General features: G+C 45.0%; 1 protein-coding gene across 1 annotated transcript; it reads right to left on the bottom strand.

Moving 5' to 3' along the window:
- Nucleotides 1-25,479: 25,479 nt before the first annotated feature.
- Nucleotides 25,480-63,940, bottom strand: LOC126474360 (uncharacterized). Its single transcript, XM_050101829.1, has 7 exons — nt 63,574-63,940; nt 58,303-58,431; nt 42,748-42,803; nt 27,496-27,574; nt 27,285-27,413; nt 26,879-27,080; nt 25,480-26,641 (listed from the first exon to the last, which is right to left on the bottom strand). Exons 1-6 carry the CDS (start codon nt 63,934-63,936, stop codon nt 26,883-26,885), a joined length of 954 nt encoding a protein of 317 aa, XP_049957786.1. The 5' UTR covers nt 63,937-63,940; the 3' UTR covers nt 25,480-26,641; nt 26,879-26,882.
- Between the last annotated feature and the right edge of the window lie 8,149 nt (nt 63,941-72,089).

The raw sequence follows: 72,089 nt of genomic DNA, 5'->3' as shown, positions 1-72,089 counted from the left end.
TTGCAGTTCTTCCCTCGCACTTATTTTGAGTCCAGCGTTGCACATTTCATTTCAAATGCAGTTTCAAGACCGTTGCACTCAGTTCCACAGTCACATGTAGGCCTATGTTGACCGACATTTGCTTCCACGAAACAACAAGAATGATACCATTTATGTGCCACTACACATATTTGAACACCTTTTATCACTTTTTTTTGCACGTAGCATACAATTCACTGATGGTAATTTACCGATATTCACAGAGCGATTTGCCACTACATCCATATGCGCCGCCATCTTTGACCCGATGATTACACTAACTTTCTTCGAATGGATAACGAAACTTTTTAAAACTAAATAGGCCTTCCTAAAGGAGCAAACTTGTCTGTCGCTCGCTCTTATCTAGCCACTGATGTGACAACCAAGCCCTTACATAGTACCAAGAAAGATTGTCCGCTTAACCTTACTTTTGAAGCAGAAGCGTTTCGTGTATGCCTTATTTTGGCACCAGTGGAAATCCGCAACAAATACAGATAAAGCATTTTTGTAGCATGGAGAGCTGCATCAAACCACTCTTTGGACTGAAGACTACAAAAACAATAACACATGACTCTGGCACTGTGCACAAGGAAGAAGAAGAAGACGCTGGTCCAGGGAATGGTTCAAAATATACAACTGGAAACCTCTTAATGGAAATGTTACATTCGGAACCTGGTGATTACATCAACTATCTGCGGATGTGCAGTGAAACACTTGTTTAGCGTTACTTTGCCCTCACATTGCAAAAGAAGACACGAAGTACGAGAAAATTTATTCTCTTCCCCTCATTCCTCGAGTGGCGGTTCATTAACCCTTTCAGGTACACAAGAAAACTAAAGTGCTCGTGATTAAAATTTTTGTATCTCTGTGGTAACTAGAGATTTTATAAAAAAATGTTATTATTTCAAACATTTTTATTTGTACTGCTTAAAAAAAAGCTGGGACGTATTTGTCCCTGTGGTCCTTAAATGACAGTTACAGAACACATTACACTTAATACATCGAAAAATTACAGAGGCTGTGTATATTTTGTCTATTTGATGTGAAATTCTGCAAAACAGTTTCTGCTTGAAGCAAAGCATAAATTAACACCACACTGTTCACAAATAAGTGCGATTTTCATCACACTTTGAAGCACAATGAACACATCTCTTCCTTACATCTGATTTTATCATTCGGTGCTCTGAACTCTTTGGATTGCAACTGGGCTGCAACCTTCTTGGTGTTTTCACTACTGTTGATAAATTCCTTTGTCGACTTGAATAATTTCCAATTAGATTTCTCGCAATGCATTGTATGAACCTAGGGATGATAGTGTTGATTTGAATCCTGATTTGTCTGCCAATTTTGAATATATTACATACGCATTGTTTACACCAATGTCAAGAAGATCAAAGAAAATTCTCAGGTAATACTTAATCTTTGCCTTCATGTCAATCTCATAAGTCACTTTCTTGTGGTCCATAAGGTCCACCCCTCCCATCCACTTGTTGTACTTTCTTATCATAAGAGGACACTAAATATTGATCTCTTCATCTACATTTACATTTATACTCCGCAAGCCACCCAACGGTGTGCGGCGGAGGGCACTTTACATGTCACTGTCATTACCTCCCTTTCCTGTTGGAGTCGCGTATGGTTCGGGGGAAGAACGACTGTCTGAAAGCCTCCGTGCGCGCTCTAATCTCTCTAATTTTACATTCATGATCTCCTCGGGAGGTATAAGTAGGGGGGAAGCAATATATTCGATACCTCATCCAGAAACGCACCCTCTCGAAACCTGGACAGCAAGCTACACTGCGATGCAGAGCGCCTCTCTTGCAGAGTCTGCCACTTGAGTTTATTAAACATCTCTGTAACGCTATCACGGTTACCAAATAACCCTGTGACGAAACGCGTCGCTCTTCTTTGGATCTTCTCTATCTCCTCCATCAGACCGATCTGGTATGGATCCCACACTGATGAGCAATACTCAAGTATAGATCGAACGAGTGTTTTGTAAGCCACCTCCTTTGTTGATGGACTACATTTTCTAAGCACTCTCCCAATGAATCTCAACCTGGTACCCACCTTACCAACAATTAACTTTATATGATCATTCCACTTCAAATCGTTCCGCACGCATACTCCCAGATATTTTACAGATATTCTTCAGAAGAACCAGACTGATTCCTCTTCACTGTCGTACATGGTATAGGGGAAATAAAAATAGTCAGTAGATAAACTGGCTTGTTATCCATTCATTTGAGGATTGTCAGACCATTGCTACTGAGACTGTATTAATCGCCTCTTTTTATTTCCTTGTCTGAAGGGAATGTCTTTGGAGTGTTTTTGTGATTGGTGCACACTGTTCCACATGATCTGATATTTTGTAAACCAAGGTAATATTGCCAAGCTGGAGAGTTACAAAGTTATCTATGTAAAATTTCACATCCCAGTCCGGATAGTGATTTTGTCAGTTGCCGAACTATTGACTCAACAAGCCCTACTTCAGGACCTGAGGTGTGTGGGTGTGTTGTTGTTGTTGTTGTTTTTTTTTTTTTTTTGCCAGTGTATAAATCACACTCAAATAGGTAGCCAGTTTCTGAATCACATCTGCACCACATTTTGAAACCCCATTTGACTGTCTTATTTTTCACCTACTGTCGCATGATATGTCCTTTGAATCTGATCATATGCTCATCTACAGATTGAGCCCTAGTTGCACTAAGAGACTCCTGGAAGGTTTTGTTCAAATGGGTAATTACAGGTCTCACTTTGTATGTGCGGTCTTCCTTTATTGACTGATCTGCATTGTTGGAAAAATGTAAGTACTTTCGAATCTCTTCAAACCTATGTAGTGGCATAATCAGAGCTATATAAGGAACACCTAAATCGGGTTCAGTTGCCCAATAGCTTCTAAATGTAGGCAAAGTATGGTACCCCATTACCAGGTTCATACCAAGAAATGCCTTGATTTCGTCTTCATCTGTGCTGAATGCATTGCCTGATTGTTCTGCATACCGAATACTTTCAGGAATTAATATATCATGCACCAAATCTTTTAGGCCAATAGTGGAAGAAAAAATTTCTAATGGCTGTGGCATTTCATGATTTTCACTGACACTAAACAAAAGCACTTTCCTAAATTCATGATTAATGTTATCACTGAACTGTCTTGATTGGTAAGTTCTGGACCATTCAAATTCTGGTAAATCTGGAAGGGAATCAGGTACCTCAGCATTTGGTTCTGATATTTCATCTGTATGACTTTTTTTGCTAGGTTGTCTACATATTTCTTTTTCAGGATCTTCTATAATGTTCTCTTATCTTCCACATCTCCTTCACGAAAAATTTTATCTTCTTCATCCAGTAACAGATTATCTTCGTCATCACTACTGCAAGCCTCCAAAATCTGCATAACACTTTCATCAGTCATGAAAAATTCTCGTTTTCTGGAGCACATGACCTAAAAGCAGATTTGAAATTGTACCAGTACAAATTTTTTCCGCTTATTTAATAAAATGAAAGATAATACATTTTCAACCGAATTTTCAATACCATTCAGCTCGTTTTTTTATGTAATAGTAACGATTTCATGACATTCAAAAACAAGTACGCAAATTACCATTGTGTTACATTGGGACAACTATGTCCCAAAGAATGAAACTAAAGATTTCCACTGATGAAATACAATTATTTTCTAAATGAATGGTCTAAAGTAAAAGAGAAACTTACTTGAATATACTTTCAAGCTCTGACAGTAAGGCAGAGAGCACAATATGCACACAATAAGTGAATAAATTTGTGTGTCTGCTAGAAGTGAGAACCACCAACAATAACCAATGACTAATGGTAGTTATAGTAATTGTTGCCACCAAAGATGTACAATATTAAAGAAAACAAATATCTCTGCTTCAAGTAGAGCATGTGCAGCACATCAACTGTGATTACAGTCCAATTACAAAGGTGATTTATATGTGGGACAAATGTGCCCCATATACATGAAAGGGTTAAAGTAATACAGTGTAGAAACATGTAGCCCATTTGTGTGTGGAAGAACTTCCAATTTTTTTTATTTAATTCCACCTCCACCTGTATGTGTATGCGTAAAATATTGATTTTCTTCATAATCTCTTCAAGCATAATATATTGCTGGGAAAGAAAGATGCTACACCTCTACCCTTTTGGTACTTCTCAGTGCTGTTATGTTTTTATACATGATTGCAGTTTCAATGGTAGTGGAAACTCACAATACAGCGAGATAACTTGTAATAAAACAGTTTTTCACTAAGCAAATGCAGCAAAAGATCATCACAAATAACGTCCTCAGTCTTGTTAAACTATCCATCAATCAAAATTTCTGGCAAAAGGTGGGATTCACACTTGCGGAAATGCCACCATCATGTAACCATTACATTTTTAAATGTCGACAGTAAGAGCACTACACAGCACTTCAACATCGAAAGAACATCGTGACGTTATGGGCTGGCTGGTAAAATACTCACTAGAGCCGCTATTTGGTAGCTCATAGTAGACGGTCATTAAACGCCCAAATTTAGTTTAAAGCAGTTTGAAATGATTGCTGTTGCACTTGATGATGAGGAACAGAGAGCAAAGAGTGTCTGGGTTAGAAAAAATGTTAAAAAACAAAGACTTAAAGGCGTGTTCCACACTCTTGACACGGAGCTGGAAGAGGAGAAAGAGTCATTCTGTAAATATTTCAGAATATCTAAACAATGGTTTTCTTTACCTGTTGAGGAAGATAGATACAAATAAAAATTACAAAGAGAAACTCAAGATTTAGGCTTCCAATATCACCTCGACAGAAACTGATGGTTTGCCTATGGTATGTCTACATGGGCCGTTTTAGTGTACTTGAATTATGTTTACATTTATTTCTGCTTTCTGCTGTTTGTTGTTAATTTATTACGAATCTTATTTTAAACCACCCCTGCTCCCCTAGCAAGATACTACTAGTGTCCAATCTCTAATCCATACCTCACATTTCTGAAAATGTATCTCTTGCTCTCTTCTACCTGGAGGAGCATTCCAGACACTACCTCCATAAGTTATCCAACCTATTGACAACCTATGGCCACCTTGGGGCACCACTATCCAACCCCTATGCCACCTACAGTGTTCCTCCTTGTGCACACCTCTTAGCACCTAAACCCTGCCTAGATGACATTTTCGGCTTGCCACATCCCCAAAACGTTTTACCAAGTCTCCACCAAATTCGGAGTCAAAACATTCTCATAACACTGTTGTTAGCCTTTCCAACAAAACCATCAGCTCCACAGTAGTTTCAGATCTATCCAAGGACCTCACCATTAGCTCCAAAATTGAACCATGGTGCTGGACTTGTTAAAGAACTACTCTCCTTCCCCAGATCCCTGCAATGGAAGCACTTATTTGGCTCCAATTCCTCCAACCAAAACCACCCTAATTTCAACACTGGACCCTGCATCTTCCAGTTAATACCACAATCCAACCCCCCTCCTCCCACCCAACCACCCACTGATCACCTTCCAGGAAATCTTTACCTCCAACTTAGCCTCACCATCCTTCCCCAGGTCCCTTCCTCAGAACACCGACCTTTCAGTAGAAGAAAGAGTAGCCATACACAATCTCAAAACAAATCCTGACCTAATCATCCTACCTGCAACAAAAGTTCCACCGCTGTTGCTACGAATCACAATAATTACATAGCAGAAGGCCCGCAACAATTATCTGACTACTCCACCCATAAACTCTGCCACAGTAATTCTGTCCCAGAAGTACAACACAACCTCAAAATCCAGTTTAAAGCCTTAGGTCCTTCCCAGAACCTCTCCCATGAATTCATTTTCCTCCTCACCCATATGATGCCTGAACACCCACCTTCTACATGCTCCCCAAAATCCACAAACCCAACAATCCTGAATGCACCATTGTGGCAGGTCACCTCAACCACCTTCAATTTTGATGAAATTCATACAGTCTGTACCTGTGAGACCTGCAAGAACTTATGCAAAGTTTCAGGTTCACTAGTAATTTGGTTTAGGTACTAGAGTCAATTTTTTGAAGACCACATTTTCAGAGACCGAAAGACATGAAGAAATCTTCAGTTTTGGCATGCCACTGTTCCTATCTAAAAGAGCTAGCCCATTGCTGCTGGGCATAGTGGTACAACTTTTTGTGCTCAACACAAACAATGCAAGTGAAGTTCAGAAAGCAATACTTTTGGCATAATCTCAGTTCAAAGTGGGTAACAAATCATGTGACAAATTTTCCCCATAGTTTAACAAGGCATAAGTAGTGGGGAAAGGACACTACGTACCTTGTCTGGCGAGAGGTGTGTGGCATATGGGAAGATGCGTCGCAAACGGAGCCTCAGGGATACCGGGCAACTATCACGTCTATCTATCGCTTGCGCCTTTGTCTCGCATTTTGCGTGGGGCTGGCGTGTTTAAACCAGATTTGGCATGTTAATGTGAAGGGGTGGCCGGATGCCCTTCCTGCCGCCACACCGTATCCCCCCAGGATGGAATCAGAGTACCCCATCTGTCTGTGTCCAGTGTAAGTCATGGAAAATTGTGGATGTGTTGCAAATTTGCAAATGTCTGTGAGTCACGTAACTGAGGCAGGTTGTGGGGACCAGTCCGGTATTCACCTAGGGGGATGTGGAAATCCCAGGGATGCCGGGCGACCTCCCTGAGTAATTAGCCCTACACCGGGCGGCGTATTCATGGTGTGGACCTTCTAGATCCCCAAATCTCTTGGGACCAATATGGACAAGATTATAGAAAACAAAGAAAAACAAACTGAGGGGCACATGAAGACCTCAGATACCCAAACATCGGGGACATTTTTTTTTTTTTTGTGGTGTTTAAGGGCGCTCAACTACTGAGGTCATTAGCGCCCAGCCACTGTTAGAGCACATGGAATCTAGTAAAAACTCAAGGGGAGGGGGGGGGGGGGGGACACCAGAAAGACCTGACAAAGATGCAGATAAAATAAGTAAAAAGGTTAGATGTCTTTGGACAAGCCAGTCAAAGTTATAAAACGCAGAACACGAGCAGCTGCTCGAGCGTCATCAGCTAAAGTATCCGGTAAAGTAGATGGCAGGGACAGGACAACACGAGATTGACTAAAGCGGGGACACGACAATAAAACACAGCGCACTGTTAATGCCTGACCACAAGGGCACTGCGGGGCTGGGTCACCGGAGAGCAGGTAGCAGTGGCTAAACCGGCAATGCCCAATCCACAACCTGGTCAGAAGGACCTCCTCTCGCCGAGACGGTCGGGAGGAGGTTGTCCAAGCAGTTGGAAGCGGTTTTACTGCCCGGAGCTTGTTTCCTTGGAGGGATGACCAAGCATACCACCACAACGACACAAGCCTCTTACAAACATCCCCACAAACGTCAGACGACGGGGCACAATGGGAGGCTGGCCGAGGCAGGAGGACTGCAGCCTTGGCTGCAGCATCCGCAGCCTCATTCCCGGGCACTCCTACATGTCCGGGAACCCACAGAGAGCTGACAGGAGAACCATTATCAGCAAAAGAATGGAAGGACTGCTGTATCCGTTGAACCAAGGGATGGACCGGATAGGGAGCTCCAAGGCTCTGAAGAGCACTGAGTGAGTCAGAGCAGAGTATGCATGGTGGTGGTGGCGGGCATACTGAACGGCCTGATGGAGAGCAAAAAGCTCGGCCGTAAAGCTCAAACATTGGTCGAGGAGACGGAATTTAAAGGTGGTGGCCCCGACGACAAAGGCACAGCCGACACCATCATCAGTTTTGGAGCCATCGGTGCAAATAAAGGTGTGACCGGCAAGTCGAGCACGAAGTTCAACAAACCGTGAGCAATACACTGCAGCTGCAATACCCTCCTTCGGGAGTGAGCTGAGGTCGAGATAAATATGAACCGGAGCCTGGAGCCAAGGTGGTGTCGGGCTCTCACCCTCTCTGAAGGTGGTAGGGAGGGCAAAAGTCCAATTGTCGTAGCAGGCGACGGAAGCGGACTCTGGGGGGGCAGCAGGGCAGACACATAAAACCCATACTGACGGTCAAGAGAATCGGCAAAGAAGGACTGGTAAGAGGGGTGGTCGGGCATAGACAACAGCCGGCAGGCATACTGACACAGCAGTACATCGCGCCGGTAGGTCAACGGTAATTCGGCAGCTTCAGCATAAAGACTGTCGACAGGACTAGTGTAGAAGGCTCCAGTCGCAAGACGTAACCCCCGATGGTGGATGGAGTTGAGACGGCGTAAGAGGGATGGCCGAGCAGACGAAGCTCCCATAATCCAGCTTCGATTGGACTATGGACCGATACAAGCGAAGCAGGACAGTGCGATCCGCTCCCCAAGATGAACCACTAAGAACTCTGAGGACATTAAGGGAACGTGTACAACGGGCCGCCAAATAAGAGACATGCGGAGACCAACACAGTTTCCTGTCCAACGTGAGCCCTAGAAACTTAGTTGTTTCCACAAATGGGAGAACAACGGGACCGAGATGTAAGGATGGCGGAAGGAACACTTTATATCGCCAAAAGTTGATACAAACCGTCTTCTCTTCAGAGAACCGGAAGCCATTTGCCACGCTCCATGAGTATAGGATGTCTAGACAACGCTGAAGGCAGCGCTCCAGGAGGCATGTTCTCTGGGCACTGCAGTAGATCGTGAAGTCATCGACAAAGAGAGAGCCTGAGACAGTAGGTGGAATGCAATCCATAATTGGATTGATCGCTATGGCAAAAAGGGCTACGCTCAAGATGGAGCCCTGAGGCACTCTGTTCTCCTGGAGGAAGATGTCGGACAATACGGAACCCACACGTACCCTAAACTTTCGATCCGTTAAAAAGGAATCAATAAAAAGGGGAAGGCGACCACGTAGGCCCCACCTGTGCATAGTGCGGAGGATACCTCCTCTCCAACAGGTATCATAAGCCTTCTCCAAATCTAAGAACATGGCTACCGTTTGGCGCCTTCGCAAAAAGTTGTTCATGATGAATGTCGACAAGGTCACAAAGTGGTCAACAGTGGAGCAGCGGTGACGAAAGCCGCATTGGACATTGGTAAGTAGCCGTCGAGATTCAAGAATCCAGACTAACCGAGCATGAACCATGTGCTCCATCACCTTACAGACACAGCTTGTAAGAGAAATGGGGCGGTAACTAGAAGGAAGGTGTCTATCCTTCCCGGGTTTGGGTATAGGAACAACGACGGCATCACGCCAACGCATGGGGACCTGACCTTCGGTCCAGATGCGATTGTAGGTACGAAGAAGGAAGCTTTTGCCCGCCGGAGAAAGGTGTGCCAGCATCTGAATGTGAATGGCATCTGGCCCCGGAGCAGAAGACCGGGACAGTGCAAGCGCACGTTCGAGTTCCCGCATAGTAAAGGGGGCATTATAAATTTCCAGATTCAGCGAGTGGAAGGAAGGTCGCCGAGCCTCTTTCCTGGGAAGGAAGGCAGGGTGGTAATGGGCGGAGCTTGAAACCTCCGCGAAAACCCGGCCGAAGGCGTTGGAGACAGCCACAGGATCAACGAGGACCTCATTACCTGAGGTCAGGCCAGGTACCGAGTAGTGGGCCTTAATGCCCGACAGCTGGCGCAGGCCACCCCATACGACAGAAGAGGGAGTAAAACTGTTAAAGGAGCTGGTGAAAGAGGCCCAACAAGCTTTTTTGCTGTCTTTGATGATTCTACGGCATTGCGCCCGGAGTCGTTTGTATCCAATACAATTCGCCAACGTAGGATGGCGGCGAAAGGTGCGTAAAGCACGTCGTCGAGCACGGATAGCGTCTCTACAAGCCTCGTTCCACCAGGGGACGGAAACGCGACGTGAAGAAGAGGTAGTACGAGCAATGGAACGTTCGGCAGCATTGATAACAACAGCCGTGAGGTATTCGACCTGACTGTCACAACTGAGAAAATCGTGGTCCGGAAAGGTCGCCAGGGAGGAGTAGAGTCCCCAGTCAGCTTTTGGTATGTTCCAGCTCGAAGGACGTGGGGATGGGGTGTGGTGCAGGAGACGAACGACACAGGGGAAGTGGTCGCTCGAATAGGTGTCAGAAAGGACATACCACTCGAACCGACGGGCAAGAGTGGTAGAACAGATCGAGAGGCCCAAGTGGGAGTAGGTATGAGTAGAGTCCGAGAGGAAAGTCGGGGCGCCAGTATTGAGGCAGACAAGACTGAGATGGTTGAAGACATCCGCCAAGAGTGAGCCTCTTTGACAGGATGCAGGAGAGCCCCAAAAGGGAAGATGGGCATTGAAGTCGCCAAACAATAAAAACGGCGGGGGAAGCTGAACAATCAGGTGCATCATGTCAGCCCAACTAACAGCGGATGACGAGGGAGTGTAGATGGTACAAACTGAAAAGGTAAAAGCAGAAAGAGTAATACGGACAGCTATTGCTTGGAGTGGGGTGGTCAATGGGATGGGATGGTAACAGACATTGTCCCGAACGAGCAACATGACCCCACCGTGAGCTGGGATACCATCCACAGGGGTGAGGTCATACCGCTCCGAGGTATAGTGGGTAAAGGCAATACGGTCAGCCGGGTGCAACTTGTTTTCCCGGAGACCAAGGACGAGCGGACAGTGCAGGCGGAGGAGCAGTTGTAATTCCTCCCGATTAGATCGAATACCTCTTATGTTACAATGTAACAAGGCCATCGCTAGTCAAAAAAGAGGTGGAACAAGACGGGGGAAGAGCTGGTCACCTCGACAGCCGCGGAGGGCCAGGTTTCGAGGGAACAACGCTACAACCGGCGGGAGGCGGATCCTTTTCCATCGAGTTGTCGCCAGCTGCGGCCGCTGTCCTTGGTGGTGTAGGAGGGGCAGCATCATTTGCCGACGAGAGGCCAGCTGAGCGCCTGGCAGCAGAGCGTCCCGGCGAAACTGAGGACGGCCGGGAGCAGCGACTCACGGATGGAGCGTCAGACGAAACGTGCCGGGGTGGAGAGAGGGATAGAGACTTCTTCTTGGAGGCCTTCTTGGAAGTCCGAGGAGGCACAGGGATGGTGGGCTGGACCCAAAGAAGGTCCTCACGCGCGGGGTCCGTTTTGGAACGCCGGACCTCGGAAGCTGGGGTCCGGAACGTTTCCCCGATGGACGCCTGAGAAGAGGATCGCTTCTCAAGTGGTGGGGGGGGGGGGAGGAGGAGGAGGAGGAGGAGGAGGAGGAGGAGGAGGAGGAGGAAGGGTGGCCCCAGCGGTAGAGGGGGCGGGGGCCACGGGAGAGGAGGATTTGGAAGGGAGGGATTTGGGAGGCGGAGGCAGAGACCCCGGATGGGGGAAGGAGGCGGAGGGGGGACAGGATAGGGGTGAGGATACTGCGGAAGGAGTGGACACAACTGAGGCAAACGAAGTGGTCAACGGCACGGGATGGAGGTGGTCATACTTCTTCCTGGTCTCAGAATAAGAGAGACGATCCAAAGTTTTTAGTTCTTGTATCTTCTTCTCCTTCTGATATGCGGGGCAGTCTGAGGATCTAGGCGAGTGGATGCCAGGGCAATTAACACATCGAGGTGGTGGGGTGCATGTATGTTCCTCACGAAGAGGACGTCCACAGTCGCCACAAAGGGGCTCAGCCTCACACCGTGACGACATGTGCCCAAAGCGCAAACACCGAAAACAGCGCATAGGAGACGGGACGTAAGGTCGCACGTCGCACCGGTAGCACATCACCTTTACCTTCTCCGGGAGAACGTCCCCCTCGAAGGCGAGGATAAAGGCCCCAGTGTCGATGCGACGGTCTTTGGGGCTGCGCTGGACTCGCCGGACGAAATGCACGCCTCGGTGCTCCAGGTTGGCCCTGAGCTCCTCATCAGATTGCAGCAGGAGGTCCCGATGAAAAATAACCCCCTGCGTCCTATTCAGTGCCAGATGCGGGACAATGGACACTGGGATGTCCCCTAGGCGGTCGCACGCCTGGAGCGCCGCCGACTGTGTGGCGGAGGTGGTCTTTATAAGAACGGACCCTGAACGCATCTTGCCGAGAGCCTCGATTTCCCCGAAGATGTCCTCAATGTGCTGAACAAAGAACATGGGCTTGGAGGTGGCGAACAGACCAAATAGGAGGAGAAGTACTTCGCCCCAAGCCGGCGGGCCTGTCCCTCCTCCCAGGGAGTGGCCAAGGGGGAAAGGGCAGGAGAACCAGAACCAGAGATAGTACCTTTCCTTTTGAAAGACTCGGCCGCAGAGCGACCTGATACGTGTTGATGTTTCATCTGCGAAACATCTGCCCCGATACCACCCACTCCGACCAGGGGCTCTTCCCACGGACGCCACCCAGCCTCAGCAAGGGCCACCTGGCAGGATGACCGTTTCCGGGAGTCCTGATGCCCCAAGGAGACGGGCATCTACTCCTTGGCCGACGTGGGGAGGGTGCAGCTCAGGTATCGGCAGTACGATCCCTGTGTTGTCAGGGGGCTACAACCTAGAGGGTACATGACAACCCCACCACAACGGGCTGGCTACTGTGCTGGATTTCTGGTGCCATGGAAAGTCCATCATGATCGTAGGTGCAGATGGGGACGCACTATGGGCGTAACTTGTACAACCCATCAGGCGTTTAGGCCCAATTTGAGGAATAGTGGGTATGGTTACAACGCCGGTACAATGCTGAGTGCCAAGGTCTTAGTGCACTGAGGACCAGTGGTACACCACGTAAGGCATCCTTCCCCATAAGGCTCGTACTTCTATAGAATTTTGAGAAATGGAGGTCAAACCCCAAGGGGGACCATCACATGGAAGGCCGAAACGGTTGAAACTCCTTTTAGTCGCCTCTTATGACTGGCAGGAATACCTCGGGCCTATTCTTACCCCGGACCCGCAGGGGGTCCATCGGGGACAGAACCAATGGAAGGCATTCCCATTACTGAACCAGGGTCTAGACCTGAGCCAGAAGTGGGAACTGTAACCGAGAAGCTAGACCAGACTAAGATCAAAGGCTTGTCTGGGGCCCAGAGGAGGAAGCCACTCAAGGAACAGGGGAAAATGAAGGGAAAGAATGGCTTCCTACAGACAAGTAGAGGGAATTAAAGGGACTAGAACCTAAGAACCCCAGGAAGAAACTGTCTCAGGTTGAAGGGGACATGCAGACAGGTAGTAAGCGGATAAGGGAGGAATCAAAGACTCCCTCCTCCCTAAATCAGTGAGTTCAGAAAAAACTGAGGCAAGAAATAGGGAAACAGATCTATAGTACTGCAGTCTCAGTTTTTAGGAAGGCAGTTATCCAGGAAGGTAATCTACTGATGGTCATCACCTCACAGCAGGAGGAACTGGTACAGATGGCCCTCTTTGAAAAGATTGGGGGGGACGCTGGCCCAGGACCCAGCTTCAGGAGGGTCTCTCTAGATCGTGGAGCACTCACTTTTGTCTGTGAGGGGGTGCACACGGTGGAATGGCTCAAGGACAATGTGCCCATGATATCCCTGTGGGAAGATGCAAAGCTGCTGGTTAAGATGGCAGCAGAGATTCTTAAGACTGCAAAGCTATCATTATGGATACCTAAGGTTCTTAAGGAAGTCTCTCCCAAGACCCTGTTCGAGAAAATAGGGGCCCAGAACCAAAAAGTCTCAACAGGAGAGTGATTAACCAGAAGGTTGCTCCGGAAGGACGAACCCTGGTGGTGGAGGTCAGAGGGAAGACCCTGAAGGCGATGTGGGAGCAGGATCTGAAACTGTTTTTAGGGTTCTCGCAGGTCACCGTAGGGTTCTCAAAGATGGCAGCAAGACGAAGCCTGGAGGTGCTGCAGATTAATCTGCAGGACAGTAAAGGGGCTTCTGCTGCCCTGAGTCACTGCCTGGGGAGACAGGAAGTGGACATGACCCTGATACAAGAACGCTATTTATACAAAGGGGGTGTATCGGACTTTGGTGGCACTGGAGGTAATCTGATCTATGCTAGGAATCTAAGAAACTTCAGAACATGCATCTATGTAAGAAATGGCATTTTTTTTTCATCCCAATGATGGATTTCTGCTCTAGGGACTTAGTGACCATTGAAATGCAGCAATGTGAGGAAGGTATCACAAGGGAAATTATTTTGGCCTCAGAATACCTTCCATACAAAGACAGCTCTCCTCCTTTGGAGGTGAGGAAACTTGTAGAGACTTGCCATTGGCAAGGAGATCAACTAATGCTGGGATGCGATGCCAATGCCCACAACCTAGTGGGGGGCAGCAAGGACACCGACAGTAGAGGTGAGTACCTTCTTGTATTTCTTTTAGCTAACAACTTAGAGGTCCTGAATAGGGGCAATGAACCTACATTCAGGAATAGCAGAAGGGAAGCAATAATTGACATAACCTTTGGTTCCATGACGATGGGTAGCTATGTCAAACGAGATTGGAGCCATCCTCATCGGAACACATGTACATCAAATTCAAGGTTGAAATGGGCTGTTGCCTCTGCCATAGTGACCTCATATCAGGACAACTGCACAATCACCAGGAAGTGCACAAATAGGAAGTTCCTTGGTGGAATAACAAACTGGAAATGCAAAGAAAACAGGTATGGAGACTGTTTAATATTGCGAGACGTAAAGGACAATGAGCTAAATATCGTGAGGCCCTTGTCAATTACAATCTTGCAATCAGACAAGCAAAGAAGGCATCCTGGAAGACATTCTGTGAGGAAATGGAGGGCATGGCTGCACAAGCCAGATTTCACAAAATTCTCACTAGAGTACCAATCAATCCAGGAGGTACATTGAGCAAGGAGGATGGGGAATGTACAAAGACAGCACACGAGACACTGGAATTGCTCCTCAAAACTCACTTTCCTCAATATGCTCTGCTGGACAACACAGACCAGTATATGACCCCAGAGAGACAATGGTTCTCAGGCACTTGAAGAGAGGACTGGGAATCAGCCAAGTAGTGTGTGAACTTCAACAAAATCCGGTGGGCGGTGGGAACATTCCAACCGTTCAAGTCACCTGGCCCAGATAGAATTTTTCCAGCTCTTCTACAACAGGCAGGAGGAAAGCTCATAAGAGTCCTGTGCAGGCTATTCAGGGTTAGCCTAGCAGTAGGAATCATTCCCAATGCTTGGAGGGCAATGAACGTTGTCTTCATTCCAAAGCCAGGGAGAATTGATCATACCAAGGCCAAAGATATGAGACCAATCAGTCTGTCCTCCTCCATTCTCAAAACATTACAAAAACTCGTTAATGTATATGTTGGGGAGAGGAGGCTAAGTAGGGTCCCTCTATACTCAAACCAACATGCATACCAACCAGGTAAATCATGTGAGACAGCTCTCCGCCAACTCATTGGGCCCTCTGCATCTTCCTGGGTATTGAGGGAGGCTTTTAGTAACACGACCTTTGATTCCATGGTGAGGGCAGCAGAGGTGCATGACCTGGGGACCACTATATGTAGGTGGACCAGGGCCACGGTTAGTGGAAGAAAGGTAGAGGCTACCATGATGAGTGAAAAGATAATAATTAAGACCACCAGAGGCTGCCCACAAGGAGGAGTTTTGTCTCCCCTATTGTGGAATCTAGTGGTGAACGAACTCATTGAGGAACTAAGTTCTAGACAATGCTTCTACCAAGGATACGCAGACGACCTTGTCATAGTAAAACTTGGCAAATTCACCGACACAGTTAGGAATATGGCACAAGGAGGACTGGACATTGTGCAAAAATGGTGCATTAAACAGGCTCTGCTCTGAGAGTTAATCCTAAGAAGACTGTTGTGGTGCCATTTACGAAGAGACATATTCAGCACTGAAGTTGGAATCGATAGCTCTTTGATGAAACTATACCTGTGAAGGGGATAGTGAAATATCTAGGGGCAACCTTGGATGAGAAGCCAACTTGGGCCCCTCACATTAACAGCATCTGCTCCAAGGCAAAAAGTACTCTAGTGAGTACTAGGAGGGCTTGTGGTAAAAACTGGGGCCTACGCCCCAGGGGTATGCACTGCATATACACCACAGTGGTTAGACCTAGGATTTCCTACAGGGCTGCAGTGTGGTGGAAGAAGGTAGAACAGCAGGTTACTGCTAAGGAGCTTGCTAAGCTGCACAGATTGGCCTGCTTAGCCATAACAGGCAGAATTAGCAGCACACCAACCGCTGGAATGGAAGCCATGCTGGATATGCCTCCATTTCACCTTTGGGTCAAGATGGAGGCAGCAGCTGGGGCACACAGACTTAAAACTGGCAAAAACTGGGTCTCATTTGGATATCCAGAATCACACACTAACATAGTGAGTCAGGTAAATATAGGAATGGCTGGGGAAATACCTGCCGACTATATAACAACTCCCAACTGCTTTGACAAGCCTTACAACACAATAATTGGAAGTAGGGAGCAGTGGGAAAAACAGTTTGACACTGTATGGGGGACATTGTGTGATTCACTTATGGGTCAAAAACAGACCAAGGCATTGGGGCAGGGGTGTACGGGGTTCAGGCAAGACTGGAGAGCATAATCTTACTAGGAAAACTGGCCTCTGTATTCCAAGCTGAAACTACTGCAATCAGGGCATGTGTGGAGGAGAATATGCGTAGGTGCTACAATGCCCATAGCATCTACGCCTATTCAGACAGCCAGGCAGCCCTGAAATCATTGGAAGCTCCTGAAAATAGATCTAAGATTGTTGCAGATTGCCACAGGGCTCTGGTGGAGCTAGGGGGAAGCAATAGGGTAAACCTAGTGTGGGTCCCTGGCCACTCAGGGATCTGTGGCAATGAACAAGCCAATAGATTGGCTAGGATGGGAGCAACAACTCCATTTATTGGACCGGAACCTGTCCTGACAATCACCAAGGCTATGATCAAATTAGAACTACGGAACTGGCTTATGAAACAGCATGTAGGATATTGGACAAAGGTCCATAAACAAAAACATGGTAAGGTAACGATGCCCAAGCCATGTTTTAAAAGAAGCTCTGCGATCCTGGGATTGAACAGGAAAAAGATCAAACTCATGACTGAACTGATGACCGGCCATGGGAATTTCAGAAACACCTACACACAATGGGTATAACTGAAGAGGACCCTAAATGTAGGATCTGTGATGAGGGTGAAGAAACTGCATCACACCTGATCTTCGAAGGCATGGCATTAGAGAGTAAAAGACACACAATCTTTGGGACAACTAGACCTGAAGAAATTGTGTCTAACAAAAAACTGGTAGAGGGACTCCTTGCACTATTTAAGGTCACTGGTTGGCTTTACTAGATATACAGGGAGTGATACCGCACAATAAACAGTTTCGGTGCGGCCAGTGGCGGGTCAGACCTAAGCTGTTTTAGCTTCCCTGTTAAAAACCAATCAATCAGTACCTCATAGGGTTAATCCTAGGCTCTGCTCTGCTCTGAAAATACGAAGTTACTTCAAACCTAGTCTCCTAGTGGGTGGCAATGAAGCACACTATTGTAATATTTTGGACAAAAATGCTGTCATTGGCATAAAGTGATTTTGCTTACATAAATTTTACACACACATTTTAATATAATTAATGCTGCACTTGTCTTTACGCTCAAGACACTTACCTCTACATCACTTGCACATACAGCATAGGATTGCTCAAGCAAAACAGAACTTTTCCTCTACAAACTGTCGCAGTCAGCAGTGCTACCAGTTTGTACATACTGCCTTGCCTATAATTCTGGGGGGTATGACCTTGAAAGAAAGTTAAATGTGCAATCACTGAGTGCAGCAGTGTCTGTTGGGTTTGAAATGGTTCTTACTGACAATTTGACACACACTGGTCCCTGGCACTTGGGACCTTTTTGTAGCAGTTTTGGACCACTTCACATGGCTGCAAGTATAACATTTCCTTGAGACATGCTGGACAATGTGTTGATTCACCAATGAATCTTACAACTTCCTTCGAGGTGTGGCACGTCCAAGGGGCAAATGAGAAATATGGGCCTTGGAATGAACATGTGATGCCACATCAGTCGGCTTGTCAGCCGCACTTCACAAATGCTCAGCTCCATGCAGGGGCCATGCAATAGCATTACATAATTGAATCTGTATCCACTAAAGGTCTTAACTTTGTCATGTGCTATCAAGAGCTTGCATTCATTTAAACGTGCAGTCAAAAATTATTAATCCCATCTGAAATAGTTACTCGCTCCCCATCGAAGAAGGTTGCTGGCACTGTTAAGATCTGCACCAAAAACGACAGCTTCATTCTGCCATATCTTACTGTGCTGATTTGATGTGACCAACTAGTACACAAACACCACTTCACTGCCATGACTAACAGCAGTGCGGAAGACTGTCTACAATGCTCCAAAGTAACAGTGCACTCTTAAGGGGTTGGGGGCTTTATATAATATTTTGTCCAGTGCTATGTTCTGCACACTTCAAAAGCAATAATATTATTAGGATATAGTTCGCAAATTTTTTTCACTTGACATAAAGTGCTCACTTTCAGACACTTTAAGGTTTAATCTTACATTAGGTTTTCCATGGATTTCCTAAATTAAGATGAACACTAAGATGGCTCCTTTGAGGACACATCAAGTTTCCTTCAGTGTCCTTGCCCTAACTGAAGTAATGCTCTGTCTGTAATTAGGTTATTGTTGATGGCGAAGAGTTTAGCTACAATAGTCTAGAAACTTACTTTTTATACAGGGTGGTTCTTAAGTAATTGCACAATTTGTGAGGTAATTGTATACATGAATATAAACCAAGAGGTCCTATGTACATGTGTCCAATTTTTGATCATTACAGAACTGGAGCGGATTGAAGGAATGAATATGAAGACAAGTGTGCATATTACTTAGGTGAAATGCCGTGCAGGACAGTGGTGGGACAGATGCCTGACAAATACTACAAGAGGTATAAGAGTTCACCAACAGACGGCCAGAGCACGAAGTTGGGCCGAGGCAACAGCTGCGAGGTATCCAGTGTACAGTCGTGGGCTGATCAGTGAGCACTTATGAGATCGTATGCGTGTTTTAGTCGAGTATTGTTTGATTCAGCAAATTCATTCTGTCAGTGAAGGTGAACATGCTATTTAAGGCTATTCACAGATGATGCAGTTGTTTATATCAAAGTAGCAATGCCAGAAGATAGTAAGAATTTGCAGAACGACCTGCAGAGAATTGATAAATGGTGCAGACTCTGGCAGTTGACCCTGAACGTAAATAAATGTAACATATTGCGCATACATAGGAAATGAAATCCGCTAATGTACAGCTACACTATTTATGACAAACAGCAGGAGACAGCGTTTGCCATAAAATATCTAGGCGTAACTATCCAGAGTGACTTAAATGGAATGACCATATAAAACAGATAGTGGGAAAAGTAGACACAAGACTCAGATTAATCAGAAGAATCTTAAGGAAATGTAACTCATCCACAAAGGAAATTGCTTATGAGGCACTTTTTTTGCCTAGTTCTTGAGTATTGTTCATCTATCTGGGATCCCTATCAGGTAGGGCTGATAGAGGAAATAGAGAAGATCCAACAAAGAGTGGCGTGTTTCATCATGGGCTCATTTAGATGGCGAGAGTGTGTTATGGAGATGCTAAACAAACTCCAATGACAGTCATTACAAGAGAGACGTTGTGCATCACAGAGAGATATACTATTGAAATTTCGGGACAGCACTTTTCGGGAGGAGTCAAACAACATATTACTTCCCCCACACACATCTCGTGTATTGACCATGAGGAGAAAATTTGAGATTTTAGAGCCAATACAGAGGCTTACTGACAATCATTCTTCCCACACACTATTCGTGAGTGGAACAGTGATGGAGGGATCGCATAGTGGTACCAAAAGTATCCTCCGCCACACACCATTAGGTGGCTTGTGGAGTATGATGTATATGGCCATGCAGAATAAGCAGACATGTTTGCATATTTGGGTACTGTAACAGCAGTGCCCATGCAGCTGTGATATAATGCCAGAGCTGTTTTCCCTGATGAATGAACCCTGTGCTAGGGTTTTTCAAACATTACATGAATCCAGAATACTATCCAGTGTACACAAAACATCAGAGCATGAGGCCATCCAGTCATTTGAGGAAAAGGATGACATTATTGCAATGGTGCAACAGAGTCCCAAAACCAGTACACAGCGCATTAACCATCAGCTTAATATTCCATAAATGCTAGTTTGGTGTATGTTACATTCCGAAGGCTTGTATCCGTTCCACATGCATCTGCATGCAGGTGACACAGCAACCAGACAATTTTGTGATTGGTTGGCTGTACACAGAGACGCCATGCAGAACACTATTTACAGACAACGCTACATTTACACACAATGGTAGCATGAACACACACAATGGTAGCATGAACACACACAATGGTAGCATGAACACACACAATGGTAGCATGAACACACACAATGGTAGCACGAACACACACAATGGTAGCACGAACACACACAATGGTAGCACGAACACACACAATGGTAGCACGAACACACACAATGGTAGCACGAACACACACAATGGTAGCACGAACACACACAATGGTAGCACGAACACACACAATGGTAGCACGAACACACACAATGGTAGCACGAACACACACAATGGTAGCATGAACACACACAATGGTAGCATGAACACACACAATGGTAGCATGAACACACACAATGGTAGCATGAACACACACAATGGTAGCATGAACACACACAATGGTAGCATGAACACACACAATGGTAGCATGAACACACACAATGGTAGCATGAACACACACAATGGTAGCATGAACACACACAATGGTAGCATGAACACACACAATGGTAGCATGAACACACACAATGGTAGCATGAACACACACAATTCTCATACATGGGCAATAGAGAACCCATAAGACACTAGAGAAACAAGATTCCAAGTTAGGTTCTCAGTGAACGTCACGTGGTGCAATTGATGACCTGGTGATAGGGCCACTGTTCCTGCTAAATCTCATGCAAACCACAGCATTTGCACATTTCCTGATAGAAAACCTATGTGACAGTACAGCAATGTCAGCAAACATATCTGCAACATGATTGATCACTGATTCACTGTACCAGATAAGTATCCCAGTACCTGAATAACACATTTTCTCAATGGTGGATTGGCCTTGGCAGACCCATTAACTGGCCTGCAAGATTACGTGACGTAATCCCATTAGACTTCTGTTTATGGCACTGTTTATAGAAGGATGTTACGCTATGAAGGTGGATACATGTGAATAACTTGTTTGTCACATCACTAATCGTGTCGCCCACAGAGATGATCGATGTGCAACAACACACTGTCCAATGTGTTGACAAGTGTACTGAGATGAGCAGGGACATTTTGCACACCTCTTGCAGAACAGATTCGACATCTGACCCACCATTATTCTGTCCACCACAGTGCCTACACAGCATTGACGGTAAGTAATATTCACACTTAATTCACAGTTGTGTGTAGTCTCCAGTTCCATAACAATCGAAAATTGGACAGATGTTCATAGGACTTTTTTGGTCGATTTTCACATGTAGAATCACATCACAAATTATGTGACAATCCTCTTGAATCACCCTGTAAAAATCTAGATTAACTGATGCTTTTTATACTGCTTCAACAACTCAACCAAATGTCACTTTTCAACCTAAACTACATCTTGGGATGGGCTACAAATCCATCTGTCATGACAACCTACGTGACAACCTACACTCCAAAAGATATTCACACACGTACATCACATGCTACAAAAGCAGTAAAAAAAAAAATTAAAATTTATTAGATGTGGAGGAGGAGATTTTTGCCTTGAGTGATTTAGAGAAATCACAAAAAACCTAAATCAGGATAGCCAGTCACGTATTTGAACCGTCGTCCTCACAAATGTAAGTACAGAGTGCTAACCACTGTGCAACCCTGCTCGATAAAATTTATCATACATCTCAATAAGAATCTGTGAAATGATCATTAAATCTAAGCAAATAAATTGTATGAAATATGTATCATGCTTAAAATTCTGTGATTTGTTTCATTTTGAAAAGTATTTTCTGTATGTATACAAAATGAACAATGTTTCTAACCTACTGAAGTAATTGCACCATTGTAACATATTGTCTGCCAAGGTCTGGCTTACCTGTGACTCAGCATCTCTGCTATACGGTGAGCAGCAGTTTTTCCTTGTCACAATATCGACAGCATTGAAAGTAAAATTTATGTGGAAACTGTCAGGAAATTTTGAAATAAAATCAGGAATAAGACAAGGGGTGGTCCATCATCCCTACTTTTTAACTGAGAGAAAGTGTTATGAAATGGAAGAATGCCATAAATATTAAGGATATACAACTAGGAAGGAGATAGAGGTGGGGGTGGGGGGTGGGGAGGGAGGAGATAGAGGGGGGGGAGGGGTGGGGTGGGCGGAGGAGATAGAGGGGGGAGGGGTGGGTTGGGTGGAGGAGATAGGCGTGGGGTGGGGGGAGGAGATAGGCGTGGGGTGGGGGGAGGAGATAGGCGTGGGGTGGGGGGAGGAGATAGGCGTGGGGTGGGGGGAGGAGTTAGGCGTGGGGTGGGGGGAGGAGTTAGGCGTGGGGTGGGGGGGAGGAGTTAGGCGTGGGGTGGGGGGAGGAGTTAGGCGTGGGGTGGGGGGAGGAGTTAGGCGTGGGGTGGGGGGAGGAGTTAGGCGTGGGGTGGGGGGAGGAGTTAGGCGTGGGGTGGGGGGAGGAGTTAGGCGTGGGGTGGGGGGAGGAGTTAGGCGTGGGGTGGGGGGGAGGAGTTAGGCGTGGGGTGGGGGGAGGAGTTAGGCGTGGGGTGGGGGGAGGAGTTAGGCGTGGGGTGGGGGAGGAGTTAGGCGTGGGGTGGGGGGAGGAGTTAGGCGTGGGGTGGGGGGAGGAGTTAGGCGTGGGGTGGGGGGAGGAGTTAGGCGTGGGGTGGGGGGAGGAGTTAGGCGTGGGGTGGGGGGAGGAGTTAGGCGTGGGGTGGGGGGAGGAGTTAGGCGTGGGGTGGGGGGAGGAGTTAGGCGTGGGGTGGGGGGAGGAGTTAGGCGTGGGGTGGGGGAGGAGTTAGGCGTGGGGTGGGGGGAGGAGTTAGGCGTGGGGTGGGGGGAGGAGTTAGGCGTGGGGTGGGGGGAGGAGTTAGGCGTGGGGTGGGGGGAGGAGTTAGGCGTGGGGTGGGGGGGAGGAGATAGGCGTGGGGTGGGGGGAGGAGATAGGGTGGGGTGGGGGGAGGAGATAGGGTGGGGTGGGGGGAGGAGATAGGGTGGGGTGGGGGGAGGAGATAGGGTGGGGTGGGGGGAGGAGATAGGGTGGGGTGGGGGGGAGGAGATAGGGTGGGGGGGAGGAGATAGGGTGGGGGGGAGGAGATAGGGTGGGGGGGAGGAGATAGGGGTGGGGGGGAGGAGAAAACTGAACTACCACAGTAGTTTCTGCCTTAGTTATGCACACATCTGTTACTCTCAGTGAAACCTTTTTCAGTGAAAAAATGAAAATTTGTCAGATGTAATGACATTGAGACCAACTAATTTTCTATTCTGCTCCTATCGATCTCTTCCATATGGTTGCACTGCTGTGAACATAAAACGAGAACACTAATATAAAAGATTTAATAACAAAGAATTTATTCGTAAGATGCTGGAATCTTTCGATTCCAATACTAGTCAATTCTTGGACAATCCACAATTGCTGGAATTGGAATCTAAATGACAATCTTAACTAAAATCATTATGCATAACCTTTTTTTACTCTTAGGTCCAGTTATTCTAAGGAAATATTAATACTACTGCTATTATTGCAAATAGGTAGGAGATGAAATTTTCCAGCGAGTGGCTGGCAATTTCAGGTAAGTCATGCAATTCTGTGGGTAATTTAGTTAACCAGAATTGCCCATCTTTCATGTTTATGTGGATGAGTGAGCCGCAACATAACCTTGTCTTTGTGTTATTTACAGTTTTATAGACAATAGGTCACTGAACAGCTGCAAGAAGGTTAAGAGAAAGGTACCTGTTAGGAGCTTTTTTAATTTACATTGGAAATGAGTATCTTGTAAATATTATTTAAAGGAATACAGTCACATTCAAACAACATGGGAAAGCATATAAAAAGTATTTCAAGAGCCCTCAGAGTTCGAAAACAGTGCTCGAGTTAGGTACAGTGATTGAGAACAACCTTTTAGTTTTTTGCAGTGCTATAGTATAAGTAGAAGTACTACCTAAAGACTAACTATGTAACATAAAGTATACTTTATTTCAAAAATTACTTTTATACTTGAGTGTCTTCTTATGCAATACCCCAAGAATCAAATATGTAAGAATCCAATTTATTACTCCCAATAACTCTCACCTAAGTCTCAAGCAGATTTTTCGAATCTCTAAAATGCATAAATGCCTGGGAATTTTGAGCATTTGCCCCAACTTTTAAATGCCCAGGTGTTTTACACCACTACAAGTGGCTATAAAGAATTTTCAATCCTTGAAACTAGGTAAGTAAATTGTAGGATAAGCTAATGTTTATTTTGTTAAAGGGATGCTTGAATGCCTTTGCACTGGGATATATACATCCACTATTAAGCCAAGACATGGAGGCACTGTACATGAAAATTCTTTGTTTCCTGAATTGCAATCAAATCAGATTTAAACTCTGAAGAGTACCAGTAAGTGCGAAATGTGTAATAACATGAGCAATAATTCCCAGATCCTAAGAGCCCTCTGCAAAATATGCTGTTCTTTGCTTTCCACAACATTCTTCCTATTCACTCCTGCTGCATATATATTTTATGTGCACTGGCCCAGAGTAACTGGTGTAAAGATTTGTAAAATAAGCAACACTATGTCCAGTCTTATGCCAACAAAAGAGCAACACACACACACACACACACACACACACACACACACACACACACACACACACACACACAGAGAGAGAACTGAATACAAAAGAAAGGGTTGCAGTGGGCAAACAGACAATGTGGTTAGCTTTTGAAGTGGTGTTCGAGTGTTGCAAAGTGTATTAGATGGGCAGGTTATCCGATGAACAAAAGGGTGAAAACTGAACTACCACAGTAGTTTCTGCCTTAGTTGTGCACACGTGTTACTCTCAGTTCAGTTAAGCGGTGCCCTTGCTCATAACATATTCTACCAGTGCTCTTATTTTATTAAATACTGATTATTAGACTTCAAGAATGAAGGTTTAATTTTAACATGACACTGCCACTGAGGTCACTAGAGAAAATCCTGGACTGGACTGATTTTGAAGGTACTAAACTGCAACTGCTCTGGCAGTCACCTTAAATGATTTAGGGATGGCAAAGAAATCATAAATAAAGGTAACTGAATGGAGAATGGTAAGTAACGACTTAGCTCTCGAATAAGAATCTTGTTCCATTAACTGTGATATCACTAAGCTGTTCAGATGGTTCTCTCTCCTTTAAAGCAATACTGCTCATGTCCATGACCAATTCTTTCGCTTTTATAGTGTGATGTGTAGAAGATTACCTGGTATTGCAAGTATTAGTTTATAGAAGGGAAATTGGCAAATAAAAAAATGTTATTAATCAGATTAAGTTCCAAATTCTAGATTAGTAACATGTTTAATGATAAAAGCATAGGCCACATAAATGAAGTACAGACATACAGAACAGAATGTACATGGAATGATTTGCCAGAAAAAAATTGTTGCTTATGTTCCAGTAAATAATATGCTGTAACACTGACTATTCACAAATATATCAGAATGAAAGTAAAACAGTAAGATACAGGAACACATCACTGAAAACACAGCGTGTACCATATTTCCAATTTTACACATTTAGAAGTTCCAGAGGGGACATTGCAGATAAAATGTTATCCAGTGACGTGTGAAATTTCCAACACCATATGTCCAGTGATACTGCCTTAGTTTGTACGTAGATGCCATTCTGATCATTGTTATTGTTGATGTAACATCTGAAGATTTCCTGGACTCACATGAAGTGCTCAGACAGATTTCAGCACACTTTCAGCTTCAATGTATGGACAAGTATCTTCAATGAGTGTATGGGCCATAGATCTCTCCGTCTAATGATCCAAAAGCACTTTATTCTCCTGCAGGAAGTTCTAGTAGAGCTCTTGGATGGTATGTTACTGAATATTCAACTTTGAAGTATGCACATATATTTTGCAGAACCTGCGCAAAAAATCTATGCTGTGTTCAAGGGACACCAAGTTCATGTGAACCTCATGCTTGGCCACCATGGAACCTACTTTTGATTTTGTCTATTTTTTTGTGTATGGGTACATCAGCAAATGTTTTACAAAAACTCCTAGTCAACTGAAAATAGCTGGACAGGCTTTGAATATGGCAGAAATGATTCACTTTACACCTGACTGTAGAAGAAGTTTGTGCGTATTTTATTTGGGCAGCAAACATGGAGGTCATATTTAGCAGTTTTTGTAATTAACTACCTAAAGAAATATCAGTAGCAGTGCAAGGGTTAAAACCACACAGGTCAGTTAAAAATTACAGAATAGTTCCTATGCTTAACTGTAACGCCTACATCAACCCATAGAATTATTTAATAGGAATTTTGGAACACCCTGTTTATATTTTCATCTCATTTAGGAGATAAAATTTCATTACGACTCTTCTTTAAAGTATGGGGCACCTAGTTACAAAGCATATCAACTCAAAAGTGATGCTTTATAAAAGCTGACTAGCACAAATTGTCAAATCTGCAGAAACAGAGGGGGCAGTCCTGAAAAATAAAAAGTTACAGTTTTTACAGTAAGCAATATCAGTACAATACATCACATTTAACAAAAAAACCTTGAGATCAACAAAAGGGAAATTTCTAGACTGGGGAAAGAAAATCTCAAATGCAAGCAACATAATTTTAAGCCATAAAAAATTTCTAGTGTGTAAATGAATATGTAACATTTTTCATAAAACCTAACAGAATACTGGTAAAACTTACTGCAGTATTTCTACCTACCATCTCACTGATTCGGGCAGAGATCACTGTCTTCAAAATCTGATACAACTTCTGCCATGTTTTCCAAAAGTGCATCATACTGGCCTTCTGTAGCAATACGTTCAGGGCCTTTGAGAGCGTGCATTTTAATGAATCTTTGAACAATTTGTGGTTGCACTGCAGAAAACGTCATTCGCCATCCCCAAGCAAGTAAAGCCAATGGCTATAAACATTTTAACCACACAAATGAATTATACAAATATGTAATCAGTATCATATGTTTAAATACAGTGTAAACAAATTTAACACTAATCGACAAAAGCATATGGATTATTACCCAACTACGCAACATATTTTATTCCTTTAACAGTTACTACTAATGACCGAAAATTAGTGAATTTAAGTTAAGCCAGAATTATGTACTTACACGTTTGGAATCCAACAAGTTATATGGAGAAATAATATGTCTTCGAAGACAGTTCTTTACCAACTGTTTAAGTGCTTCTACCTCTGATGGATCAGCACAAGGGTGGTAAAGCATTACAATACCACCATGCTGACAAGAAAGCAATAAGCCAATTATAAGAACAACAAATGTTAATTGCTAGATAGAACCACTACCTTGGTAGCATATTTACCTCCAAGCTATGCAACCACCTCTGCCTTGGAACAAACTTATATTCTCCATAGATTGGCCAGAGTGGACGATGTGGACCACTGATAAGTTAAAACAAGAAGGATACTGATTGAGTGGTTTTCATTATTATGTAATACTAACAATACACTTTATACAATACACATTTCACTTTAAAAAAATGATGCATACTATTACAGCTCTTAATAACCAGAACACATGAGTTAAATTTAATCACTATGCTTTTGACATTCAATCCTAAATTCTGCATAGGAATACATTTGTCATTTAAACATGACATTGCTGAAATTTTATCAGTGCTCTTGAGAAAAGGAGTGTTTTACATAAATAACTCAAATAAATGTTTTCTTACATTAAACAATGGAAAATCCAGGATGGAATGTAACAATACAAGAGAAGGAAAGTTGCTACTCACCATATAGCAGAGATGCTGAGCTGCAATAGGCACAATAGAAAGATTCACACAATCATAGCTTTCGACCATTAAGGCCTTTGTCAGCAGTAGACACACACACACACACACACACACACACACACACACGTGTGCAAGTTGTGCTTGCTTGAGTGTGTCTACTGCTGACAATTATACAGAGCACAGAGGCTCTAGAGAGCACTGAGGGAATCTGAACATACATTTAAAGAATCTGTGTCACCCGATGTACAGGGTGCACTGATAATGGGTAACAAGCCCTGCAGTAAAAATTGAATACTGGTCTAAAAGGCGACACACAAAATGCTCTTCACTAGCAAATGTACATCCTACACCGTGTATATTTGTAGATCCACTCAATGTGAATGAATGTGCTATCTCGCCAGCTGCATGTGAAGCTCCAGAAATACCAAGTGAGTGATGGAAGCCGAAGTAGTGTCATTTGAATGTGGGGTAAATCACAAGGGGCACAGACGTCTGCTCAAATCGCAGGGGGGAGGGATACAACTCTCAATCAGGAAAGTAGCCAGTAACACAAGGTGAAGCTTTCAAGGCAGAATATGAAAGTGAACTCCAGAAAGCAACAAAGAAGCAGGACTTGCCTCATACTGGCAGTCGACAGAGTTATCAGATAAGCTCAAGATGGGTAGCTGGACAGGGTACAATTGCCAAGTGTATCTGCAAAGGAGAACATCACTCCATAATGACAGCAGTAGTCTGTCAGCTTCCACATAGAGACTCAAAAACAGACTGGTGGGAAATGCACTGGTGGACAAACTGATCCCACGACCATGAATCTTGTTATGGTGATTTAAGTTGGACAGTCGTGCAGATGAATATAGGATATATCTGTCACCTAGTTTCAAGTATACTAAGCATTGATACAAATTAAGGACTGTCCAAGTCCACTCTCCACGACATGCCACATGGAAGCTGTAGGACATTCAGAAACTGGACACAGCGATCTGTCAGGTAGGGTATACACGGTCTGCTCAAAATATTCTGGAACATTCGTAATTTTGTGCCAATGGTGTGTTTGAACAAAATGCAGTTTGCATCCCTGCACACACCTGTGTTTAATGTGTAACTGCCAGAAGTTTCACTGTTGTATGTCAGTTATTGTTCAGCACTATATAACGAAGAATGTTTTATCACACAGTTTGTGAATTTCAAGATGGTAAAGTTAGAAGAGCAACAGATCTGCATTAAATTTTGCGTGAACCTCAAGAAAGCCTTTACAGACACACATTAAATGATCAGGAAGCCTACAGTGATGAGGGCTTAAGCCGTACTCAGTGTTACAAATGGTTCCCATGGTTTAAAAATGGGCAGATGGAAGTTAAAGATGACCTCATTCACGATACCCTTGGACGTCTACTGATGTCAGGAATGTCAATGAAATTGTGCATGCCAATCTAAGACAGACTGACAGAGATTGCAGAAGAATGTAACATTTCATAATTTTATGAAATTATGACACAGCATCTCTGAATGCATTGTGTTTCAGCCAAGTTTGTCCCATGGCTCATGAGTCCAGACCAGAAAGGCCTTCGCCTCACAATCTGTGAAGAGTTTTTGGATCACATGAATGAGAATGAGATGTTCCTTAAGAGAATAATAACTGGTGATGAGATGTGGGTCTATGGTTATGATATTTAGACCAAGGTTCTATCTTCACAATGAGTCGGGAAAGATTTCCGAAGACCAAAAAAAGCTCGTCAGGTCAGGTGAAAGCCATGCCGATAGTTTTATTTGATTTTGAAGCATTAATTCATCATGCATTCATGCTGCAGGGATGAGCTGTTAATCGATAGTACTATCAGTCTGTGTTGCAACACCTGCGAGAAAATGTGCGAAGGAATGTGGTGAGACAATTCCACGCCCTTGCATCAAAATAATGCTTATGTGCATTCATCCTTGTTGCTGCATGACTATACTATTGCACAAAAAATGAAATCACTGTGCTGCCTCATCCTCCATAGTCTCCAGTCCCCTGGAGACTATTTCCAAAGTTCATAACCTGTTGAAAGGATGAAGATTTGTAATGGCAGATGAGATGAAAGAAAATTTGCATGTGGCACCTTACACGTCCCAGCAGGAGACTTACCAAGACTGCTTCCAGACATGTTGGGAGTGGTATCAGTTGTGGAGGAGATTACTTCGAAGGAGACCACACACAATAAGTAAAGGTAAGCATAGAAAAAATTTTGTGGACAAAGTTCTGGAATTTTTTGAACAGACCTCATATGAGAATAAATACATACTTTTTTAAATGTTAACTCCCACAATTTTGCAGTTTCAAGATACAAAAGAGCAGTTGGATCATATGTAAGGATTGTGGAACGAACTCATTTCATGACCAGACAGTTTTACAGATAGATTTTTCACAGGAAATATGGAAACTATTTTTATTCTCCATGAGCAAACGGGTCGAGACAGTTCTCAATTCACTGCCTGAGTGAACAGAGTGCTAGAGAGGCCTGGTGGTAGAAGATCAACAATGGGGTAGTATGCTGTAGCAAGTAAGGTATGGTCAGCACCACATCTTGAGGTACATTGTTCTGAAAAAGTGTTCAATAGAGCCAACGAAAGTGTGCATTAGAAATGTGTTTTTTTTTAAAAACTCTGGAATGAAGTGGGACATCCTGCCTCTGAAGCCACATCTGTACACTGTGTGACACGTGTGTTCTCCAGCAAGTCTGACAGGCCTTTTCCAACATATGTTAATATAATGAAGAATGTGTGTGTGTGTGTGTGTGTGTGTGTGTGTGTGTGTGTGTGTGTGTGTGTGTGTGTGTGTGTGTGTCTCAATGCTAAGCAAGCTTTCATTGGGCTTCAACAGGGTAGCAAGACATTCCAAACTGAAAGAAATCAAGCACAAAAACTGACAACAGTCCCAGATGATGAAGTTCTCAGATATTCATTCTGGAAGAATGAAGGTGGAATATGTTATTGGAATATATATCTACCATTACTTTGTTGACGTCATTGTACTACCGTATGGACTACAAGACATTTTTTTCTCTTTAAAAAATTGCCTCCAAAACTGAGGTGCGTCTTTCACTCTGAATTAATATAAAAAGGTCTAATGTTTGATTTAAAACTCCCACCAGTCTTAAAAATGGCCATATATTTGATGCTGCATGAAACTTATCAATATCTGGCAACATTGGATTCAACTGGCAGAAGCAGCATACCAATGTGACTAACATGCGTTGTGGGGATTTACAACCTTTCTAACACTGTCTCCCTCCCACCCTGCCATCATAAACCTAGACCACTGTCCAGCCTACGATGTATCACTGCAGTCTATAGTACCAGTGAACTTGAATTTAAAGTGATTTGTGTTATCAGTTAACAGTGCAATATTTTTGTTAGTAGCTAGTTTCGTAATGGAAAAAATAGATATTCATATGATCTGGGCTATATATTTCCAAAAGTAATAGCATATGCAGAACAACATGGAAAGAGCAGATGAGCGACATTTCGGCCCTCCACCTACCAAAGAAACCATTCGCAATTGGCAGACTAGTAAAGTACTGAAAACAATGAGAAAGATTAAATCTGCAAATAGAGGACTGAGTGCAAAATGGCCGAAACTACAAGATGACCTACTGAAATGGATTTAGGAACACTGTCAAAAATGCATTGGAATTAATACAAAAATGACTCAAATGCATTGGAATTAATACAAAAATGACTCAAATGCATTGGAATTAATACAAAAATGACTCAAATGCATTGGAATTAATACAAAAATGACTCAAATGCATTGGAATTAATACAAAAATGGCTCAAATGCATTGGAATTAATACAAAAATGACTCAAATGCATTGGAATTAATACAAAAATGACTCAAATGCATGCTCATAGGCTAGCACTACATTGCAACTTGACAGACTATGGGTGGAGTTAGTTGGTGCTACAGGTTTATGAAGCCTCACAGTCTTAGAATGTGAACCAAAACATAAATATCTCAGAAAATGCCACAAGACAATAAAGAGAAAATATCTTTCCATTGCTTTATTATTCAACATCAAACGAAAAACAGTATGGAACAAAGCCAAATAGCAAATATAGATGGAACTCCTCTGACTTTTGATGTGCCGAGTAACAGAACTGATGCCCTGAAAGCTGCTAAAACCATCAGAACGAGGGGACATGAAAATACATACTACATTGTTGTCCTTCCATGTTGTGCTGACAGCACTAAACATAATCCACTGGTCACTTTCAAGTGCTAAATATGCTGAATCCTCTTTAAATACGACCAGGTGGTGGTGTTCGTACATGACAAGGGTTTGATAGACGATGCTGGTATGAAATTTTAGATAAGGGATGTGGGAGACAAGGAAAGGTGCTTTAATAAAGAAGAGTTTTCTTGTGTAATTCAGTAGCAACTTGAAAAATTCCATGAAAGAAAAAGAGAGACAGAGAAATACAGAACTTGCTGTTATTCCAGGATGACTTACTTCAAAACTGCAACCTCTTGCTGTCTTGATAAATAAACCACGTACAGTGTATATGAGAAGAATGGAACAAATGGATGATGGATGAAACTGAACATGAATGCAAGCTGAAGGGAAATTTAAAAAGACCTACCATCAAACAAGTGTCACTAAATAAAACAGTCATGGCCTAGAGTGAGAGAAGACATTCTTGAATCTTTCAAGAAGTGTGACATCAGTTTGGTTTTGTAAACTAATTTTTTTTATTCTGGCTTTGCACTCTAATAAATGGTAAAAGTATTTTCCTAAAAAATTGCTTAAAATTAAGGTGCATCTCTTAGTCCATAACATTATAGTACATAAAATATGGCATTTGCATCTAGTGGAGACAAATACAGCAACAAAGGAAAAACAGTTCAATTTAAAGGAGGCCTGGAAATCAGAACATAATTAACTAAAATAATGTACAAACAATATATCAAAAGGAAAATAGCAAAAATTAACAAGTTATAGAACCAGTGTAGTAGATTTTTTTACATAGTACAGTTTAAGAGGGCAACTTGGCAGACAAGGGAAAAAAATGTCATCTAAACAACATTATAGAAACTAAATGCAGATTTAAAAATGTAGCTTCTAATATGCATGAAAAGCATGTTTGGAATCTGTGTGTCTTGTGGCAGTGTAACATGGTTTTCTAAATCAAAAACTGAGGGTTGGTCAGTAACGAAATGTTACGAATTACTATGAGAGGCAGGACAAGAAAAATGTACCAGGGAACAATCAAGAAGATATAATTACGGTACTATAAAAATGAAATGCAGGTAGCAAGACATCATAAGAAGCACCCAAGATTTTGACCTAATGAAAGGTGGGTAAATTACATTGGGAAACTTGCATGACAGTTTAAAGGTGGCCTCTATACGGCAACTGACGTTAAATGGCTCCTGATAGTGGTAACTAATCATGTTGTACTATAATTTTACATTTCTGTAAAACAAAGTGTCCTACAACATTTTGTAAAATTACTGTAAAATAACCTATGAAAAAATACTGTTACTGCTGCTGCTATATGGCTACTGTGCTAGCTGATGAATTCACCATCAGGAATAAAAACCTAAGCAATTCAAAAGCCTAAGTCTTACATCTAGCCTGGTCTAGTCCATTTCATCTGTGACAAAGTAGTGAAACAATGTTAGATTTTTTTATTTAACCAGCCACAATCAGCCATAACCCCCAGCCAGTTTACTTACTGGCAACACTGCCAGCAAAGGTTCACTGGGCCTAGGAGTACCATGTAGGTCTCCTTGTTTGCTACAACTTGCCCTTTACCTGATTTGAGTGCACACTAGCATGTATCACAATGAATACTTCTCACTGACTGAAGCAGAAGATGGTGCTGGATGGTTTGGACTCTCTCCTGAGTATTCGCAGGTTGCTGTGTCAATCAGTATCAACTGGTACAGCTTAAAGAGTTATTAAAACCAGGCAGTTTGAAGCACCAAATAAAATAGAGCATTATTTCAAGACTAGTAAGCTCTACAGTTCTGCCTTCTACAGCCAGAAAATGAATTCAAACTATTCGTTCTGAACTAGATTTGAAGGTGGTGCATATGAAAGAGGAGTATTTCTGTCCAAACAATGGTGTCCACAAGGTCAAGCATCTTTGGCATTTGAATTTAGCAAGAATCATTATCTTCTACCCTGCTACTACTACAAAATTTCTTTGGAATTTATGGCAAAATAATGTCCAGAATTCTATGCCAACTGTGTAGCTCTAACATTTCCCCACAAAAAAGAAACATTCTGAATGTAAAATGGGAGAGCAATAAGTATGTTGTAGGCAGTTACATAATTTAAAACTGGCACCAGTTTCAAGATAAACATTAAGAAGTAATTATTCCTATGTAAACTGACTCAACTTTATTGACTACAACTTCGGCTGGTGCAAAACATTGAGAAAAATCTCAATTTTTGGTTGCCCTTAACAAACACAAAACACTCCTCTTCGAGATTGTGTTTTACTGAATGGAAATTCCAACATTGCCAGCTAGGAAAAACACAGAGCATGGTCTAATTAGTGAAAATTCAGAAAAACAGATTCAACTGTCCTCGATTATGCACAACCGATGACCAATAATTGCTTGTCTTCAAGCAAATTAACTTTTTGCATAATGGGTAAGAAAAAAGCACGCTTCCATGAAGAGCCAGTCATCATTCAACTCTTCATACACTTCTGTAACCAATCGAAAACTGCAGTATTGGTATCAGGTATAAGGTGAATTTGTTCATCACACGAAAAAGAGGCTGTAAGGATATCTATACACGTTAATGCTGTTTAATTTATGGTTAAAGCAAGATTTCAAGATGATTTTTTGCTACCCAGATGACCCAAAAAACAAATGTTTAATAACAAGTTTGTTTTAAGAAGATACATCAAGTAATGGACATCATTTAAAATTATGAGTGACAGTCAGTCTGCCATATTCTTATATATTTTGTACACGAGATTAAGTTTTTCTCAAAAGCAGTGAGCAATTTTCTTTACTACTACTATGATTTACTGTTATTCAAACTTATTTGATGCAACTTAACAGCCGTGAAATATTCTGCAAACTGTCACTGACTTGAAAGGACAAATGATATCTGCAATAATGTAGTTTTATGCTGATGTTTCAAAGAAACCCCAATATATTTTTAACTGCACTTGATATAAGGAGGAGCAATTAATCCTACCACATTAAACTTTCACTCCTTTTAAAGAGAGCAAAACAAAGTTATATAAGTACACTATGTGATCGAAAGTACCCAGACACTGGCTGAAAATGACAAGTTTGTGGTGCCCTCCACCGATAATGCTGGAATTCAATATGGTGTTGGCCCACCCTTAGCCTTGGTGACAACATCCACTCCAGCAGGCATACGTTCAATCAGGTGCTGGAAGTTTTTTTTTTTTTTGGTGGGGTTTAAGGGCGCTCAACTACTGAGGTCATTAGCGCCCAGTCACAGTTACTAGAGCACATGGAATCTAGTAAAACTCAAGCGGAGGGGGGGGGGGGACCAGAAAGGTTTGATAAAGATGCAGATAAAATATGTAAAATAGTTAGATGTCGTCGGACAAGCCAGTCAAAGTTATAAAATGCAGAACACGAGCAGCTGATCGAGGGTCATCAGCTAAAATAGCCTATAAAGTAGATGGCAGGGACAGGACAACACGAGATTGACTAAAACGGGGACACAACAATAAAACATGGCGCACTGTTAATGCCTGACCACAAGGGCACTGCGGGGCTGGGTCACCGGAGAGCAGGTAGCGGTGGCTAAACCGGCAATGCCCAATCTGCAACTGGGTCAGCAGGACCTCCTCTCGCCGAGATGGTCGGGAGGAGGTTGTCCAAGCAGTTGGGAGTGGTTTTACTGCCCGGAGCTTGTTTCCTTGGAGGGATGACCAAGCATCCCACCACAACGACACAAGCCTCTTACAAACATCCCCACGAACGTCAGATGACGGGACACAATGGGAGGCTGGCCGAGGCAGGAGGACTGCAGCCTTGGCTGCAGCATCCGCAGCCTCATTCCCAGGCACTCCTACATGTCCGGGAACCCACAGAAAGCGGACAGGAGAACCATTATCAGTGAAAGAATGGAGGGACTGCTGTATCCGTTGAACCAAGGGATGGACCGGGTAGGGAGCTCCAAGGCTCTGAAGAGCACTGAGTGAGTCAGAGCAGAGTACACACGATGAATGGCGGTGGCGGCGGGCATACTGTATGGCCTGATGCAGAGCAAAAAGCTCGGCCGTAAAGCTGGCACATTGGTTGAGGAGCCGGTATTTAAAGGTGGCAGCCCCGACGACAAAGGCACAGCCGACACCATCATCAGTTTTGGAGCCATCGGTGTAAATAAAGGTGTGACCGGCAAGTCGAGCACAAAGTTCAACAAACCGTGAGCAATACACTGCAGCTGGAGTACCCTCCTTCGGGAGTGAGCTGAGGTCGAGATAAATATGAACCGGAGACTGGAGCCAAGGTGGTGTCGGGCTCTCACCCTCTCTGACGGCGTAAGAGGGATGGCCGAGCAGACAAGTAGACGAGTAGATGAAGCTCCCATAATCCAGCTTCGATTGGACTATGGACCGATACAAGCGAAGCAGGACAGTGCGATCCGCTCCCCAAGATGAACCACTAAGAACTCTGAGGACATTAAGGGAACGTGTACAACGGGCCGCCAAATAAGAGACATGCGGAGACCAACACAGTTTCCTGTCCAATGTGAGCCCTAGAAACTTAGTTGTTTCCACAAATGGGAGAACAACGGGACCGAGATGTAAGGATGGCGGAAGCAACGCTTTATATCGCCAAAAGTTGATACAAACAGTCTTCTCTTCAGAGAACCGGAAGCCATTTGCCACACTCCACGAGTACAGGCTGTCTAGACAACGCTGAAGGCAGCGCTCCAGGAGGCATGTTCTCTGGGCACTGCAGTAGATCGTGAAGTCATCGACAAGGAGAGAGCCTGAGACAGTAGGTGGAATGCAATCCATAATTGGATTGATCGCTATGGCAAAAAGGGCTACGCTCAAGATGAAGCCCTGAGGCACTCTGTTCTCCTGGAGGAAGATGTCGGACAATATGGAACCCACACATACCCTAAACTTTCGATCCGTTAAAAAGGAATCAATAAAAAGGGGCAGGCGACCACGTAGGCCCCACCTGTGCATAGTGCGGAGGATAACTCCTCTCCAACAGGTATCATAAGCCTTCTCCAAATCTAAGAACACGGCTACCGTTTGGCGCCTTCGCAAAAAGTTGTTCATGATGAATGTCGACAAGGTCACAAGGTGGTCAACAGTGGAGCGGCGGTGACGAAAGCCGCATTGGACATTGGTAAGTAGCCGTCGAGATTCAAGAATCCAGACTAACCGAGCATGAACCATGTGCTCCATCACCTTACAGACACAGCTTGTAAGAGAAATGGGGCGGTAACTAGAAGGAAGGTGTCTATCCTTCCCAGGTTTGGGTATAGGAACAACGACGGCGTCACGCCAACGCATGGGGACCTGACCTTCGGTCCAGATGCGATTGTAGGTACGAAGAAGGAAGCTTTGCCCGCCGAAGAAAGGTGTGCCAGCATCTGAATGTGAATGGCATCTGGCCCCGGAGCAGAGGACCGGGACAGTGCAAGCGCACGTTCGAGTTCCCGCATAGTAAAGGGGGCATTATAAGTTTCCAGATTCAGCGAGTGGAAGGAAGGTCGCCGAGCCTCTTCTGCCTCTTTCCTGGGAAGGAAGGCAGGGTGGTAATTGGCGGAGCCTGAAACCTCCGCGAAAAACCAGCCGAAGGCGTTGGAGACAGCCACAGGATCAACAAGGACCTCATTACCTGAGGTCAGGCCAGGTACCGAGGAGTGGGCCTTAATGCCCGACAGCTGGCGCAGGCCACCCCATACGACAGAAGAGGGAGTAAAACTGTTAAAGGAGCTGGTGAAAGAGGCCCAACAAGCTTTTTTGCTGTCTTTGATGACTCTACGGCATTGGGCTCGGAGTCGTTTGTATCCAATAAAATTCGCCAACGTAGGATGGCGGCGAAAGGTGCGTAAAGCACGTCGTCGAGCACGGATAGCGTCTCTACAAGCCTCGTTCCACCAGGGGACAGAAACGCGACGTGAAGAAGAGGTAGTACAAGGAATGGAACGTTCGGCAGCATTGATAACATCAGCCGTGAGGTATTCGACCTGACTGTCACAACTGAGAAAATCGTGGTCCGGAAAGGTCGCCAGGGAGGAGTAGAGTCCCCAGTCAGCTTTCGGTATGTTCCAGCTCGAAGGACGTGGGGATGGGGCGTGGTGCAGGAGATGAACGACACAGGGGAAGTGGTCGCTCAAATAGGTGTCAGAAAGGACATACCACTCGAACCGACGGGCAAGAGTGGTAGAACAGATCGAGAGGTCCAAGTGGGAGTAGGTATGAGTAGAGTCCAAGAGGAAAGTCGGGGCGCCAGTATTGAGGCAGACAAGACAGATGGTTGAAGACATCCGCCAAGAGTGAACCTCTTTGACAGGATGCAGGAGAGCCCCAAAAGGGATGATGGGCATTGAAGTCGCCAAACAATAAAAACGGCGGGGGAAGCTGAACAATCAGGTGCATCATGTCAGCCCGACTAACAGCGGATGACGAGGGAGTGTAGATGGTACAAACTGAAAAAGTAAAAGCAGAAAGAGTAAGATGGACAGCTATTGCTTGGAGTGGGGTGGTCAATGGGATGGGATGGTAATAGACATCGTCCCGAACGAGCAACATGACCCCACCATGAGCTGGGATACCGTCCACAAGGGTGAGGTCATACCGCTCCGAGGTATAGTGGGGAAAGGCAATACGGTCAGTCAGGCACAACTTGGTTTCCTGGAGACCAAGGACGAGCGGACAGTGCAGGCGGAGGAGCAGTTGTAATTCCTCCCGATTAGATCGAATACCTATTATGTTACAATGTAACAAGGCCATCGCTAGTCAAAAAAGAGGGGGAACGAGACGGGGGAATAGCTGGTCACCTCGACAGCCGCGGAGGGCCAGGTTTCGAGGGAACAATCGGCGGGAGGCGGATCCTGTTCCATCAAGTCGTTGCCAGCTGTGGCCGCTGTCCCTGGTTGTGTAGGAGGGGCAGCATCGTTTGCCGACAAGAGGCCAGCTGAGCGCCTGGCAGCAGAGCGTCCCGGTGAAACTGAGGACGGCCGGGAGCAGCGACTCACGGATGGAGCGTCAGACGAAATGCGCCGGGCTGGAGAGGGGGATAGAGACTACTTCTTGGAGGCCTTCTTGGAAGTCCGAGGAGGCACAGGGATGGTGGGCTGGACCCGAAGAAGATCCTCACGCGCGGGATCCATTTTGGAATGCCGGACCTCGGAAGCTGGGGTCCGGAATGTTTCCCCCATGGAGGGGGGGGGGGGAGGAGGAGGAGGAGGAGGAGGAGGAGGAGGAGGAGGAGGAGGAGGAGGAGGAAGGGTGGCCCCAGCGGCAGAGGGGGCGGGGGCCACGGGAGAGGAGGATTTGGAAGGGAGGGATTTGGGAGGCGGAGGCAGAGACCCCGGATGGGGGGGGGGAGGCGGAGGGGGGACAGGATAGGGGTGAGGATACTGCGGAAGGAGTGGACACAACTGAGGCAAACGAAGTGGTCAACGGCACGGGATGGAGGCGGTCATATTTCTTCCTGGTCTCAGAATAAGAGAGACGATCCAAAGTTTTGAGTTCTTGTATCTTCTTCTCCTTCTGATATCCGGGGCAGTCTGAGGATCTAGGCGAGTGGATGCCAGGGCAATTAACGCACCGAGGTGGTGGGGTGCATGTATGTTCCTCACGAAGAGGACGTCCACAGTCGCCACAAAGGGGCTCAGCCTCACACCGTGACGACATGTGCCCAAAGCGCAAACACCGAAAACAGCGCATAGGAGACGGGACGTAAGGTCGCACGTCGCACCGGTAGCACATGAACTTTACCTTCTCCGGGAGAACGTCCCCCTCGAAGGCAAGGATAAAGGCCCCGGTGTCGATGCGACGGTCTTTGGGGCTGCGCTGGACGAAATGCACGCCTCGGTGCTCCAGGTTGGCCCTGAGCTCCTCATCAGATTGCAGCAGGAGGTCCCGAAGAAAAATAACCCCCTGCGTCCTATTCAGTGCCAGATGCGGGACAATGGACACTGGGATGTCCCCTAGGCGGTCGCACGCCTGGAGCGCCGCCGACTGTGTGGCGGAGGTGGTCTTTATAAGAACGGACCCTGAACGCATCTTGCTGAGAGCCTCGATTTCCCCGAAGATGTTCCCAATATGCTGAACAAAGAACATGGGCTTGGAGGTGGCGAACGTCCCCCCCATCGGTTCGAGAACATACCAAATAGCAGGGGAAGTACTTCGCCCCAAGCCGGCGGGCCTGTCCCTCCTCCCAGGGAGTGGCCAAGGGGGAAAGGGCAGGAGAACCAGAACCAGAGACAGTACCTTTCCTTTTGAAAGACTCGGCTGCAGAGCGACCTGATACGTGTTGACGTTTCATCTGCGAAACTTCCGCCCGGATACCACCCACTCCGACCAGGGGCTCTCCCCACGGGCGCCACCCAGCCTCAGCAAGGGCCACCTGGCAGGATGACCGTTGCCGGGAGTCCTGATGCCCCAAGGAGACGGGCAACTACTCCTTGGCCGACGTGGGGAGGGTGCAGCTCAGGTATCAGCAGTACGATCCCTGTGTTGTCAGGGGGCTACAACCTAGAGGGTACATGACAACCCCACCACAACGGGCTGGCTACCGTGCTGGATTTCTGGTGCCATGGAAAGTCCATCATGATCGTAGGCGCAGATGGGGACGCACTATGGGCGTAACCTGTACAACCCATCAGGCGTTTAGGCCCAATTTGAGGAATAGTGGGTATGGTTACAACGCCGGTACAATGCTGAGTGCCAAGGTCTTAGTGCACTGAGGACCAGTGTTACACCACGTAAGGCGTCCTTCCCCAAAAGGCTCGTACTTCTGTAGAATTTTGAAAAATGGAGGTCACACCCCAAGGGGGACCATCACATGGAAGGCCGAAACGGTTGAAACTCCTTTTAGTCGCCTCTTACGACAGGCAGGAATACCTCGGGCCTATTCTTACCCCGGACCCGCAGGGGGAGGAAGGTTTCTTGGGGAATGGCAGCCCATTCTTCGCAGAGTGCTGCACTCAGAGGTATCAATGTCGGTCAGTGAGGCCCGGCACGAAGTTGGCGTTCCAAAACATCCCAGAGGTGTTCTATAGGATTCAGGTCAGGACTCTGTGCAGGACAGTCCATTACAGGGATGTTATGTAACCACTCCACCATTATGAACAGTTGCTTTATTGTGTTCAAAGATGCAATCGCCATCCCCAAATTGGTCTTCAACAGTGGGAAGCAAGAAGTTGCTTAAAACATCACTGTAGGCCTGTACTGTGATAGTTCCACACAAAACAACAAGGGGTGCAAGCCCCTACATGAAAAAAACAACCACACCATAACATTACCGCCTCCGAATTTTACTGTTGGCACTACAACATGCTGGCAGATCTTCACCGGGCATTTGCCATACCCACCCCCTGCCTATTTGCCATACCCACACCCTGCCATCGGATCGCTGCAGTGTGTACCGTGATTTGTCACTACACACAACATTTCTCCACTGTTCTATCGTCCAATGTTAATGCTCCTTACACATGTGGCTTATGAGCAGCCATCTACTATGATATTCAAGTTTTCTCACCTCCTGCCCAACTGTCATAGTACTTGCAGTGGATCCTGATGCAGCTTGGAATTCATGTGTGTGAGTCTGGATAGATGTCTGCCTATTACACATTATGAACCTCTTCAACTGTTGGCGGATTGTTAGTCAACAGATGAGGTCTGCCTGTATGCTTTTGTGCTGTGCATGTCTCTTTACGTTTCCACTTCACTATCACACCGGAAACAGTGGACCTAGGGATGTTTGGGAGTGTGGAAATTTCATTTACAGATGTATGACCCAAGTGACACCCAAACACCTGACCATGTTTGAATTCTATGAGTTACGTGGAGCACCCCATTCTGCTCTCACGATTTCTAGTGACTACTGAGGTCACTGATATGGAGTACATGGCAGTAAGTGGCAGCACAATGCATCTAATATGAAAAACTTATGTTTGTGAGGGTGTCCAGATACATTTGATCACACGGTGTAGCAACATCCGAAAGCCACATGCCAGTGAAGATTGCCATGAAAGATGGAAATCAGAATCAAACCATGTAATGATACAACGAAAAATAAATTTAACATTGTAAATTACAGGAGGAGACTGTTCCCTATATATTAGTGAGGTTACAGGGACTCCCATTCACTTATCACCTCTTAATTCTGAATGAGAAAAATATAATCTGTTACCGCCCTGCCACAAGATGAAACATGTGGAGATCTTAAAATACTATTATGAAATTCTTAATTTTGCATAAAAATTAAGATTATTGGAAATATTTGATAGTCAACATATAAATGAAACTGCCAAAAAGCAGTTTTATATCTCAGAATATGGATTTTAATGTGCAGACAAATAAATGGAAGTAATAGAAGTAGCTCTACACTGCTGCTGACAATATTTAAACATACAATGTGTGGGGTCTACGTAAGCAGACTTGTTAAGTTACTTCAAGCTATGAAATCTGGATATAAAGAAGCTGCACATATGTCATTGTGTAAAATGATTAACGAAACAATCTCATTGAAAACAATAACTGCAATGGCAGATGAAAAATTTACACTTGCTGCACCACCTTTTACACAGACCAGATTATAAACACATCACTCCTTCATACAGAAAAATAAGATAGATACTTACAACGTAGGCAGGTCTCTGTCATACTCCAAGTGTTTATCCATGCAATAATGCTGCGCCTACAACAAATAGAATTCTTGTTATGCTATGCAATTAAAAATAAGATTGTCATAAGTTTGTAAAGTGTGCACATTACCAGGGAGTTATAGAAAGTATGATGAAGTACACAGATGGAAAGCTGAGTTATGACTGATTATTGTGTGTGTAAAGGGAGTAAACATACTAGTCATCAGTCCCTTGCTTCACTGGAAATTCACATAATGCAAAACAAGAGAACTGTCTGCTCAGGAGTCTGACCTCACTGCAGTTGAAAATTTGGGTAGATTGTCAGATGGTCAGAAGTGAGGAAACCCAAGCAGCTAAAATTGTAGCCAGCCACTGAAGGATAGACCAAGAATGGTCATGATCAGTACATTTGAACTGTTGTGAGAAAATGGAAACTGTATGGAACCAGATAGCTTTGGGTTAAGTTGTTCAATAAATAAAATATGTACATAAAAATTTAAAATGCATGACAAGGCGGAAAGAAAGTAGCTTCAATCCACATGGAACATACACTGCAGCAGTGGAAGAAAGTAGCTTGAAGCCACTTTGGGCATACACTGTAGCAGGGGGTACTCCCCACATCGAACCTTGACACCTAATGTTTAGATGCATCACATTCTGTTACAATATCTGCTTACCCCTCAGGAAATGCATGAGTATTAGCTGCTGTATCATCACCCACAAGTATCTTGGGGCAAGAAGGTAGACAGGTTCATGGCTTGTCTCATATCAGCCAGCAGACCCCACTGAGAATATGGGTATCATGAGGTATGCACAGCTGTATTGGGAGGAGCCCTCTTGATGTAAAATAAGCTCATGGGTAAGTCTGGTATGGCTGATACATAGTCAGCACAGTATGACAGCATCATTCCAAGTTGCTTGGGTAGAAGTATGCCACATCTTGGTGGTCCCTTTGATTGCCCTCAACTAATCGCAGGTTGTGGTAGTTGGCCATTTCACATCCCATGTTTTCAGAACTGGGTGCCACTGTTGCAATCTAAGGTCTGTGCCTGGTATTCTGAGTCTCAAGTTTTTCTCATGTGGTTGCTTCTTTAGTTAATTTGAAAGGTAAGTTCATTTCCTGGACTGCCTACAGGGTTCAGTGTCCAGACAAATGTTACAGCAATTCACAGCTGTGGAGGTCAAATAAAAGATATTTGGTGTTAGAGAACAAAATGCTTTTGGGGTACTACTCAGATATGCCTTTTAAGCAGCTCAATGGTTGGGCTGCAAACCAGGTAGTCCCTTGTGAGAGTTTTAATGTATTGTAGAGTGTGGTATGACAACCAACTCTGCAGCATATACACTGCATGCACTCAGGACAGAATACCTCTCATGTCCTCTTGTTTCAGTAAAAGCATAATCAACCCTGTCATTGGCTTTCAGTGTAGATGCTTGTTGAATTGGGGTAGTCATGGAGAAACAAATGGAGTAAGTGTCCAAGAACAGATTGTCAGTATTTTCCTTAGGGGCATGGAAGAGGTCCACCTGAATCATAGTACAGGGTACACATAACAAAAGATGCCAAAAGGAAACTCACTACACAGCCAAGAAGGGGTTGTTTGAGGTCTTTGCACAGTCTCCCATACCCCAGACTCAGCAATTCGTAAACAGTGACATATCAGTTGTAAAACAGGATAAATTAATAGATGGGTAGGCATCAGACAGACTGTAACCACATATTTGTCAAGAGTGGAGAGATACCAGCGTCCTTCATGAGGCTGCCTGTGAGGCTCATAGAAGCCTCCAGCTGCCAATCACACATCACATCAATAGTGGGCAATGTCTAAAAAGCAAAGTACTGATTGTGCTGCCAACCCATAGGAAACATTTCATTAGTCCATGTGGGATAAAATAAAAGCTTTGTAGAACTGCTGAAGAACTGAAGCCTGCACCCCATGAGGTATTGTTAAGAAAACTGAGGGTTTAAAGTTTCCTCAAAGAAGTTGACTTGAGTGGGCTTACATGTAGTAACCATGTTAACTTTTGCCAAAAGATCTACAAAATTTGAAAGTTTCAAGAACTTCACGTAACTTGTTACCAGTATGGAGTTGCAGGCACAGACACACAGTCCTGAGTTGACAAATGTGCAGGACATAAATTTCTGAGGAAGAAAACCAATATCCACTATTCACGACCTAATAACATACTATAACATACTTTCTATATGGCACCCTACAGTTGGAACTCTTCAGTGCATAATTAAGTAAAGCTCTAATACAGGCACAGTTTGTCCACATATATTAGTGTTGAAAATGTGTGTCTCACTACAGTCCTGATACCATTGATTGCAATGGCAATGAGTGTCACACTCAGAAATGATCTCCAAGGAACTCCCAATTTCTTGTACTATTTGGTTGCTGAGGATTGAATCTATCCAGACCCAGAACAATCAAAGGGATAGGAAATTCTGGATAAAAATGAGTAAGCAGACCCAAAAGCTCCACTCATGCAGTGTAGACAGGATGTGGCAGTGCCAGGTGGTATTTCTCAACTTTTTCATATCACAGAACATAGTTATCAGGTGCTGGCAAAGCAGAAAAGCATTGCACACTGCAGATTCCATATGAGTCAACTGGTAGTATGTGGTGGAAAAGAAAGCCTGAAAACCACTTCGAAATTGTGATAAACATCATCTGGCTTCCAGGCACCAACACAATCAGCAGTTGACCACTCTTTCAAATAATTAACACAGCTTGTTCATTAAAGAGGCTAGTTGATAATTAGTCAACTTTTGAGAGCTTCTCCCCAGTTTCAGGATAGGAATAATAATACCCTCCTGCCATTCAGAGGGAACATCCCTTTCCACTAAACACAATTGAAAAATTTGAGGATGTGTGTTATGCTGCTGTTGCCGAATGTGTAAGCATTTGATTGGGGATTTTTTTTAGGTCCAGGGGCTACGTCTCTAAACAATGTGTAACTGCTGTGCAACTCCCAATCACTAAATGGAACAAAGTACGATTCCAGGTTTGTGTATGGAAGGATAAGTAGTTTTGTTCCACTACACCTTGCAAAGTCAGGAAATCAGGATGACAGTTACTGCAAAATATTCAACAATGGCCATGAGATCAGTATAAGAGTCCACTGAGGGAGATTCCAGGAATCACTGTGTACGATGGGTGGCTGCAATGTGGCCAGCTTTAGTCTCTACTTGAGATGGCTTTTTTGGGGTTTTAGGGCACAAAAAAATCTAAGGTTATAAGCGCGCAGTATAGAACCATAGAATGCTGGGACCGCAAGGGTAAAAAACCGTTTCGAGGTCCAATACAGAAAGGAAGAAAAAACAAATCTAAAATGTCGAGATGTTACAGAAGACACCAGAGTCACCAGGTAGAAATCAAATCTCTTGTCATATTACTGCTTTTTAAAAATCTTTAAACCCAAGCCACAGCACGCACATCATCTGCTAAAATGTCCGCAAAACGGGCAGCAGCCCGACCCTGAGACATAAATGGCTAAAATAAGGGCAGTGGATCAGGAAACGTCCGACAACAGAAAGGACAGCTGGGCGCAGGGTCGCCATTCAACAAATGGCAGTGACTAAAGTGGCAGTGACTAAAGTGGCAGTGCCCTATTCGCAACCGAGCTAACATTACTTCCTCATGGCAAGATGGTCGGGAGGAAGTCGACCAGGCTGTTGGGAGAGGTTTGACTTCTCCGAGTTTGTTCCCATGAAGGGAGCACCAATGGTCATGTCAAAGTGACGTGATACACTGATAGAGAAAACTATGAATATCTTGCGAGGGAACAGAGTAAGAGGTGGGCCGACCGAGGTGGACTGCAGCCTTAGCAGCATCATTCCCAGGCACACCAACATGGCCAGGAACCCACACAAACATTACTTAGGCTCCCCCATCTGGGAACAAATGGAGGCTGCCCTGGATCCATCTAATGATGGGGTGGACTGGATCTGGATCATCCAGACTCTGAAGGGCACTGAGGGAGTCAGAGCAGATCACACAGCGAGTGAGCTGGTGCCTCCAGACGTAGTGAACAGCCTGATAGAGGGCAAAAAGCTCTGCGGTAAAAATTGTGCACTGGTCGAGAAGCTGGTATTTAAACTTATCATCCCAACGACAATAGCACAGCCAACACCATGGGTGGCCTTGGAACCATCAGTGTACAAAAATAAGCTGTTGGCAAGTTGTGAGCGAAGTTCGAGAAATTTTCAGCGACCGGTCAGCTCGGGAGTTGAATCCTTTGGGAAAGAGCAGATGTCAAATTGAACACAAACCTGTGCTTGAAGCCAAGGTGGTGAAGGGGTCTCACCTATTCAGAAAGTGGCAGGAAGTAGGAACTGCAACTGCTGAAACAGATGACTAAAGCGGACGCTGGGAGGCCGCAAAGAAGAAGTGTACATCTCGTATTGGCAGTCAAGAATGTAATCAAAAAAGGGTCAAAGGTTGAGTGGCCTGGCATGGAAGAAAGCCAACATGCATACCTACTGAGTAGGATGTTGCACTGGTATGACAGTGGTAGTTCACCAGCTTCTGCATATAGACTCAACTGGGCTAATATGGAAGGTACCACTAGCGAGATGGATCCCCAAATGGTGGATTGTATTTGGATGGCATAAGACTGATGGCCATGCAGAGGAGTAGACAATGCATACACAATCCAACTGGGAGCAGACAAGAGATCGATAGAGGTGGAGGAGGACAGTCCTGTCAGCTCCCCAAGAGGTACCACTCAGTACACGAAGGACACTGAGGGACCGGGTGCAGCGTGCACCCAGGTAGGACATGTGGAGAGACCAACTGAGTTTCCTATTGAACATAAGCCTTAAGAACTTCGTTGCATCCATGAACAGGAGAGCATTTTTGCCCAGTTGTAAGGTTGGTGGAAGAAACGTCTTGTACTACCAGAAGTTGACGCAAACTGATTTGGCAGCAGAAAAGCAGAAACCATTTGTGACACTCCATGAACAGAGGTGGTCGAGACACCATTGGAGACAGCGTTGCAGGAGACGTGTCCGCTGGGAGCTGCAATAAATAGCAAAGTCGTCAACGAAAAGAGAGCCAGAAATGCCATCTGGAAGGCAGTCCATAATTGGGTTGATGGCTAAGGCGAATTGGACGACACTCAGTACGGAGCCCTGAGGCACCCAGTTCTCCTGTGAAAAGGTGTGGGATAAGGAGGAACCCACACGTATCTGGAAAACTCAGTCTGTTCGAAATTCCCGGATGAAAGTGGGAAGACTACCGCAAAGGGTCCCATGTGTGCATAGTACGCAGAATGCCTGTCCATCAACAGGTATCATAGGCTTTCCCCAAATCAAAGAATACGGTCAATGTTGACGCTTCTGCAGAAAATTGTTCATGATGAACGTTGACAGGGTGACGAGATGATCAACTGCTGAGCGGCGCTTTCGGAACCCACACTGAGCATTAGTGAGAAGATTGTGTGGCTCCAGCCACCACACTAATCTACCATTGATCATGTGTTCCATCGCCTTACAAACACTGCTGGTAAAGGAAATTGGATGATAGCTGGAAGGAAGAGATTAACTTTACCAGGCTTAGGTAGGGGAACAATAGTAGCTTCACATCAAAGTGTGGGAAATACACCGTCAGTCCAAATATGGTTGTAGGTATCGAGGAGTAAGCATTTTCCTCGCAACAGGAAGATTCTGCAGCATGAGGATGTGGATTGTATCGGGCCCAGGAGCAGAAAACCTGGATGCGGAGAGAGCACACTAACTCCCTCATAGTGAAAGGAGTATTGTAGCATTCTCAATTCAAAGAGAGAAAAGAGATTGCACGAGCCTCCTCCACCTCTTTCCGAGGAAGGAAGGCAGGATGGTAGTGGGTTGAGCTGGAAACCTCCGCAAAGTACCAGCCCAAAGCGTTGGAAACATCTACAGGGTCGACTATGAAGTTTCCCGCCACAGTCAGACCAGGGATCGGGGAGTGGGCGGTAGTCCCACAAAGCCGGTGCAGGCCACCCCAAATGAGAGAGGATGAAGTAGAACTGTTGAATGAGCTGGTGAAGGAAACCCAGAATGCTTTCTTGCATTCCCTGATGGTGCGGTGGCACTGTGCACGTAGTTGCTTGTAGCGGACGCAGTTCGTTAATGTATGTGACAGTGAAAGACACAAAGTGCACATAGTCAGGCATGAATCACATTGCCGCACTCCACAGTCCACCAAGGGACAGAGATCTGACAGGGAGAAGTAGTAGTATGAGGGATAAAGGATTCAGCAGCTGAGAGAATAACATCCACGAGATGCTCGACCTGATCATCACCTGCCAAGGAGGAATCGAGCCCCCAGTCAGCAAGAGAATTTCGCTGTGGCAGAGTATCACTACACAGGCGAGTCACACAAGGGAAGTGGTCACTCGAGTAAGTATCAGAAAGAGCACACCACTCGAGGCATCGAGTGAGCTGGGCAGAGCAGATCGAGAGGTCTAAGTGGGAATAAGTCTGTGAGGAATCGGAGAGAAACATGGCTTTGCCAGTGTTAAGGCACACAAGATTCAAATGAGTGAGAGCATCTGCCAAAAGAGAACCTCTCAGGCAGGCAAGAGGCAAGCCCCAAAAAGGGTGATTGGCAATGGTGTCACCAAAGAGCAGAAAGGGTGTAGGAAACCGAGCAACAAGCTGCATCGGGTCCACCCTAGTGACAGCAGAAGACAAAGGGATATAAATGGTGCAGAGGGACAAGGTAAATTTGGGAAGGAAAACACAGGCAACAACTGCTTGCAGGTGGGTGTGCAAGGGGATAGGACAATGAAAAACATCTTGTAGAAGCAGTATGACCCGCCAAGAGCAGGAATCCCTGCTATAAGGGGAAGGTCCATCCGTAGCGACATAAAATGGGAAAGATCAAAATGGTCTTGAGGACGTAGCATGGTTTCTTGGAGACAGACTACATGCGGACATTACAATCGCAGGAGCAGCTGGAGGTCCACTCTGTTAGACCGAAGGCCATGGATATTCCACTGTAAAAGGGCCATAAAATTTAGGAACACCGGAGAATGAATAAGAAACACTCACCTCGACAACCGCTTACGGGGAGTTGTCGAGGGAGGACGGCCACTGGAATCCACATGTGGAGGATATTCGTCCATTAACTCAGCGGGATCAACGGAGCTTCCCCAGTGTCGGTAAGTTGAAAAGAACTGACGAGTCTCGGGGGAGGGGGGGGGGGGGGGGGAAGACTGGTTGCCCTTTGGACGATTGTTTTGACTTTTGGAGATTTGCAGAAGATCCAGATGGCTGCAAACTCAAGGTACGCAAGAAATCTTCCCGGGAATAATCCTTTTTGAACTGATGGTTCACAGGCTGCGTTGCAACTGTCTTCGACGGTGAGGTCAAAGAGCAGGTAGCAGAATCTACAGCCCGGGAAGCGGGAGACGGAGTGTGAGCTTTAAGGCGAGGCGACGTTGCCACCATCGAACTGAACTATAAGTCAAGTTTGCACAGCTATGTTTTTGTGGGACAGGGAGAGGCTAACAGTGCTGTAGCTTCCAGATGAAGGGACATTCGGTTTACGGCTCACCAACAGTTTCTGGGCAACAGGAAAAGGTACCTTGTCCATCAACCTTATCTCCTGAACAGCCCACTCATCTTGGTAGACGGAACACGAACGAGAGGAAGCAGCATGTTCTCCATTACAATTGACGCAGAGGGGGGAAGGAGGTGGACACGTACCCTCATGTGCATCTCTGCTACAAGTGACACATTTGGCTGTGTTTTTACATGACATGCTGGTATGATTGAACTGGTGGCACCTATAACACCTTAACGGATTGGGAATGTAAGGGCGCACAGAGATGACTTCATAGCCTGCCTTTATCTTGGTAGGAAGCATTATCTGATTGAAAGTCAGGAACAATGTGCAAGTGGGCACCAAATCGGCAGCTTCCTTCTTCATAACTCTAACAGCAGTAATGTCCTGATCTGATAGATAATTAATTATTTCATCCTCCGTCAAACCATCCAACAGCCGGGTGTAGATAACACCGGGGGACGAGTTCTGTGTCCTGTGAGCCTCCACTTTTATAGGATATTTGTGGAGGATTTGGGCCTTGAGTAGTTTCTGGGCCCGGAGAGCACTTTCAATTTCCAAAAGCAGAGTTCCATTGTGGAGACTAGAGCATGACTTCACAGGGCCGGCGATGCCATCCACGCCTTTCTGTAGAACAAAGGGGTTAAGAGCAGCAAAAGTCTGGTTTTCGTCTAAACTTTAAGACTACGAGATATCGAGGCACAATAGGAAGAGACACTGAGGCAGGAGCCTCATTCCACTTTCTTTTATGTGAAACACTTTGAGAAAAGAAGGAAAATCAGTCATTGGGAAGGAGTCCCCCACAATTGCCAGCATCTCCGATGATACGCTCCTTCCAGCCAGGGACCCTCCAAAGGAGAGCCTCCCCACCTTAAGTGATTGTTCTTACCTTAGGTCACACCTTCCAAACGACAGACGGAGGGAACAATCAGCAGAGTAGGAAGATCTGGCAATCACTCCTCCCTGAGCCCAGACTGTACTAGGGGGTACGTGTGGGCCCTGCATGCCAACCCAGCATTGGGAATTACCCGTCACCCAGTCTCCTACTATGCATCAAATGTGTGGGTGGTCGTCAGGCACACACAGGGAGGAGAAGGACAGAAAGAAGGGGAAGGACAGAAAGAAGAGGAAAGGACAGAAAGAAGGGGAAAGGACAGAAAGAAGGGAAAGGACAGAAAGAAGGGAAAGGACAGAAAGAAGGGAAAGGACAGAAAGAAGGGAAAGGACAGAAAGAAGGGAAAGGACAGAAAGAAGAGGGAAGGACAGAAAGAAGGGGAAAGGACAGAAAGAAGGGGAAAGGACAGAAAGAAGGGAAAGGACAGAAAGAAGGGAAAAGGACAGAAAGAAGGGAAAAGGACAGAAAGAAGGGAAAAGGACAGAAAGAAGGGAAAGGACAGAAAGAAGGGAAAGGACAGAAAGAAGGGAAAGGACAGAAAGAAGGGGAAAAGGACAGAAAGAAGGGGAAAAGGACAGAAAGAAGGGGAAAAGGACAGAAAGAAGGGGAAAAGGACAGAAAGAAGGGGAAAAGGACAGAAAGAAGGGGAAAAGGACAGAAAGAAGGGGAAAAGGACAGAAAGAAGGGGAAAAGGACAGAAAGAAGGGGAAAAGGACAGAAAGAAGGGGAAAAGGACAGAAAGAAGGGGAAAAGGACAGAAAGAAGGGGAAAAGGACAGAAAGAAGGGGAAAAGGACAGAAAGAAGGGGAAAAGGACAGAAAGAAGGGGAAAAGGACAGAAAGAAGGGGAAAAGGACAGAAAGAAGGGGAAAAGGACAGAAAGAAGGGGAAAAGGACAGAAAGAAGGGGAAAAGGACAGAAAGAAGGGGAAAAGGACAGAAAGAAGGGGGAAAGGACAGAAAGAAGGGGGAAAGGACAGAAAGAAGGGGGAAAGGACAGAAAGAAGGGAAAAGGACAGAAAGAAGGGAAAAGGACAGAAAGAAGGGAAAAGGACAGAAAGAAGGGAAAAGGACAGAAAGAAGGGAAAAGGACAGAAAGAAGGGAAAGGACAGAAAGAAGGGAAAGGACAGAAAGAAGGGAAAGGACAGAAAGAAGGGAAAGGACAGAAAGAAGGGAAAGGACAGAAAGAAGGGAAAGGACAGAAAGAAGGGAAAGGACAGAAAGAAGGGAAAGGACAGAAAGAAGGGAAAGGACAGAAAGAAGGGAAAGGACAGAAAGAAGGGAAAGGACAGAAAGAAGGGAAAGGACAGAAAGAAGGGAAAGGACAGAAAGAAGGGAAAGGACAGAAAGAAGGGAAAGGACAGAAAGAAGGGAAAGGACAGAAAGAAGGGAAAGGACAGAAAGAAGGGAAAGGACAGAAAGAAGGGAAAGGACAGAAAGAAGGGAAAGGACAGAAAGAAGGGAAAGGACAGAAAGAAGGGAAAGGACAGAAAGAAGGGAAAGGACAGAAAGAAGGGAAAGGACAGAAAGAAGGGAAAGGACAGAAAGAAGGGAAAGGACAGAAAGAAGGGAAAGGACAGAAAGAAGGGAAAGGACAGAAAGAAGGGAAAGGACAGAAAGAAGGGAAAGGACAGAAAGAAGGGAAAGGACAGAAAGAAGGGAAAGGACAGAAAGAAGGGAAAGGACAGAAAGAAGGGAAAGGACAGAAAGAAGGGAAAGGACAGAAAGAAGGGAAAGGACAGAAAGAAGGGAAAGGACAGAAAGAAGGGAAAGGACAGAAAGAAGGGAAAGGACAGAAAGAAGGGAAAGGACAGAAAGAAGGGAAAGGACAGAAAGAAGGGAAAGGACAGAAAGAAGGGAAAGACAGAAAGAAGGGAAAGACAGAAAGAAGGGAAAGACAGAAAGAAGGGAAAGACAGAAAGAAGGGAAAGACAGAAAGAAGGGAAAGACAGAAAGAAGGGAAAGACAGAATGGCCTCAAACACTGCAGCGGAAGAAAAATGGGGGGCAAGGATAGGGCAGGCACCAGGGATAGGGCAGGCACCAGGGATAGGGCAGGCACCAGGGATAGGGCAGGCACCAGGGATAGGGCAGGCACCAGGGATAGGGCAGGCACCAGGGATAGGGCAGGCACCAGGGATAGGGCAGGCACCAGGGATAGGGCAGGCACCAGGGATAGGGCAGGCACCAGGGATAGGGCAGGCACCAGGGATAGGGCAGGCACCAGGGATAGGGCAGGCACCAGGGATAGGGCAGGCACCAGGGATAGGGCAGGCACCAGGGATAGGGCAGGCACCAGGGATAGGGCAGGCACCAGGGATAGGGCAGGCACCAGGGATAGGGCAGGCACCAGGGATAGGGCAGGCACCAGGGATAGGGCAGGCACCAGGGATAGGGCAGGCACCAGGGATAGGGCAGGCACCAGGGATAGGGCAGGCACCAGGGATAGGGCAGGCACCAGGGATAGGGCAGGCACCAGGGATAGGGCAGGCACCAGGGATAGGGCAGGCACCAGGGATAGGGCAGGCACCAGGGATAGGGCAGGCACCAGGGATAGGGCAGGCACCAGGGATAGGGCAGGCACCAGGGATAGGGCAGGCACCAGGGATAGGGCAGGCACCAGGGATAGGGCAGGCACCAGGGATAGGGCAGGCACCAGGGATAGGGCAGGCACCAGGGATAGGGCAGGCACCAGGGATAGGGCAGGCACCAGGGATAGGGCAGGCACCAGGGATAGGGCAGGCACCAGGGATAGGGCAGGCACCAGGGATAGGGCAGGCACCAGGGATAGGGCAGGCACCAGGGATAGGGCAGGCACCAGGGATAGGGCAGGCACCAGGGATAGGGCAGGCACCAGGGATAGGGCAGGCACCAGGGATAGGGCAGGCACCAGGGATAGGGCAGGCACCAGGGATAGGGCAGGCACCAGGGATAGGGCAGGCACCAGGGATAGGGCAGGCACCAGGGATAGGGCAGGCACCAGGGATAGGGCAGGCACCAGGGATAGGGCAGGCACCAGGGATAGGGCAGGCACCAGGGACAGGGCAGGCACCAGGGACAGGGCAGGCACCAGGGACAGGGCAGGCACCAGGGACAGGGCAGGCACCAGGGACAGGGCAGGCACCAGGGACAGGGCAGGCACCAGGGACAGGGCAGGCACCAGGGACAGGGCAGGCACCAGGGACAGGGCAGGCACCAGGGACAGGGCAGGCACCAGGGACAGGGCAGGCACCAGGGACAGGGCAGGCACCAGGGACAGGGCAGGCACCAGGGACAGGGCAGGCACCAGGGACAGGGCAGGCACCAGGGACAGGGCAGGCACCAGGGACAGGGCAGGCACCAGGGACAGGGCAGGCACCAGGGACAGGGCAGGCACCAGGGACAGGGCAGGCACCAGGGACAGGGCAGGCACCAGGGACAGGGCAGGCACCAGGGACAGGGCAGGCACCAGGGACAGGGCAGGCACCAGGGACAGGGCAGGCACCAGGGACAGGGCAGGCACCAGGGACAGGGCAGGCACCAGGGACAGGGCAGGCACCAGGGACAGGGCAGGCACCAGGGACAGGGCAGGCACCAGGGACAGGGCAGGCACCAGGGACAGGGCAGGCACCAGGGACAGGGCAGGCACCAGGGACAGGGCAGGCACCAGGGACAGGGCAGGCACCAGGGACAGGGCAGGCACCAGGGACAGGGCAGGCACCAGGGACAGGGCAGGCACCAGGGACAGGGCAGGCACCAGGGACAGGGCAGGCACCAGGGACAGGGCAGGCACCAGGGACAGGGCAGGCACCAGGGACAGGGCAGGCACCAGGGACAGGGCAGGCACCAGGGACAGGGCAGGCACCAGGGACAGGGCAGGCACCAGGGACAGGGCAGGCACCAGGGACAGGGCAGGCACCAGGGACAGGGCAGGCACCAGGGACAGGGCAGGCACCAGGGACAGGGCAGGCACCAGGGACAGGGCAGGCACCAGGGACAGGGCAGGCACCAGGGACAGGGCAGGCACCAGGGACAGGGCAGGCACCAGGGACAGGGCAGGCACCAGGGACAGGGCAGGCACCAGGGACAGGGCAGGCACCAGGGACAGGGCAGGCACCAGGGACAGGGCAGGCACCAGGGACAGGGCAGGCACCAGGGACAGGGCAGGCACCAGGGACAGGGCAGGCACCAGGGACAGGGCAGGCACCAGGGACAGGGCAGGCACCAGGGACAGGGCAGGCACCAGGGACAGGGCAGGCACCAGGGACAGGGCAGGCACCAGGGACAGGGCAGGCACCAGGGACAGGGCAGGCACCAGGGACAGGGCAGGCACCAGGGACAGGGCAGGCACCAGGGACAGGGCAGGCACCAGGGACAGGGCAGGCACCAGGGACAGGGCAGGCACCAGGGACAGGGCAGGCACCAGGGACAGGGCAGGCACCAGGGACAGGGCAGGCACCAGGGACAGGGCAGGCACCAGGGACAGGGCAGGCACCAGGGACAGGGCAGGCACCAGGGACAGGGCAGGCACCAGGGACAGGGCAGGCACCAGGGACAGGGCAGGCACCAGGGACAGGGCAGGCACCAGGGACAGGGCAGGCACCAGGGACAGGGCAGGCACCAGGGACAGGGCAGGCACCAGGGACAGGGCAGGCACCAGGGACAGGGCAGGCACCAGGGACAGGGCAGGCACCAGGGACAGGGCAGGCACCAGGGACAGGGCAGGCACCAGGGACAGGGCAGGCACCAGGGACAGGGCAGGCACCAGGGACAGGGCAGGCACCAGGGACAGGGCAGGCACCAGGGACAGGGCAGGCACCAGGGACAGGGCAGGCACCAGGGACAGGGCAGGCACCAGGGACAGGGCAGGCACCAGGGACAGGGCAGGCACCAGGGACAGGGCAGGCACCAGGGACAGGGCAGGCACCAGGGACAGGGCAGGCACCAGGGACAGGGCAGGCACCAGGGACAGGGCAGGCACCAGGGACAGGGCAGGCACCAGGGACAGGGCAGGCACCAGGGACAGGGCAGGCACCAGGGACAGGGCAGGCACCAGGGACAGGGCAGGCACCAGGGACAGGGCAGGCACCAGGGACAGGGCAGGCACCAGGGACAGGGCAGGCACCAGGGACAGGGCAGGCACCAGGGACAGGGCAGGCACCAGGGACAGGGCAGGCACCAGGGACAGGGCAGGCACCAGGGACAGGGCAGGCACCAGGGACAGGGCAGGCACCAGGGACAGGGCAGGCACCAGGGACAGGGCAGGCACCAGGGACAGGGCAGGCACCAGGGACAGGGCAGGCACCAGGGACAGGGCAGGCACCAGGGACAGGGCAGGCACCAGGGACAGGGCAGGCACCAGGGACAGGGCAGGCACCAGGGACAGGGCAGGCACCAGGGACAGGGCAGGCACCAGGGACAGGGCAGGCACCAGGGACAGGGCAGGCACCAGGGACAGGGCAGGCACCAGGGACAGGGCAGGCACCAGGGACAGGGCAGGCACCAGGGACAGGGCAGGCACCAGGGACAGGGCAGGCACCAGGGACAGGGCAGGCACCAGGGACAGGGCAGGCACCAGGGACAGGGCAGGCACCAGGGACAGGGCAGGCACCAGGGACAGGGCAGGCACCAGGGACAGGGCAGGCACCAGGGACAGGGCAGGCACCAGGGACAGGGCAGGCACCAGGGACAGGGCAGGCACCAGGGACAGGGCAGGCACCAGGGACAGGGCAGGCACCAGGGACAGGGCAGGCACCAGGGACAGGGCAGGCACCAGGGACAGGGCAGGCACCAGGGACAGGGCAGGCACCAGGGACAGGGCAGGCACCAGGGACAGGGCAGGCACCAGGGACAGGGCAGGCACCAGGGACAGGGCAGGCACCAGGGACAGGGCAGGCACCAGGGACAGGGCAGGCACCAGGGACAGGGCAGGCACCAGGGACAGGGCAGGCACCAGGGACAGGGCAGGCACCAGGGACAGGGCAGGCACCAGGGACAGGGCAGGCACCAGGGACAGGGCAGGCACCAGGGACAGGGCAGGCACCAGGGATAGGGCAGGCACCAGGGATAGGGCAGGCACCAGGGATAGGGCAGGCACCAGGGATAGGGCAGGCACCAGGGATAGGGCAGGCACCAGGGATAGGGCAGGCACCAGGGATAGGGCAGGCACCAGGGATAGGGCAGGCACCAGGGATAGGGCAGGCACCAGGGAAACCAATTGTATTGTAATTGTAAATAGTCTTCATAGGTTGGACTGAACCTAATGATACTTTATGTTGGCCATGTTTGACACAATGGTGTTGTGGGATATGACACCATGTACATGCAAATGGAGAACAGAATACTGGTAAATTTGTGTGTGTGTATAATATTCTTTTGAATGTGAGTAACCGATTCTTAGTATAGTCTCATTATAGATTAGGGTGAAAGGGGACAGTTAGGTTCAAGTGTCAGCATATCCAATGTGTGAATATGAAATCTTAATTGTGGTGACGTACATGTTGGTAGCATTGTCCAAAGCCAAGGGTGCACTGAAAGGTAACTAACTGATTAGGAGTTTGCAGAGCAGTATTTAAAAATTCAGTTAACCACATTTTTGTGATATCTCTAACAGACGATTTGGCAAAACTGACAGCTGCTGGTTGCATAAACAATGTTTATATCTAGTTGACATGCTTTAGAGCCTCCATTTTTGTCCCCATATTTATGAAGATTAATTGAATATAGTAACCAACGATTTCAATTTTGTATCGCCTGCCTTCTTGCTACTGCCATTGAGATGATTGACGCCATTGGCCTCACTGAATTTATTTCAGACCTAATAACACTCAAAATCTTCCTTGCATTGCTTTTGGAATTTTGAATATTTTGGCCTACTACAAGAGTTTTGCCTTTTTGCTGACACATTGAAGAATTTTCAGAGACTGCTTATAGAGCATTTTAAGTCTTTATTAGAGCTAGTCCTCTGCATTAAATGAAGGTCTCCTCTTAGGTCACTTGTCTCCACTTTCAAAAACAGGTTCATTTTGAGACATCCTGTCACTAACTACTATAAATTTCAAACAGAGAGGAACAGTAAAATCCTACCAATCTTAGTATTACCCAAACACTGGTACTGATATACTTACCACATATGCCTTTGGAATGTTTTCCTTTTCAATCAATGGTGGAGAGGTTGGATCTGGAATGTATCTGTCTTTAGGAGTGAAGCATGTATAGTTCACTGGAGAGTAATTCCAATCTACTGTCAGGTTTGTCTGTAGATAAATAAGAGGAGCTCATTAACATAAAATAAAACTACATGGATACAAGTTTAGTGTACAACAATAAGTCAAAAAAGATGCAAAGACTAAGATTTAATATGTAATTAAGCAGTTCATTAGAGAGATTAACACTAGAAGGATTGCACCTGTCGTTTTGACAGGTGCTTGACTACCAGACAGTTTTTGTAAATGTTTTATTCTACATTTCCCATTTCTTTACGAGTTAATATTTGTGAGGTACATTAAGCATTTAGGGCCTTTCTGAGAAGTGGCACAATGAACTACTAGAAAGATCACCATCCATCATTTTGACTGGTACAGAAGCACGAGAGACAGCTTTCGGACCTGTCCACAGATATCATTTGCCTTCCTGGTTGGTTTATGGCATTCAGCAGAAGTAATGGGGGAAAAAAAAACACCATCTAAAACTGATACCAGTATGCTAGTTCTTAATAACTGGTGATTTTTCAGTATTTATTTGGTCTTGGTTGTAGTAGGTGTTTTTATTCTTAACTGATAATCAGGTAAAATCTATGATCTCAATTAGTCAACAGCAGTAGTAAAACTTTTTGTTTTTAAGTAAACCTTTTCTTAAAAGATATACTTTTTATTTGCAAATTTCCACTGCTTTGAAATATTGGTTACAGAAAATGGGAAAGTGTTCTGCTATTTTAATACCAATGTTGACAAACGAGTAATGAACACAAGGCATAAGAATTGGTACAGCACTGCTGGGACAATAAAGTACTTGTTACTAAGTGTCATGGCCTGTTGGATGATAAGCACGTACATGCAAGTGTGCCGGACTTGCCCTATCTTGTCTATAAGGCAGTTTCCCACTGTAGTTCAGTATCATTTGTATTATGCATCATGGCACTAGGTAGAGAGGTAGTGTGTTTCAGCTCGATGAAAGTCGTGTTTTACTTGATATAGTGTGTTAAGTGTAACTAGGCAGTGCGTAACTGAATTCTGTGCAAATTTTGCGACAAATGGTGTCATTTTTGTTGTGCTGAAGTGTCAGTTGTGCAGATAAAAACAGTAAACAGGCACGTCCAACTAACACGGTGGATGAAAATGCCTGTAGACTTGCTTCACGTCGAGATGCCCAGGAAGAAATGAACCTTGTGAAAGTTCATTCAGAGTTACAAGAGGATATTAAAGATCTCCAGTTAGAGAACACAAAACTAAAGCAACAGGTTTGTGCTGCTGATTGTAATATCAGGCATAACGAACTTATTCTTAACTGTGAAATACCTGTTCAAGCACACAACGATGTTAGGCCTTGGGAATATGTTTTGAGAAAAAGAACATTCACAAAGAAAATCAAAGACTACGAAAGCAACTTTCCCCCTTTACAAAAAAAAAAAAAAGGTTTGAAGTGCTAACTAAATCTGAAAACAAGGAATCAAAAGTGTCAAATTACAATGGAAACAACTGCAAAACAAACGAAAAGGAAGAATCCAGTTCTGTGAATTAAAAGAGTCTTGTCAAAGTCTGTAAGCAAACACAAAATAAGGATTCTTTCAGACAGCCACAGTCATGGTATGTCCAGTATATTAAGTTCCATGTAGGATGACTCAACGAAGTTTGAAGTGGAGGGGTTTATGAAATCTGGAGCTTCTCTGACATGTGGGTAAAAGTGACTTCCCTGAATGGTCTAAAGATTTTGTTGTTGTAATTGGAGGATCAAATTGTGTTAGCAAAAAATCAAGCACCTGATGCAATCTCTGCCCTGAAGAGAACAATAGCTAGACTCACTCATACAAATAGCACCTTAGTGAACGTACGACATGATTTGACTGAAGCTTCATGTGTAAACAAAGATCAAAAACTAATATTAGATACAACCAAATCTGTGATCATTTTAATAATGTGACAGTGATAAATGTAAGCACATTTAAAAGACCATTACACAAAACATGGACAGCACCTTAATTAGCTATAACAGATGAAAGAAATTTCGAGAAGAATGAAGAGACTTCCCAATTTGTAGGAAACTGAGTTGCCAGTAGATTTGCCAAAATTTGAATGGAGAACTATTTATGCTAAGGATATATTGAATGTTGTCAAATCATTGAGCGACTCCAGAACTGAGGACATCTATGGTTTTTCTAATTTTATCATAAAGAAAATAGACACTATATGCAATCCACTGTTCTATCTAATTAATAGGGTGTTTACAGAAGGAACATTGCAATAGCACCTATAACATCCAAAATTATTTAAACATTAATGAAGGACCAATTAAATGTTTTTTTTTCTTGCAATCCCCTAAATAGGGCCCAATATGGATTCCGAAGTGGGCTATCAACAATAAAGGCAGTTCAGGAGGTTGTATTATCAATATTACATGGTTATAAAAATAAGGGAACACCTATGCAACTTTAGTAGGTTTACCCAAGGCATTTGACACTGTCCCACATAGAATTTTAATTAAAAAAACTTGGAAAATATGGAATAACTGCTAAAAACATACCTGATACACAAAACCAAATGGTAGTTTTAAATTCAAATAAATCTGACTGCCTCAAGGTGAAATATGGAGTCCCACAAGGATCTGCAATGGCCCTTTCTTGTTTATTGTGTACGTGAATGACCTGCCCAATTTATTACCATATAAATCTGTAATTAGGGTCGACAGAAGCGTCCGATCCCACGCGTCGGCTTTGACCCGTGACGTAAGGGTGTTGTGCGTGATGTCATGACGGCGCGGAGTTAGGTTTGAGTGTGGCTGTCTCCAGTTCTGTTTTATCTTATTTTATTTACTTTTCTGATCTGTTCGTTCTATCTCGAGAGATTTTTTTTTTAAATTTAAAAACACTTATTACTTATTTTAATTATCTGTTTCCTCGAATTTCTGTTTTAGTTTATTATATTTATCTTTCTGATCTGTTCGTTCTATCCCATGAGTTTTTTTTTTTTTTTAAAGACAAAAAAACACTAATCAGCTACTGAAGCATCTTTATCTTCTATGGGTTGCAGGGGTTACGACCCCTGGGGAGGTGGGTGGGTATTCATGCATGGCTGTCTTCACTTACACGTTGTAGCTACGCAAGGCGTCTAAATTTGTTTATATTTAGTTTGCCCCCACCCAAAACACCCCATTTCCCGCGCTTGTCCCATTAGTGTCATTAGGCTTCTTGTGGAAAGTGTGTGTGTGTTTTTGTTTCCACCATATTTGTGACGTCATGGGTCAAAGCAGACAGGTGGGATCAGACGCTTCCGTATTTCCCTGTAATTATGCCAACGACAACTTTTATCACGTCACACAGTGACGCGGATGTTGTCAAACAAATGAACAACTCAATGATGGAAAAGGCAGTTTTTAACATTCAGGTTACTGACATTAAAAAAACAAAAATAACTGAAAACCGGTTGTTCCAGCAATTTATGTCACCCCTATTCTGTTGACCATTTGTCGACAAGGAAGGAAATGCTGATGTGATGCATGCTGTTGTTCACCAATTTCAGTTCCTTCATAATGATGTTTCTAATGTGGGGTTACATTCCACGTGAAAATATCACTGTAGATGAGCAACTGTTTTCATTCCAGCCTAGTTGCTCTTTCATTCAGTGTATGAACAATAAAACAGACCAGTTTGGATAAAGATTTGCCTTGCAGTAGGTATGAATTCTAGATACCTGTGAATCCTGGCAAAGATGGGCAACACTGCACAGGTGTTCTTTATACAGCCCTTTGTTTCCACACAAAGAAATATCACATGTAGTTTTTTCACAACCAAATGCGATTCAAAAAGTGACATTTATGTGTACAAGCATTGTATGCACAGTGAAGAAAACTTGAAAGGAAAACCCTCAGTCAGCAAAATCTGCTGTAGCATCTTTACACCCAACTATACTTTACAATTTAGGTGACATGACTAACATGGTGTCAGGGGAAAGAGAACAAAAGAGGAGGGTAAAGTCATAGACCAAGAGATTAATACACTTAGCAGATTCAGAAGGATGTAGGTTGCAGTGGTTACTTGGAGATGAAGCTTGCACAGGATAGAGTAGCATGGAGAGCTGCATCAAACCAGTCGCTGGACTGTGGGTCAGAACATCACCTCGGATGGAGTCATTGTCAGATGCAGAAATAACATCAAGTGTATCCCTGGGAAGTGTGTTGGGACCCTTGCTATTCGCTCTATATATAAATTACATTGCACACAATATTAATAGTAAAACAGTAGCTTTTTGCAGGTGATGCAGCTGTCTATAATGAAGTACTATCTGAAAGAAACTGCATAAATATTCAGTAAGATCTTCATAAGATTTCAACGTGATGCGGAGATCAACAACTTGCTCTATATGTTTAGCAATGTAAAATTTTGAACTTCACAAAACGAAACAATGTAGTATCCTATGAGTAAAAAGTTAGTGAGTCGGCGAACCCGTACAAACACTTGGGTGCAACACTTTGCAGGGATATCAAATGGAATGATCGGACGTAGTTACAGTCGTGGGTAAAGCAGGTGACAGACTTCGGTTTATTGGTAGCATATTGGCACAGTGCAATTACTTTACAAAGGAGATTGTTTAAAAATTACTCGTGCGATCTGTTCTACAATACAAGATAGGAATAACGTACAAGATAGGAATAACGGGGGATATTGAACGTATACAGAGAAGGGCAGCACTAATGGTACAGATTCATTTAATCTGTGGGAGAGAATTACAGAGATACTTAGGAACTGAACTGGAAGATTCTCGAAGGCAGACGTAAACTATCCCGAGAAAGTCTATCAAAGTTTCAAGAACCGGCTTTAAAGGATTATGAATACACTACAACCTCCATGTATCACTCACATAGGGATCACGAGGATAAGATTAGGATAATTGCTGCACGCACATAGGCATTCAAACGAATCTTTCTTCTCCCTCTCCATACGTGAATGGTACAATAAGAAACCCTAATAACTGGTACGATGGAACATAGGGCCTACCCTCTGCCACGCACCTCACCGTGGTTTGCCGACTATAGATGCAGAAGTTATCCTTTCTAGATCCAGTAGTGATCAGGACTACGTGGTACTAATGGATTTATCTTCCAAGTTGCACTCAACAATTTAGGAACACCAATACAACGGCAACAGACGACAACGAGCTGTTAACCAGAATTAACTATATATTTACCTCTGCATCATCACAGAACCTCGAAGCAACGCCCATTTTAACTCCATGTTTAGCATCCTTTAAATTATGATTCGCATCATGAGCAGCTTCCGTAGTTCTTTCAGGCAGCCACCGTCCCGTCCAAGTTTCAGGTTTCGAGGTTGTCATGCTCTCGCATGGTTTCATCGCCATTATTACTAAAAATGCTGATATAAGGAAACACCATTCCGTTCCATGGCCGACGACCATTTTTTCTGACTTACGCACGTTTGAAAAAGCTATATAAAAAAAAAATGCTCTTCCGCAGTTCTTGATTGTGAAGCTTTCCTCCCACCTGTCACTTCTGAATGTGTCGAAAGCAGACGCTCCGAACTGCGCACGCATCTGAGCAAAGACTATCGCATCAAACTACCTGAGATGTTCCACTTATGCAAGTGACCGAAGTTCGTCCACAGTGTAACATAAAGGTCAATTCACACTTAACGTAACGTCTCCGTCACGTCACGGAACGTCATGTGCAACAAGATCGTCCGAGCATTCGCACAACCCGGAACGTCAACGTAACGTCCTGTGAAGTCACAGAAGATTCTCACCAGTGTGGCTTTATTTATTTGCAGTTTGTGTGACGACAGACGAAGGAACTGCTGGAAGGTCGAAGATACCTAAATTCAATTTTGTTGGGAACATTCATATTTTACTCTTTGATGTGTTATATGTATGGTAGTTTATGTTTTCTCCTTGATCTTCGTTATGAACATCGTTGAATGAATGGTCTCCAAAAATGTGTGTTCCTGGCAATATGGTGCATTGCGTATTTGATTAAAAGGTCAACTTTATAGTCTCACAGAGGACTCATTAGAGTCAATATCTAATAAGTGATGGGCCCAGGAGAGGTTAGCGAACTTTCCACTTTCCATACCAAAGAAATAAACTGACAAATCAAGGTTACATAATTTTCGCGTGTGTTCAATGTGTTGCTGTCTTTTGTTTTTTTTTTTTTTTTTTGGCAGAGAAACTTTCAACATTTATTTGTTTAACTATCTTAACGTATTCAAGATGGCTTTGGGTGGACAATCACTGTTTAACTTTGAAAAGTTGACCGTTATGACAAACTACAACGACTGGAAATGTACCTCAAACATGAGGGACTATGGGACACAATTGCTGGCACTGACGAAGACGAGAAGAGTGTACAGGAAGCATTATCAAAATTATGTTTATCTGTAAATTCATCTGTGTATCCAAAACTTCGTGGAGCAACGATTCCTAAAGAAGCATGACAAAATTTACAATCTGCATTTGAAGATAAGAGTTTATCTAGTTATATTGGGCTGTTGCAATGCTTAATGAATGTACGATTGGCTTCTGAGAAAAATATGGAGGCGTATTTGTCGAAAATTATGTCACTTGCTCAACAAATTCGAAGCACTGGTAAGAAAATTGACGATGATTTCGTAGCTGCAATATGCTAAGTGGACTCCCAGCAGATTACCAACAGCGCCGGCTTTAGGGTGGGGCGACTCGGGCGGTCGCCCAGGGCGCCGGGGCCCAAGGGGCGCCACGTACTAAACGCATGTAAAAAAAAAATTACAATTTACAATCTTCCATTTCGCGAAACTAAAATATTATTCAGTCTCATTCAACATACGTTGCTAATCTCACGAATGCGCGATGAATTCGGGGTAGCAGAAGAGAAATCATGCTGAATGCAATCTTCGTATTGTCTGCAACCATCCATGTTTGACGCAGGCTAGCACGGGCTCTACCAAAGCGCCTCTCTTATTTGTTTCAAGAACTGCAACAAGGAAGAGCCCATGCAGCCGCACCATCTCTCGTTTACAACAGAAACTACCGGTCGCTCCAAATAAAAGAAAATACAGACTGTGAAATATACATTACATTATGATTTAATTAATACGAATGTATTTATACCGAATATTTGTAACTTAATGACTCATGTACATTAATTAATAGATCATGCAATGCGTGCACTGCATTCATAGAGAATTCTCCCCTAACTTACTGAAATAATACAGCGCCACACAATGTTTGTTAGACTGCATGTGTTGGCAGCACTACGATTTGCACCCGCATGTCAGTAATTGTCAGTAAGAGTCGGAGGCAGCGGTCATGCTTTCGTGGCTGAATAATTGTGAGTGAAACGAGTGTCGTGACTGTGTCAACATTTTAATTTTCTGGTAGGTGCGAAAAACATTTTTATCTTTCAGTTCAGGTTTTTTTCTAGTTACGTCTACTGATAGGTGAATTTCTTTATTTGTTATAGATTGAATATTGTGGTCGCGAAACAGAGCAGTGTCCAAGCAATAATTTGTCAAATTATTAAATCATGCCAGAAGAGAAGGAAATGATTAAAAAAAAGCTTTCTGGTTCAGAAAATCGGAAAACAAAAGCTGAAAAAGAAAAAGTTCTTGAAGAAACTAAAAAGCACATGAATATTTATAAGTACCTTAAAGGAAATTCTAAGGTAAATACTTCAGATATTGAATCAAAAGTCCATGTATCAGCAAATATTTCTTCAGACTGTGAACAATTATACACAAAAAATATACAATCACCTATTGAAGGTGATCAAATTGACCAGCGCAGTACATCTTTGCATGAATCCTCTGATATTTCTCCAAGTCAAAATCAACACATGACATCTGTGGTCGATGAAAGTATCAACGTTCTTGCAATAAAAGAATACAATGTTTCTGATGTAGGTACGTGGCCAAAAGTACTTAATGCTAGAGATATAGATCGCATTATAATATGTGGACCCTCACAAGTATGTCTAAATAACTTTCCAAAAGATGAAAATGGGCGTCATTTCTCTTCAACTCATTACACAAGAAAACTATCAAACGAAGAAACTATCAGACGACGGTGGCTAGTTTATTCTGTATCAAACGACAGTGTCTTTTGCTTTTGTTGTCGACTGTTTGATTTAAAGTCAACTACTAATTTGACTACCACTGTGGGTTTCAGAAATTAGAAACATTTAAGTGAAGCTCTGAAACTGCATGAAAATAGTCCTAACCACAAAAAAGCATTTACTCAATGGACTGAAGCTGAAATCAGGTTTAAAGCTGGATTAACTATTGACAAGGAAGAACAAAAGCTAATTTCTAAAGAAAGTTTACGATGAAGCAATGTGCTTCAAAGATTGATGCACATTACTTTGTATTTGGCTGAAAATAATATGGCATTCAGAGGGTTATCAGATAAATTATTTACCCCAAATAATGGAAAATTCTTAGGTCTTGTAGAGTTATTGGCAAAGTTTGATCCAATCATGGAAGAGCACGTCAGACTGGCATTGAATGGTGATTTGGCTGACCATTATTGCGGCAAAAATATACAAAATGAATTAATAGAACTCATGGCATCACACGTTATGTCTACAATCGTATCCCGCATAAAGGGTTCAAAGTATTATGCAATCATAGCTGACTGTACTCCAGATATAAGCCACAAAGAACAACTTTCGATAACTTTAAGATGCGCCGACATAACAGAGGATGGCGTAAGTGTAAAAGAACATTTCATCTCATTTCTGCAAATAGATGATACAACCAGTGAAGGCCTCACAGAAAGCATTTTAAAAACATTGAGTGATCTTGACCTTAACATTAATGACTGCAGAGGACAGGGCTACGATAACGGCGCGAACATGAAGGGGAAAAATAAAGGCGTCCAGAACAGAATTAAGAAGTTAAATCCACTAGCTTTTTTTGTGCCATGTGGATGCCATAGTTATAGTTTGGTATTGTGTGATGCGGCAAAATCATCAGTAAAATCCGTGACACTGTTCGGAATGTTACAAAAAATGTTTAATCTATTTGGATCGGTAAATAGATGGAAAATTTTGACCGACCATTTGAAGATATACACCCTGAAAAATGTAAGTGACACACGCTGGGAAGCTCGAATTGATAGCGTCAAAGCGGTTCGTTATCAATTATGCGAAATGCATGACGCTTTGGTTTCCTTGGCCGATGCTACTGAACAAAACGATGCTGCGGTGTCACACGAAGCGACAACACTAGGAGGACAATTAAAAGACTTCAGCTTCATTGTTTCTCTCGTGACATGGTATGATGTTCTGTTTCAAATTAACGTTGTGAGTAAAGCAAGTCAGTCACCCACAATCAACTTTGTCGAGTTTATGGGAATCCTTGACAAATGTTGCTCTTATTTGGAAACATATAGACAAACAGGTTTCGAACAAGCTATTGTAACAGCAACTGAACTGGCTTCGGATCTTGATACGTAGCCATTATTTAAACCACAAATGCGATTAAGACGTATTAAACGCAGGCCGGGTGAAGAGGCTGTTGATGATCAAATAACTGACCCAAAAAAGAAGTTTAAAGTAGAGTTTTTCAATGCACTGTTGGACACCGTGCACATATCCATGAAAGAAAGATTTGAACAGATGCAAGAATTTTCTGCGACATGGAGTTTCTTGTTTGACATTAAAAAAAATCAAAATAAAGAAGAACTAATACAATGCTGTTCTAAATTACAAGAAAAGTTAACTGTCAACATGAAGTCAGATATTGATGGAAATTTGCTGTGCGACGAAATTTTAGGCCTGCAACACTATCTCGAAGACAGCCAGGCAACGCCTATTGAAGCCTTAAACTTCATAAAAAAGCATAATCTTCAAGAGTTATATCCCAACATCTGGATAACGTTACGCATTTTGCTAAAAATACCAGTGAGTGTCGCAAGCGGCGAACGCAGTTTTTACAAACTGAAGTTGATAAAAACGTACTTGTGGTCTACAATGTCTCAAACAAGACTAATCGGTTCGGCCTCACTGTCCATTGAAAATGAAGTTGCAGAAAACCTAGACGTTGCTAATCTGATCAGAGACTTTGCCGACAGAAAACCGAGAAAAGTAAAATTTTAGTCGTTTATAATTGTTTTTCATTAGGCGTAATATGTTTTGTGTTCAGATGACTGACAGAAAATATAGGTTTATGGCTTACAGTTATATTAAATTCAATAAAAATATGGTACCCAATTCAAAATTAGTGTTTTTTCGTTATACATATTACCTCCTATATATAAAAATCAATTGTTGTGTGTTAGTCTCACCAAAACAAAGAAATGGCTTGACCAATTTGAATAATTTTTGTTTTGTTTTGTTCACTTTAGTACAGGGGTGCTTCAGAAAAGAAAAGAAATATTTGGGATATACGAGCCTGTTTCAACCACATTTTACGCATCTTTTCTTTGTTTGGAATACGCAAAAACAATTTTCTGGAGTTGTTGTAGATGTACAGTGTAGTACTACGCAATATTTTTAGACAATTTCCCAAAACGTGAATGCCCAAACAATATATCACTGCTATACTGACTGTTACGGCAGCGACTGACGTCACAGGCTACACAAGACTCATATGGAGCGTCTTAGTGGGCTTTCAGATTATTTGGATTAAATTTCCATTTCAAAAAATAAAATACTCAAATTTACGATGGAAAAAACCATGTTATGATCATAAGATGACGCCATTAACCACTTCAGACGATTTCTAGAAAACAGTCAAATACCGTGTTGCAAAGCACTGTCATGTTCGCTATTTATACAATAATGGGCGCCAACTGGACGACTCGCCCGGGGCACCTGGATGGCTAAGGCCGGCCCTGATTACCAACCCTTGATTATGGCAATTGAGAATTCGGGTTTCAAAATTACTAGTGATTTAGTAAGTCAGCGATTAATTCAAGAATCGACGAAATGCCAGTTTGCATCCACAAATGAGACCACAGATTCGGCGCTGGTAGCTAGTAAGCAGGACAGTAAACACCACTGATGTTCTAAATATCAAGCCTTTTAAGTGTTATAAATGTCAGAAACCTTGTCACAAGGCGAATGAGTATAGAACAAAGAAGAAACCAAATAAATTTTCAAATTCTGCGAATGCAGGGAGTACTGAAAACGAAACTGTGTTAATGGCTCTAACTGCATCTTCACATCATAGTGATGACTGGTACGTGGATTCCGGGTGTTCATGACACATGACGAATCAAAGAGACTCGTTCAACACTTTCCAATCGACCACAGCTGCTAAAGTGACAGTAGCAGATAATAGCAATCTTAAGGCTATTGGAGAAGGTGATGTTCATCTTCGAGTTACTTGTGACGACAAGACTAAACAGATAACTCCTAATGATGTTGCATTTGTTCCAGGCCTTGCTTACAACCTACTGTCGGTTAGTCAGATGACAAGATGTGGATTGTTGTGTGTATTGTTTGACAATGTGCAGTGTGGTGTATACAATAAAAGCGATGTAATTGTTTCTGGAACACCAGTAGCAGCTACAACTCAAATAAATGATATGTATCGATTAGATGAAGTGCATCATTACGCAAATGTTGTAGAAATTGACAGTTATGAATTGTGGCATCTAAGATTTGGACATTAGAATCGTGTAAGCATGATTTTGTTAAAAGAAAAAATGGCTGATGGACTGAACTGGTCGAATGTCAATTTAGATCCATGTATTCCCTGCATAAAAGGTAAACAGCCTCGACAACCTTTTCCTAAAACATAAGGTAGAAGAGCAAAAGATCTACTTGACATTGTGCATTCTGATGTTTGTGGACCAATGAGCATGGCTTCGTGGGGAGGATCACGATATCTTCTCACTTTTACGGATGATCTATGAAGAATATCTTTTGGTTATATGTTAAAAGGTCAACTTTATCATCTCACAGAGGACTAATTAGAGTCAATATCTAATAGGAAATCTGTGACACATTCATCGAATTCAAAGCACGAGTAGAAAATGAAACTGGTCGAAAAATCAAAATACTTTGAACAGACAATGGAAACGAGTTGGTCAATCGGCGCATGAAGTTATTTTTATAGACGAATGGAAAACGACATGAAACAACAACTCCTTACAGGCCAGAACAGAATGGTGTTGCAGAACACTTAAATCGGACAATCATTGAAAAAGCAAGATCAGTGTTAACAGATCCAGGTCTAAGTAGACAATTTTGGGCTGAAGCTGTAAACCAGTAATTTATTTGAAGAATTGATCTCCAACAAAAGCTGTTAAGAATGTCACTCCTGAGGAATTATGGAGTGGTCGTCAGATAATTTTGACTCATTTACGAATCTTTGGATGTCGCGCATTTGTACATATACCAAAAGAAAAAAAGGACGAAATTAGAAGACAAATCTAAGGAACTTATCTTTGTTGGCTATCGCAAAGATTCTAAAGCATATCGTCTGATTGATCCAAATTCATCAAAGACAGTTGTGAAAGCCCGTGATGTGCAATTCATCGAAAAACTCAAAGTGCACTTGTGGAAACAGTATTCCAAACAGTAACCCATTTGACGATAATCGTATAGACAGTCGTGAACTAGCGCCAACTAGAGCCGACTAACATCATTGAAGAGACAGCTGAATTGACACAACCTGCTGAAGTTGACAGAAATGCAGTTTATCTTGAATTAGCACAGAGTGACACTGAGAAAACAGTAAATAGCAATGTACATAGTCACACGGAAGTTGCGCAGCCAGAAATGCAACCAGAAATTAGAAAATCATCATGTGAAAGAAAACCAAATACTAAATATTTTAATCATGATTTTGCTTGTCTTGCTTGTATTTCTGAACCAAATTCGTATGAAGAAGCAATGAATAGTGATGACTGTGAAAAATGGAAGGAAGCCTTAGATAATGAATATAAATCTTTACTTGAAAATGAAACATGGATTTTGACTGATTTACCACCAGGCAGGAAGGTAATTAATTCGAAATGGGTGTTCAAGGTGAAAGAAACGTCAAATGGTGAAATTGGACGTTATGAGGCTCGTTTTGTAGCGAAAGGTTATTCCCAAATACCAGGAAGAGACTTTGATGAAACATACTCGCCTGGTGTTCGTCATTCTTCACTTCGCATCCTGTTAGCTTTATCAGCTAATTAGAGTCAATATCTAATAAATTTAAGAAGTTTGGCAGTGATCGCGATAGTACTTGATGAAGAAACAGAAGTGCAGTGGAGGAGGATGTTGGTTAGAAATATGTTGAAATGTAGAGACAGCGACAGAGAGTTCCATACGCTATACAAGGAGCTGGAAGACGAGGAACAGTCCTTCTTCAAGTATTTTAGAATGTCGAAACAGCAGTTTCTTTTTCTTGCAAAATAAGATCCACTCCACGATTACAAAAAGGGCCTCGAGGATCAGACAACCAGTATCACCACGGCAGAAGTTGATGGTGTGTTTAAGGTAAAATCAATTGGACATTTCCGTGAAAGTGTTTTTGCTCTCACTTCTGTTATACACAGGTTATCATAAACTACTTGTATTAAACATATTTTTAAATTTTCTAACCACATAGACTTAAGTTACTGTACAGTTTTAGTTAATGCTATTCCACATGTGAAACTTGAGCAAAGTACAAGCAACTGTGTCTGTTTCCTTTTTTTCCCACTCTGTGTATTAACACAGTTTTAGTTCTCAAGAAGTACTTTGCAAAAAATAAGTGGTGTTATACAATACCTCTTGT

Source organism: Schistocerca serialis, chromosome 1 (assembly GCF_023864345.2).
Source record: "Schistocerca serialis cubense isolate TAMUIC-IGC-003099 chromosome 1, iqSchSeri2.2, whole genome shotgun sequence".
In the NCBI taxonomy this organism is placed as follows: domain Eukaryota; kingdom Metazoa; phylum Arthropoda; class Insecta; order Orthoptera; family Acrididae; genus Schistocerca; species Schistocerca serialis.
This window is presented reverse-complemented; position numbering and strand designations above follow the sequence as displayed.

Coding starts and splice junctions, on each gene's coding strand:
- LOC126474360 (XM_050101829.1), bottom strand. CDS start 63,936: ATGCGTGCGCAGTTCGGAGCGTCTGCTTTCGACACATTCAGAAGTGAC. Junction 27,414..27,495: donor GGTGGTTGCATAGCTTGGAG/GTAAATATGCTA, acceptor CTTTCTTGTCAG/CATGGTGGTATTGTAATGCT. Junction 27,081..27,284: donor ACTTGTTGGATTCCAAACGT/GTAAGTACATAA, acceptor AAATGTTTATAG/CCATTGGCTTTACTTGCTTG.